Source organism: Diorhabda sublineata, chromosome Y (assembly GCF_026230105.1).
Source record: "Diorhabda sublineata isolate icDioSubl1.1 chromosome Y, icDioSubl1.1, whole genome shotgun sequence".
In the NCBI taxonomy this organism is placed as follows: domain Eukaryota; kingdom Metazoa; phylum Arthropoda; class Insecta; order Coleoptera; family Chrysomelidae; genus Diorhabda; species Diorhabda sublineata.
This window is the reverse complement of record NC_079486.1, coordinates 2,141,264-2,213,352: the sequence shown is the minus strand read 5'-3', so window position 1 is coordinate 2,213,352 and position 72,089 is coordinate 2,141,264. Positions and strand designations below refer to the sequence as shown.

The 72,089-nt window shown below is 31.2% G+C and overlaps 3 protein-coding genes across 3 annotated transcripts in view; 2 read left to right on the top strand and 1 right to left on the bottom strand.

The window, feature by feature from the left end:
• The window catches only part of LOC130451999 (uncharacterized), a 17,735-nt gene extending 14,374 nt beyond the window's left edge, over positions 1 to 3,361 (bottom strand). The window contains exons 1-6 of the mRNA XM_056791358.1: positions 3,182 to 3,361; positions 2,569 to 2,742; positions 2,091 to 2,183; positions 1,879 to 2,013; positions 1,602 to 1,809; positions 1 to 1,490 (exon numbers count right to left, since the gene is read on the bottom strand). The exon at positions 1 to 1,490 is cut by the window's left edge and continues 2,052 nt beyond it. Of these exons, the coding sequence (XP_056647336.1) occupies positions 1 to 1,490; positions 1,602 to 1,809; positions 1,879 to 2,013; positions 2,091 to 2,183; positions 2,569 to 2,742; positions 3,182 to 3,361 (2,280 nt within the window). The remainder of the gene's footprint in view (positions 1,491 to 1,601; positions 1,810 to 1,878; positions 2,014 to 2,090; positions 2,184 to 2,568; positions 2,743 to 3,181) is intronic.
• Positions 3,362 to 20,885: 17,524 nt separating this feature from the next.
• On the top strand, positions 20,886 to 38,620 carry LOC130451998 (uncharacterized). The gene is made up of 15 exons (XM_056791357.1): positions 20,886 to 21,065; positions 21,505 to 21,678; positions 22,064 to 22,156; positions 22,234 to 22,368; positions 22,438 to 22,645; positions 22,757 to 26,298; positions 26,356 to 27,082; positions 27,263 to 27,922; positions 27,992 to 30,858; positions 30,931 to 32,569; positions 32,909 to 33,486; positions 33,781 to 34,015; positions 34,469 to 34,743; positions 35,840 to 36,958; positions 38,210 to 38,620. Exons 1-15 carry the CDS (start codon positions 20,886 to 20,888, stop codon positions 38,618 to 38,620), a joined length of 12,843 nt encoding a protein of 4,280 aa, XP_056647335.1.
• A 7,364-nt stretch (positions 38,621 to 45,984) lies between these two features.
• LOC130451997 (THAP domain-containing protein 3-like) lies at positions 45,985 to 47,164 on the top strand. The gene is made up of 2 exons (XM_056791356.1): positions 45,985 to 46,841; positions 46,977 to 47,164. The coding sequence occupies exons 1-2, from the start codon at positions 46,544 to 46,546 to the stop codon at positions 47,162 to 47,164; spliced, it is 486 nt and encodes a 161-aa protein (XP_056647334.1). The 5' UTR covers positions 45,985 to 46,543.
• The last annotated feature ends 24,925 nt before the right edge of the window (positions 47,165 to 72,089 follow it).

Here is a 72,089-nt window from a genome sequence, read left to right as displayed (position 1 = left end):
GTCCTCTTTGTCTCTTTGATCTTTATTCACACCTTTATCAACTAAATGTTTGTCTCTTTGAAGTTGTTCGGCTTTAAATTTTTCCTTTGGAGGCTTCTCTGCTTTCTCTTCTTGTCGAGGAATTCTTTGGTTCCCAAACATTTCCATTTTTGATTCAACTTCGTCCCTTTGATCTACAGCAACATCTCTGTCTGCTTGAACTTGTTCTGTTTTACGTTTTTTCCCCAGTATATTCTTTTCCACAGAAGTTATTCTTTGATTTTCTAATATTTTCTTTCTTCTTTCTGCTGTTACCTCCGGGCCGTCTGATTTATCTTTAGCATCATCTCTGATTTTATTTTTTCTTGCTTGTTCCATGTGATAATTTACATCTACTCCTTTTACTTTTGGCGCTTCTGTATTATTACCAGTTAAAGTTTGTTTTTCTGCCCCATCCTTTACTCCGGTGATTATTCCAATTTCATGAACCCGTTTCTGTTTCTCTTCCAATACCTTTTCTTTTGTAGATTTTATTCCTCTATCATCAACTACTTTTTTCTTTATTGCCTTTTTGTTGGTATCATTGCTTCTGAATTCATCATCTTTTTCTCCGTGAAATCTTTTATCTTGAATCATTTTCAAGTCCCCTTTGTCTCTATGATCTTTAGTCCCACCTATATCAACTAAATATTTGTCTCTTTGAACTTGTTCTGCTTTGACTTTTTCTTTTAGTGACTTCTCTTCGTTTTCTTGCCCTTGAGGCATTCTTTTATAGCCAAACATGTCTTTTTTTGATAGAGATTTGTCTCTTTGATCTATATCTACATCTTTGTCTGATGAAACTTGTTCTGTTCTAAGTTTTTCTTCCAAGAGTTCCTTTTTATCAGAAGCTATTCTTTTATTTTCTAATATTTTTTTTCTTGTTTCTGCTGTTTCCTGCAGGTCTTCTGATTTACCTCTGACATCATCTCTCATTTTCGCTTTCCTTTGTTGTTCTTCTCCTTTTTTTATCAGCTCTTCTGTACTGAGAGGTATTTTTTCTGTCTTTATCTTATCTTCAATATCTTTCTTCAAATTTTTTTTGTCCAACCCTACTCTACTTCTTTTTTTTCCTGTTTGATATTCTGGACCATAGTCTTCTTTCATTTTTATTGTATCCCTGTCAGCTTCACCTATTCTCCCAGAAGTTTCTATTTCCTTTTTTACAGCCTTTTTTTTTTCAATTCCATTTGAAGTTTGTTCTTCCTCTACACCATATTTATATATTTCATTGTCTAATAATCCATCTTTTGTTTTACTTGTATAAAATATTTTTCCTTCGGTGCGTTTATCTTGGCTTCTAAGATCTCTTTCTCTCAAAAGTTTTTTATTCTGATCCTGATCTTCTATGTCACTACTTTTATCTCTTTTCTTTGATTTAGGAGGTTCCTTATGGAGGTTATCTATAGAAACTCCCATATCTTCATCTTCCCTTTTCCCTTTTTTTACTACATCTTTGCTTTTTGAAATAACTTTATTTTCATGGGGTATATATTTCATTAATTTTGAATCTTCATCAATAGTGTCAACTGTAGTTTTTTCAACTCGTTTTCTTTCTTTTAGAGAGATATCTTCATTGCTACTGTCTTCTTCTGTTTCAAATAAAGTCTTTTCTTCTGTTGATATGATCTCTCTTTCAAATTTTTTACGTTTTTTATTTGAACTAGTTTTTAGACCTACATTTCTTCTGTCGAGCTCACTTTCTTTGCTACCCACACTTTTTGGTAGTATTTTATGATCTGTTTTAAGTAAATTTTCATCAGACATGGTCACCTCAGAACTTTTATGATGCTAAAATAATTGTTTAAGAATTATCTACTGAAACTGTTGAATATTATATATCAAGTTTTGCTATATTACCTTTGGCTCAGAATGTTCATCGCATGCTTCACAAACACAAGTTATTAATGTTTCAGGTCCACCAGAATTCGAATCCTTATCTTCCTTGAATGTTCTTTTTGCCCAATGGGAATAAGCGGTTTCTAATTCTTTTCTCTAGATATGAACATTTTTATTTACTCTCACAAAAGAAATTATATTATTTGACATAAAGCTAATTAAATGATACATACCTTACTCTCTGGGAAGTTATGGCATGCAGTACATTCACATACATCCTCATGAAGAGCTGTTAATTCAGCATATGCTGAATTCAGTTCCTTTTTCTAAAGACAAATAAAATAATGATCATTCTAGTTTCAAGTATTAAGTGAATTTGATATTAACAATGTAGATTATTTCTTGCACTTATTCTCAATTTTTTATTACCATTACAAATTTCAAACATATATTTATTAAAATCTTTATTCATATAGAAAACACTAATGAAATTAAAATGTTTGTGTCCTTGCTTTATAAAATTATGATGAATGTTGAGGTAGGTTAACAATTAAAATTCAAAACTTAAAAGTTCAAGTAGGATGAGGTAGCACCTTACTAATGAAACTCTGATTATTTTTAATTGTTAATTCTAATTGTTATATTTTTGTTGTTTTAGATGTAAACCATTCAGAATATGAGACATGATAATTTATAAAGTTTAAATTTTACCAAATCATCAAGTTTTTTCTTCTGTTGAGGCGCCAAATCCAGCTGAGAGTATAAATAGAGCATCTTTTCTAAATAATTGATCCTTTGTTCCAGCTGTTTTATTCTCTCGTTTTTGAAAGCTGCTATTGATTCAACCAAATATTCCACTGGTATTATTTTTCCTGAATGCAAACCCTACAATTTGAGAATGATGGATGTCTTAAATTATTTATAAATAAACTTCTCTTCTGATATAACACACAGTAATGTTGGTATGTGTGTGTGATTGTGAAAATTATAAGAACATTATGGTTTGTAGGCACGGATAAGGTTAGAAAGTGATCTTAAATATTTAAATAGTTATCTTCTCCAATATTTTATTACTCAGAAATTTCAAAAACCTATTTGCAGAAGAATACAGTACAAATTTCTACATGACTTAGAGAAAATTTTCAAATAATTTTTACAATGCCAGATGTTTTTATTAGGGGAATTACTCATTATATAAGTTATTACAGACGAAATTTGAACAGGAGCTTTGTTATGTTACTAAGAAATACCAGAAATATAGGTATTGGAATCGAACCAATGTAAAGTAAATACATTAAATACTGCGTAAACTTTAAGTACTCACCAGCCTGGGTTTGGATTGATAATCTAAAATATACTGCCTTCTTTCCTCTGTGATATCACTCCAAGCTCTTAAGTCCTGTGCTGATTGATATGTTTTCATGCGCCCTTCCGATCTTACTCGTGTTATTTGTAATTCATTTGGATTCTGAAAAGCCCTTGTCCTTTTGTTAACATAAGTCATTTTGGTGATTTGAAAAAACTCTTTGTTTCAGCTATGAACGTTCAAAATAATGTGAATATAATAATTGTATACATCTCTCTTCAAATTTCTGAAACTGTCAGTTAAAATGTCAATACTTAGATTCTTTATTTATCAAGTTGGCAAATACCAATTGCTACAATCAATATTCCATTGTAAAATAAAATTAGGTTAGGAGCTGATGTCAAATGGGGTGCATTCCACGAGTTACTCACGACAATCACGTTCACGACTACGATCTTTCTGGTTCCACTAATTCCATAGCGTTATAATCGTAAACACAAGTGGAATGGCTTTCAAGTCATTTTAAGCGTTGAGATAAATATGAACGAATGGCTAATAGAAAAAAATTGAGCGAAAGCTTTAAGAGGCCAAGTTATAATTTGTAAGTAGGAATTTTTTAGTGGAATGCTTCAACCCACCTCTTGACAAGTATGAATATGTTCTGTGAGGGTCGTTGTGAACGTGAACTATGACATCATGAGTGATGTTCTTGTCGAGACTCCAACGATCGTAGTCGTTACGTGGAACGCCCAAAAGAGTATTTCATGCGCCGTGAACGATTAATCACATTCACCAATAGTAGCTTATTTCTTTCAGAATGTCGGAAGTGTCGAGATAATTATTAAGGAATGGAAAAACAGAAAAAATAAAGTGGAAACTTTAAGAGGCCATGTTTCTAAATGTTCTTTAGGTCTCTTCTGTTTTAAAATTAGTTTTTATAATAATTTTTAAATTAATCAAACAAATTTATATATCGTCAACTTTTTACCAAACTCACGAAAATGTACATAAGGAATTTTGAGTTATTGCTAGATAAATGCCATTGGATTTCGACCATAAATAGCAGATAATCTCTTTACTTCTTAAGTTTTATTTGGTCCGATTGTAAACGGCATATTTTCCTAAATAAAATATTTGCCTTGCTGGTTCTATTGGGGTGTTAAGACTGCTTGGAGGTCGAAGCTTAAGATTCTCCTTATCATCATTCCTGCTCTCCCTCGTTAAGTTCTTCTAGTCAGGTGTGTATAAATTTTATTTACTGTATATAAATTATCTCATGTTTTATCAGCAATTACTTGTAAAAATTAAAATTGTAGCAACGTCGCCTATAACGATGAGACGTTGAGAGAAGAAAGTTGGAGTTTTTACTTAGAACGAAAGACAAGTCTAGAAATACAGTCCGCTAAACCTATTTCAAAATCTATTTTCTTCCACCTATTAATTATTTGAGTCAGCAATACAAAAATAAATCTTGATCTCACGAGCGTAGATAAATCAAATAAAGAAGAAATTACACGGTAAATTGTTAAATGAACCAACAAATATTCAGACAGCACGTGTTCGATGGCGCCAAAGTAGTCGACCAGCTATACAACGACGGTGTGATCTACCTATTCAATTAACTCCGACGACCAGTAAGGATTTGGGATATTATACAAAAAAGTTTGCAATCCTTTATTATAAAAACCAACAGATATTTATATTCAACTTTCCTATTTATCCATTGGCATAACGACCTATTAAGGTCTGTTTTGACATTATTTGCTCAAATATTATTTAGTTTTAAACTAATTACATTTATTAGTTTTTAGTATTTGTAATAAACAGCCTATTCTGTTTATTTTAATCCAGTCAAGTCGGATTTACTTGGTATTATTCAAGCACATATCAACTTATTTGCTAGTTAAATAATATTCCTATTTGAACAATCATTCCTTCGTCTAGTTTCGAGTTTAAATTGCTATTATTGATAATTTGATATTACGAATTCTATTAGAGCGGAAAGATCATAGAGATATCTGTAATATCTCTATGGTTAAGATACAGTTCTATTCTGTAAGTTTTATAATTTATCCAATTGTTAACCTAAATTATTACTATGCCTGAAACCGCCGGTAGTCTTGATAATCCAGCAATAAGCTTAAGAGATGAATTTAAAAAATTGATAAGAAATAGAGAGAGCATTAAACAAAAATTAACTATTCTAGAAAAATATATCGATCAATAATTAATATAGAGGGTTCGGTTAAAAAACCAAGTTTAAATGGTATTGAGTTAAGATCAAATAGAGGGTTTAAACTAATAGAAGAATTAGATAAGGTACAATAAGAAATTGAATCTTTATGCGAAGAAGAAGATTTAGAAGCCCATTATAAGGATCGGTAAGATTTTCAAAATATTGCCATTATTGAACAGCAAAGTTCACAATCTTTGGATGTTAATCGTTCTCAATCACATGCTGCAACTTCATTCACAATCACTGATTCTCTACAAAATGTTTTGCTACCTAAAATAAAATTACCTACATTTTCTGGAGATTATGAGCAGTGGCTCAACTTTAAACTAAATTTCACTTCCATCATTATGTGTAATGTAAGTAATGTGATTTTTAAAAGATTCATTAGAAGGTTATCCATCAAAGTATATTGAGGGTTTAGAATCCTCAGGGACACCATTTGAAAGAGCATGGGCAATTTTGTGCGATAAATTTGATAAAAAAACAGTTTCTGTTAGCTACGCATTTTCAAAAAATACTTAAAATTCAACAAATTAATAAAGAAAATTTCTATCAGTTTAGAAACATGTTAGATCAGTTAATCAAACATATCACAGCCATTAAAAGTTATAAATTTAGATGATAAAACTTTGTTAAATAGTCTCATTATTCATTTAATGTCAAATAAATTGGATAAAACTAGTCTAAGAGATTGGAAGGAGATTGAACATAATTCAGAAAATTCAGAACTACCCACCTTAGAGAGTTTATAGATTTTATTAAAAACAAAGTTGATCTTCTTCAATCTTTAGAACATTCACTCAAATTAACCCAAACATATGTGCCACCTATTCACACTTCCATCTGAGTTTAGATAATTCAAATCATAATTTTAGACATAATCCAGATAACCACGTTAAATGTAATTTTTGCAAGAAGAACCATCTAATTTATAGATGTCCAGATTTTCTGGCCTTGCAGTTACTGATAGGATTGAAAGTGTTAAAAAATTGAAATTATGTCAAAACTGCCTAGGTACTGGGCATAATCATAATGAGTGTAGTCTGAAATCTTGTACTATTTGCAAAACACAAAATAAGGTCCTTAAACCCAACACTCTGATTCACATTATTAAAGTTACAAACACCTCAAACGATTCTCCAAATAGTGTTGAAAACATACCTCAACAGAGTTTTAATTTGATGGTAAAGCACCAGGTAAATATACCAAATGAATTACTTCTATCAACCATTCTATGTAAAGTCAAGGATACGCACGGTAATTATCACAAATGTAGATTATTATTAGATTGTCGAGCACAATCAAATGTAGTTAGCCAAGAATTTTTTGACAGGTTGAAAATTCCTTGCACATCTACCAAGTTGTCAATCATTGACATTAACCAGGTTGTTTCTCAGCTTAATCAGAAATGTACTCTTTCTTTGTTTTCAAATTCAGCGTATTTCAATTGTACAGTTTCCTGTTTCGTTGCTCCTACTATCAGCAATAAAATATCAACCAATCAGTTTGACACAATAAACTGGAATATTTCTGAATACATTTCATTAGCAGATCCAAGTTTTTCTGTTCCTTGTTCGTGGAAACATTTTGGGACTTTGTTCTTGAAGGCAAAATCAGCCTGAGTAGTAATCTCCCTTCTCTGCAAAATACCCACTTTGGCTATATATAATAGGGAGTATACCAGTCGACTCCAAACTTTCTATTTGTAACTTTTCCAAGGTCCATATTTCCGAGGATTTTGGGAACTGGAAGAGGTCAAAGTCTCTGCTGCAATGTCAAAAGAGGACAAAGAATGTGAAGACATGTTTAACAAAACGACATATAGAAACGAACGAGGTCAATCGTGGTCCAATTTCCACTTAAACATTCTCCTTGTCTTTTAGGTGACAGCAAAACAACTGCTATAAAAAGGTTCCATTCTCTTGAAAAACGATTTAGTAATGAACATTTTAAGCAACTTTTGATTTTATCAAAGAATACGAGTCTTTGGGTCATATGACCAAAGTAGATGATGGTAAGAGCTCAAATTCCATTTCCTATTTTTTGCCACATCATGGCGTGTTAAAAGAATCGAGCTTAACTACTAAACTGAGGACAGTATTCGATGCAAACTGTGTTAGCCCCACTGGTTGGTCCTTGAATGATTTATAGTATGTTGGACCTAAAATCCAAAATGATATCATAAACATTCTACTTCGTTTTAGAACTTATACATATGTTGTCTCGGCTGATGTTTCTAGAATGTTCAGATGTATCCTATTCATAGACCACTTCAAAAAATTCTATGGCGTGAAATTAAATACTGTATCGTATGTAACCACGTCCGCCCCCTATTGCCTGTATAAGAAAACTCGTTGCTGAGTATATTCACGAGTATCTTAAGTCGTTGAAATTATTTTAAAGGATTTTTACGCAGATGATCTTTTAACGGGATCTATTGATCAACATGAACTACCAGTTTATGTAAACAAATATATTTAATTCTAGAATCAGCCCATTTTATCTTGAGAAAATGGATTTCCAATGACGCGCAGATATTTTCCAATTTACAATATTCAAATATTTCCAATGCAGTATTGAATATAGGTAAAAATGAAGGTTGTAAAACCTTGGAAATTCAATGGATGACTACAAAAGGTACATATTATCTACTATTGCTCAAATTTACGAACCCTCACGCCTTTTAAGTCCAATTATAATCACCTCAAAGATCATTATTCAACGTTTGTGTAATCTGAAACTATCCTGGGATAGTAATGTTCCTAGTTATCTTGAAAAATTATTTTTGAAATTCTATACCAACTTCAAAACTCTAATATTCCTAGAAATTGCATACTGAAGTACTTCAATCTTATTGAATTGCACTGTTTTCGCATATATTTAAGAAGCATTAATTGAAACAATGAATTCCAGTCACATATATTATGTGCTAAGAGTAAAGTATCTCCTCTTAAGACTATTACAATTCCCAAGTTAGAATTATGTGCTTCTCTGCTTGGGGCTCAATTGGTTGATTTTGTAAAAAAAGCATTTTCACTACAAGTTCCGATATTTATGTGTTCCGATTCTCAAGTGGCTCTTAGTTGGATTAGAATAGAGCCTAGTTTGTTACAAGTTTTTGTATCGAATAGATTATCCAAAATTCAATCGTTAACTAATTTAGAAGATTGGAGATATGTTAACACCAAAAAAAATTCAGCAGATCTAGCCTCTCGTGGTATTCTTGTAGAGAAATTTTACTCCATTCCACTTTGTGATGGATAGGACCTGAATTTCTTAAAAATTCTGGTTCTAATTTTCCAAACACAGACCAAGTAATATCCATTGAATAATTACCAGAGGTTAGAAAGAAAGCTACTATATTACAAGTTTTGAATAAAGACTATTTTCCTCTATTCACTAAATATTCGTGTCTATCAAAATTGAAACGAATCACCGCTTTATGTATTCGATTTATGTGTAATCTTAAAAGAAAAATGGATAATGAACCTCTAGTCAATGGTCCCATTACCGCACATGAACTGGATAACGCCAACATTTCACTTCTACGTCTCACTCAATTTAAAAGTTTCAGTTCAGAGATTACAGTGTTCTCCAGAAGTTCCCTATTAGACAAAAAACAAAAGCTTTCGTCCTTAATTCCCTTCATTGATGATACAGGACTTATGCGAGTAGGAGGTCGCCTGAAAAATACTTATCTGAGCTATGATGTTAAGCACCCATCCAGGTCCTCTATTGTTATTAGCCTCAATTAAACAATTCTATTGACCTATCAAAGGTCGTAATCTTGCAAAGAAAACTGTTAAGAATTGTTTAACATGTTTTCGATTTAATCCTACTCTAGATAATCGACTAAAATTCAAATTTCCCTTTGAGATAACCGGTATTGACTACGCAGGTCCCTTTTTTATCTTAAGCAAACAAGGAAAAGGGACCAGGTTAACGAAATGATATCTATGTATTTTTGTATATTTTTCTACTAAGGCAGTACATTCAGAAATCATATCTAATTCAAGTACAGAGAACTTCCTAGCAAGTCTAACACGTTTTACCTCTAGAAGAGGTCTTCCTGCAACTATTTGGTCCGATAATGGCAGTACCTTTGTAGGAGCCAGAAATGAGTTGAGAGAATAAGGTAAATTCTTAATCGTGAACAAAAATTCTAATACCAACGAAAAGGGTATAAACTGGATGTTTATACCACCCTATACTCCAAATTGTGGCGGCTTATAGGAGATCGCTGTAAAAAGCGCAAAACATCATTTAAAATCAGTACTTATTAGTAGGTATGTTACTGTTGACGAATTTAATACTTTGGTGATCCAAGTTGAAAGCATTCTGAATTCTAGACCGCTATTTGTTATGTCACACGATCCTAATGATTTAATATCAATTACTCCTTCCCATTTCCTTCTTGATCGCTCTCCTAATTTCACTCCAGATCCTAATTTGCAACACAACTGTACATTTAAATTATCAAGTATTCAACAAGACCAGAAATTGACCCATCAGCTGTGGACACACTTTTCCAAACAGTACTATGTCGCAACTACATACGCAGTATAAATGAAAAGAGCCCCTTACAAGTGGGCTATTGGCAAAATTCCCAGACTTGTACACAGTAAGGATGACGTCGCCCGTTCTGCAGAAATTAAAACGACGAGAGCAAGTGTGTTGAAATCAGTGCGTCACCTGTGTAAACTACTCTTGCAAGATGAGACAAATAATTAAACCAGAGTACTAGCTTATTGGTTATAATAGTGTATAACAACAATATTTACTTTTCCCTTCAGAGGGGGGAGTATATGTATAAATTTTATTTACTATATATAAATTATATCATGTTTTATCAGCAAATACTTGTAAAAATTAAAATTGTTAAAATTGTGGCAACGTCGCCTGTAACAGTGAGACGTTGGGAGAAGAGAGTTCGAGTTTGTACTTAGAACGAGTAACAAGTCTAGAAATATAGTCCGCTAAACCTATTTCAAAATCTATTTTCTTCCACCTATTAACAACAGTTTCCTTTTGAAGCATTTGGCATTAAAATCTTTTTACCTCTGCTGTACATTATGAAAAATAGTACCAGCACTTGCGTGGCTCACGAAAACCATATAATTCTCTTTTACCATTAAGTATAAGGGTACTTTATTCCACTCCTTCTGGCCTGTGAATGTAAATATCACTTTCCAATGTTCCTCCAATGAAAATACAGATGTCTGGATTGCTATCTGTCTGAAATCATTTGGTTACAAGTCTTGCCTTCTTGATCTCATCGCTCTTCTTTGTGAAGACTTATATAGTTTCAATTGGTTTAATTTCATTAGATACATCTTTGGTTTCTTTCATTGTTCCAAATTTTGAGTTAACGTTTTTTTCTTAAAGCGTCTTCCGATCTCCTCTTTACAGCCTCTTCATAGTTTTTCGGGTCATTCTCTGTGAGGATATGTGGAAATCATTAGTTCAGTACCTTTCGTTTTCTTTTAGGTCTACGTTCAAGGATCGGCTCCTCCTCATCTTCTTCAAATCCGTATTCTTCACTATCCAATAAGGACATTTGTCCGGTTATATTTAATTCTTCTCTTTTTCTAAGATTGATTTTTTCTCTGTAAGTTCCGGTGTTCCTACATTCTTCTTCTCTACCACACAGAATATAGAAGGATGTTTAGGGATATGAGCTCAGTTCTTTTGAGCAGTGTGAACACATTATCAATTTGACGTGAATACTTTTGACATATTTTGCAAATTTAAATTAATTTTATGTCTGATTGACAAGAATAATCATTAATAAAACACTCTATAGCCACATCTGACCAACATTTTATTATATAATATAATTTAAACATATTAGTGGCCCTAAAACACTCTGCTCATTTTTTTGAAAAAAGTAGTTAAAGAGTCTTATGCATTTTTTTAGGAATCAGCTATACAATTGTGTATTTTTTTAGATTTATTAGTCAATGTGATTCTGGCTCAGGGCGCAGAAAAACTGAATATCCTGAAATGGAAACTCGTTTGTATGCATGGTTCTATAAGCAAGACAGTTTTATTCCGAAACATATGGAAATGATAATTTTAGAGCTAGCAGGGGATGGATTTGTAACTTTCGAAAAAGGCATAGTCTGCGTGCTTTAAAAGTGTGATGCGAAAGAGAAAGTAAAACAATTAAATCTTGTGGCTACTCAAATATATAACGCAGACGAATCGGCACTCTACCGGGAAATGTTGCCAGAAAAAACGCTGGTTCGTTCTCAAGAGAAGACCGCACCAGGTCGAAAAATAAGCAAAGAACGGGTAACATTTTTAGCTTGTTGTAATGTGGATGGGTCACATGAACTAAAGATGCTAGGAAAGGCAAAAAATCCACGAGAATTTAAAAACGCAGAAATTCCTGTTAAATACAAATCTTCAGCCAAGGCAATGATTTTTATAAATCGGTTTCATCAAACATTTATACCTCAGGCCAGGAGGCATTTAAGAAGTCATAAGTTGCCTGAAAAAGCCATTTTAAATGAATCAGTTAAGTTAATTAGAAGAGCTAACTTGTGAAGATGAAAGATTTACAACATTATTCCTCCCACCAAATTGTACAACACTCTTGCAGCCTATGGATTAAAATTCTATCAGAGTAATAAAATTAGTTAACCGAAACAGCCTTTTAGCCCACATTTTATGAAGTAACGAACACAGCGTTGTTACATTGTTAAAAACTCTTAACCTAAAAGATGCAGTATGTCTGCTACGCAATGCTTAGGAAAAGATCTCTTCTGAAGTCTTGCAGAAGTACTGGGACAAAATTATGTCCGATAACGAAGAAGACATTGAATAGGATGCTGAATTTCTAATTCATCTAAGTGAATTACGCCTTAATCTGCTTTCTTTAGATGGAGACATCGAAGGTAAATAAAAATAGTTGTTGTTTGTTATTTTTTTATTTAACTATATTTTTTAGATGTTGCTCGTATTACCAAATTACCAAATCTCGTAACAAAAGTACACAATTAGGTTGAAAATAATGAACATCATTAATCTGAAGTTAGCGAGCATGAGGGCTCGAAAATAGATCAAAACAAAACTGTTAAGAATGCCGAAGTAGCGTAGTGAAGTTTTAACCTATGTTTAAAATGGGTCGAAGAAAATGATATTCCATTGAATGATACACTTGTACTTCAAAGATTAAAAGAAATGGCCTTTATGAATAATCAAAGATGTGTAAAGAAAGCGAAAATTACAAATTACTCTAGAAATTAATACATACCATATTATTACTTTTTATTACATATATTTTTTAGTGTCACTTATTCGTAATTACTGTTTTTATTGTGTTTCGTAATGAAGATTTTGATAAAAAACAACTGCTTTGGTAATCGGAATCGCCTTGGTTTTTATTAATTCAGATTATCGAATCTACACAGTAATGAAAGACTTGAGAACGACACAACACAAAGAGAAGATACCGAAAATAAAAAAAAATTGAAGGAACAAGCAAAGGAGTCGAGCGAATTACAGAATAGAAAGAACAATAAAAGAAGAGTCTGTTAGTATCACCAATACTAAGCAGTGATGTTAGATTTGGGACAAGGAAGTAAAGAAATCGAAAACAAAAAAGAAAGATCAATAAAAGTACCGAAAAGGTATAAAGATTATATATTTCTTACCTATGAAGAGGCCTTAAACAGTGATGAAAAAGACCAGTGCAAACAAACCATGAAAGAAAAAAATGAATATTACAGAAAAATAATATGGGAATATGAAAAATGTGAATGTGAAAAATTTCACAAAATAAAAAGATCTTAACCAACAGATGGGTGTTTGGAAAAGAGAAAAACATGAAGGAACTTATAAAGAACGATGCGGGGATGCCGTCAACAAAATGATATAGATTTTCAAGAAATATTTAGTGCATAAATATAAGCTTATTGAGAACATTACTTGCATTATCAGTTCAATGGAATTATGTAATAAGATATTTGATATAAAAACGGCCTTTTTATAGGGATATTTAAATGAAGAAGTATTCATGGATATTCCTCATTATATGGACTTGAGCAAAAGAGATATAATACACTCCTCATCTGAAAGCTTCTTCCTTTCATCCTTTGAGCTGTTTCAACAAGTTGATTCACATAAGAGACCATGGAGTCACAGTTTTCCAAGCGCAATGATAAGAGACTTAGTAACAAACTTATGCGCGTGGTGAATCTAGAATCATAGAACAACTTTTTGAGTTTGTTCCACAGGTCTTTGGCTGTTTTGGTAATCCGATTATTTACATTCACAGGCCAGAAGGAGTGGAATAAAGTACCCTTATACTTAATGGTAAAAGAGAATTATATGGTTTTCGTGAGCCACGCAAGTGCTGGTACTATTTTTCATAATGTACAGCAGAGGTAAAAAGATTTTAATGCCAAATGCTTCAAAAGGAAACTGTTGTTAATAGGTGGAAGAAAATAGATTTTGAAATAGGTTTAGCGGACTATATTTCTAGACTTGTTACTCGTTCTAAGTACAAACTCGAACTCTCTTCTCCCAACGTCTCACTGTTACAGGCGACGTTGCCACAATTTTAACAATTTTAATTTTTACAAGTATTTGCTGATAAAACATGATATAATTTATATATAGTAAATAAAATTTATACATATACTCCCCCCTCTGAAGGGAAAAGTAAATATTGTTGTTATACACTATTATAACCAATAAGCTAGTACTCTGGTTTAATTATTTGTCTCATCTTGCAAGAGTAGTTTACACAGGTGACGCACTGATTTCAACACACTTGCTCTCGTCGTTTTAATTTCTGCAGAACGGGCGACGTCATCCTTACTGTGTACTAGTCTGGGAATTTTGCCAATAGCCCACTTGTAAGGGGCTCTTTTCATTTATACTGCGTATGTAGTTGCGACATAGTACTGTTTGGAAAAGTGTGTCCACAGCTGATGGGTCAATTTCTGGTCTTGTTGAATACTTGATAATTTAAATGTACAGTTGTGTTGCAAATTAGGATCTGGAGTGAAATTAGGAGAGCGATCAAGAAGGAAATGGGAAGGAGTAATTGATATTAAATCATTAGGATCGTGTGACATAACAAATAGCGGTCTAGAATTCAGAATGCTTTCAACTTGGATCACCAAAGTATTAAATTCGTCAACAGTAACATACCTACTAATAAGTACTGATTTTAAATGATGTTTTGCGCTTTTTACAGCGATCTCCTATAAGCCGCCACAATTTGGAGTATAGGGTGGTATAAACATCCAGTTTATACCCTTTTCGTTGGTATTAGAATTTTTGTTCACGATTAAGAATTTACCTTATTCTCTCAACTCATTTCTGGCTCCTACAAAGGTACTGCCATTATCGGACCAAATAGTTGCAGGAAGACCTCTTCTAGAGGTAAAACGTGTTAGACTTGCTAGGAAGTTCTCTGTACTTGAATTAGATATGATTTCTGAATGTACTGCCTTAGTAGAAAAATATACAAAAATACATAGATATCATTTCGTTAACCTGGTCCCTTTTCCTTGTTTGCTTAAGATAAAAAAGGGACCTGCGTAGTCAATACCGGTTATCTCAAAGGGAAATTTGAATTTTAGTCGATTATCTAGAGTAGGATTAAATCGAAAACATGTTAAACAATTCTTAACAGTTTTCTTTGCAAGATTACGACCTTTGATAGGTCAATAGAATTGTTTAATTGAGGCTAATAACAATAGAGGACCTGGATGGGTGCTTAACATCATAGCTCAGATAAGTATTTTTCAGGCGACCTCCTACTCGCATAAGTCCTGTATCATCAATGAAGGGAATTAAGGACGAAAGCTTTTGTTTTTTGTCTAATAGGGAACTTCTGGAGAACACTGTAATCTCTGAACTGAAACTTTTAAATTGAGCGAGACGTAGAAGTGAAATGTTGGCGTTATCCAGTTCATGTGCGGTAATGGGACCATTGACTAGAGGTTCATTATCCATTTTTCTTTTAAGATTACACATAAATCGAATACATAAAGCGGTGATTCGTTTCAATTTTGATAGACACGAATATTTAGTGAATAGAGGAAAATAGTCTTTATTCAAAACTTGTAATATAGTAGCTTTCTTTCTAACCTCTGGTAATTATTCAATGGATATTACTTGGTCTGTGTTTGGAAAATTAGAACCAGAATTTTTAAGAAATTCAGGTCCTATCCATCACAAAGTGGAATGGAGTAAAATTTCTCTACAAGAATACCACGAGAGGCTAGATCTGCTGAATTTTTTTTGGTGTTAACATATCTCCAATCTTCTAAATTAGTTAACGATTGAATTTTGGATAATCTATTCGATACAAAAACTTGTAACAAACTAGGCTCTATTCTAATCCAACTAAGAGCCACTTGAGAATCGGAACACATAAATATCGGAACTTGTAGTGAAAATGCTTTTTTTACAAAATCAACCAATTGAGCCCCAAGCAGAGAAGCACATAATTCTAACTTGGGAATTGTAATAGTCTTAAGAGGAGATACTTTACTCTTAGCACATAATATATGTGACTGGAATTCATTGTTTCAATTAATGCTTCTTAAATATATGCGAAAACAGTGCAATTCAATAAGATTGAAGTACTTCAGTATGCAATTTCTAGGAATATTAGAGTTTTGAAGTTGGTATAGAATTTCAAAAATAATTTTTCAAGATAACTAGGAACATTACTATCCCAGGATAGTTTCAGATTACACAAACGTTGAATAATGATCTTTGAGGTGATTATAATTGGACTTAAAAGGCGTGAGGGTTCGTAAATTTGAGCAATAGTAGATAATATGTACCTTTTGTAGTCATCCATTGAATTTCCAAGGTTTTACAACCTTCATTTTTACCTATATTCAATACTGCATTGGAAATATTTGAATATTGTAAATTGGAAAATATCTGCGCGTCATTGGAAATCCATTTTCTCAAGATAAAATGGGCTGATTCTAGAATTAAATATATTTGTTTACATAAACTGGTAGTTCATGTTGATCAATAGATCCCGTTAAAAGATCATCTGCGTAAAAATCCTTTAAAATAATTTCAACGACTTAAGATACTCGTGAATATACTCAGCAACGAGTTTTCTTATACAGGCAATAGGGGGCGGACGTGGTTACATACGATACAGTATTTAATTTCACGCCATAGAATTTTTTGAAGTGGTCTATGAATAGGATACATCTGAACATTCTAGAAACATCAGCCGAGACAACATATGTATAAGTTCTAAAACGAAGTAGAATGTTTATGATATCATTTTGGATTTTAGGTCCAACATACTATAAATCATTCAAGGACCAACCAGTGGGGCTAACACAGTTTGCATCGAATACTGTCCTCAGTTTAGTAGTTAAGCTCGATTCTTTTAACACGCCATGATGTGGCAAAAAATAGGAAATGGAATTTGAGCTCTTACCATCATCTACTTTGGTCATATGACCCAAAGACTCGTATTCTTTGATAAAATCAAAAGTTGCTTAAAATGTTCATTACTAAATCGTTTTTCAAGAGAATGGAACCTTTTTATAGCAGTTGTTTTGCTGTCACCTAAAAGACAAGGAGAATGTTTAAGTGGAAATTGGACCACGATTGACCTCGTTCGTTTCTATATGTCGTTTTGTTAAACATGTCTTCACATTCTTTGTCCTCTTTTGACATTGCAGCAGAGACTTTGACCTCTTCCAGTTCCCAAAATCCTCGGAAATATGGACCTTGGAAAAGTTACAAATAGAAAGTTTGGAGTCGACTGGTATACTCCCTATTATATATAGCCAAAGTGGGTATTTTGCAGAGAAGGGAGATTACTACTCAGGCTGATTTTGCCTTCAAGAACAAAGTCCCAAAATGTTTCCACGAACAAGGAACAGAAAAACTTGGATCTGCTAATGAAATGTATTCAGAAATATTCCAGTTTATTGTGTCAAACTGATTGGTTGATATTTTATTGCTGATAGTAGGAGCAACGAAACAGGAAACTGTACAATTGAAATACGCTGAATTTGAAAACAAAGAAAGAGTACATTTCTGATTAAGCTGAGAAACAACCTGGTTAATGTCAATGATTGACAACTTGGTAGATGTGCAAGGAATTTTCAACCTGTCAAAAAATTCTTGGCTAACTACATTTGATTGTGCTCGACAATCTAATAATAATCTACATTTGTGATAATTACCGTGCGTATCCTTGACTTTACATAGAATGGTTGATAGAAGTAATTCATTTGGTATATTTACCTGGTGCTTTACCATCAAATTAAAACTCTGTTGAGGTATGTTTTCAACACTATTTGGAGAATCGTTTGAGGTGTTTGTAACTTTAATAATGTGAATCAGAGTGTTGGGTTTAAGGACCTTATTTTGTGTTTTGCAAATAGTACAAGATTTCAGACTACACTCATTATGATTATGCCCAGTACCTAGGCAGTTTTGACATAATTTCAATTTTTTAACACTTTCAATCCTATCAGTAACTGCAAGGCCAGAAAATCTGGACATCTATAAATTAGATGGTTCTTCTTGCAAAAATTACATTTAACGTGGTTATCTGGATTATGTCTAAAATTATGATTTGAATTATCTAAACTCAGATGGAAGTGTGAATAGGTGGCACATATGTTTGGGTTAATTTGAGTGAATGTTCTAAAGATTGAAGAAGATCAACTTTGTTTTTAATAAAATCTATAAACTCTCTAAGGTGGGTAGTTCTGAATTTTCTGAATTATGTTCAATCTCCTTCCAATCTCTTAGACTAGTTTTATCCAATTTATTTGACATTAAATGAATAATGAGACTATTTAACAAAGTTTTATCATCTAAATTTATAACTTTTAATGGCTGTGATATGTTTGATTAACTGATCTAACATGTTTCTAAACTGATAGAAATTTTCTTTATTAATTTGTTGAATTTTAAGTATTTTTTGAAAATGCGTAGCTAACAGAAACTGTTTTTTTATCAAATTTATCGCACAAAATTGCCCATGCTCTTTCAAATGGTGTCCCTGAGGATTCTAAACCCTCAATATACTTTGATGGATAACCTTCTAATGAATCTTTTAAAAATCACATTACTTACATTACACATAATGATGGAAGTGAAATTTAGTTTAAAGTTGAGCCACTGCTCATAATCTCCAGAAAATGTAGGTAATTTTATTTTAGGTAGCAAAACATTTTGTAGAGAATCAGTGATTGTGAATGAAGTTGCAGCATGTGATTGAGAACGATTAACATCCAAAGATTGTGAACTTTGCTGTTCAATAATGGCAATATTTTGAAAATCTTACCGATCCTTATAATGGGCTTCTAAATCTTCTTCTTCGCATAAAGATTCAATTTCTTATTGTACCTTATCTAATTCTTCTATTAGTTTAAACCCTCTATTTGATCTTAACTCAATACCATTTAAACTTGGTTTTTTAACCGAACCCTCTATATTAATTATTGATCGATATATTTTTCTAGAATAGTTAATTTTTGTTTAATGCTCTCTCTATTTCTTATCAATTTTTTAAATTCATCTCTTAAGCTTATTGCTGGATTATCAAGACTACCGGCGGTTTCAGGCATAGTAATAATTTAGGTTAACAATTGGATAAATTATAAAACTTACAGAATAGAACTGTATCTTAACCATAGAGATATTACAGATATCTCTATGATCTTTCCGCTCTAATAGAATTCGTAATATCAAATTATCAATAATAGCAATTTAAACTCGAAACTAGACGAAGGAATGATTGTTCAAATAGGAATATTATTTAACTAGCAAATAAGTTGATATGTGCTTGAATAATACCAAGTAAATCCGACTTGACTGGATTAAAATAAACAGAATAGGCTGTTTATTACAAATACTAAAAACTAATAAATGTAATTAGTTTAAAACTAAATAATATTTGAGCAAATAATGTCAAAACAGACCTTAATAGGTCGTTATGCCAATGGATAAATAGGAAAGTTGAATATAAATATCTGTTGGTTTTTATAATAAAGGATTGCAAACTTTTTTGTATAATATCCCAAATCCTTACTGGTCGTCGGAGTTAATTGAATAGGTAGATCACACCGTCGTTGTATAGCTGGTCGACTACTTTGGCGCCATCGAACACGTGCTGTCTGAATATTTGTTGGTTCATTTAACAATTTACCGTGTAATTTCTTCTTTATTTGATTTATCTACGCTCGTGAGATCAAGATTTATTTTTGTATTGCTGACTCAAATAATTAATAGGTGGAAGAAAATAGATTTTGAAATAGGTTTAGCGGACTGTATTTCTAGACTTGTCTTTCGTTCTAAGTAAAAACTCCAACTTTCTTCTCTCAACGTCTCATCGTTATAGGCGACGTTGCTACAATTTTAATTTTTACAAGTAATTGCTGATAAAACATGAGATAATTTATATACAGTAAATAAAATTTATACACACCTGACTAGAAGAACTTAACGAGGGAGAGCAGGAATGATGATAAGGAGAATCTTAAGCTTCGACCTCCAAGCAGTCTTAACACCCCAATAGAACCAGCAAGGCAAATATTTTATTTAGGAAAATATGCCGTTTACAATCGGACCAAATAAAACTTAAGAAGTAAAGAGATTATCTGCTATTTATGGTCGAAATCCAATGGCATTTATCTAGCAATAACTCAAAATTCCTTATGTACATTTTCGTGAGTTTGGTAAAAAGTTGACGATATATAAATTTGTTTGATTAATTTAAAAATTATTATAAAAACTAATTTTAAAACAGAAGAGACCTAAAGAACATTTAGAAACATGGCCTCTTAAAGTTTCCACTTTATTTTTTCTGTTTTTCCATTCCTTAATAATTATCTCGACACTTCCGACATTCTGAAAGAAATAAGCTACTATTGGTGAATGTGATTAATCGTTCACGGCGCATGAAATACTCTTTTGGGCGTTCCACGTAACGACTACGATCGTTGGAGTCTCGACAAGAACATCACTCATGATGTCATAGTTCACGTTCACAACGACCCTCACAGAACATATTCATACTTGTCAAGAGGTGGGTTGAAGCATTCCACTAAAAAATTCCTACTTACAAATTATAACTTGGCCTCTTAAAGCTTTCGCTCAATTTTTTTCTATTAGCCATTCGTTCATATTTATCTCAACGCTTAAAATGACTTGAAAGCCATTCCACTTGTGTTTACGATTATAACGCTATGGAATTAGTGGAACCAGAAAGATCGTAGTCGTGAACGTGATTGTCGTGAGTAACTCGTGGAATGCACCCCATTTGACATCAGCTCCTAACCTAATTTTATTTTACAATGGAATATTGATTGTAGCAATTGGTATTTGCCAACTTGATAAATAAAGAATCTAAGTATTGACATTTTAACTGACAGTTTCAGAAATTTGAAGAGAGATGTATACAATTATTATATTCACATTATTTTGAACGTTCATAGCTGAAACAAAGAGTTTTTTCAAATCACCAAAATGACTTATGTTAACAAAAGGACAAGGGCTTTTCAGAATCCAAATGAATTACAAATAACACGAGTAAGATCGGAAGGGCGCATGAAAACATATCAATCAGCACAGGACTTAAGAGCTTGGAGTGATATCACAGAGGAAAGAAGGCAGTATATTTTAGATTATCAATCCAAACCCAGGCTGGTGAGTACTTAAAGTTTACGCAGTATTTAATGTATTTACTTTACATTGGTTCGATTCCAATACCTATATTTCTGGTATTTCTTAGTAACATAACAAAGCTCCTGTTCAAATTTCGTCTGTAATAACTTATATAATGAGTAATTCCCCTAATAAAAACATCTGGCATTGTAAAAATTATTTGAAAATTTTCTCTAAGTCATGTAGAAATTTGTACTGTATTCTTCTGCAAATAGGTTTTTGAAATTTCTGAGTAATAAAATATTGGAGAAGATAACTATTTAAATATTTAAGATCACTTTCTAACCTTATCCGTGCCTACAAACCATAATGTTCTTATAATTTTCACAATCACACACACATACCAACATTACTGTGTGTTATATCAGAAGAGAAGTTTATTTATAAATAATTTAAGACATCCATCATTCTCAAATTGTAGGGTTTGCATTCAGGAAAAATAATACCAGTGGAATATTTGGTTGAATCAATAGCAGCTTTCAAAAACGAGAGAATAAAACAGCTGGAACAAAGGATCAATTATTTAGAAAAGATGCTCTATTTATACTCTCAGCTGGATTTGGCGCCTCAACAGAAGAAAAAACTTGATGATTTGGTAAAATTTAAACTTTATAAATTATCATGTCTCATATTCTGAATGGTTTACATCTAAAACAACAAAAATATAACAATTAGAATTAACAATTAAAAATAATCAGAGTTTCATTAGTAAGGTGCTACCTCATCCTACTTGAACTTTTAAGTTTTGAATTTTAATTGTTAACCTACCTCAACATTCATCATAATTTTATAAAGCAAGGACACAAACATTTTAATTTCATTAGTGTTTTCTATATGAATAAAGATTTTAATAAATATATGTTTGAAATTTGTAATGGTAATAAAAAATTGAGAATAAGTGCAAGAAATAATCTACATTGTTAATATCAAATTCACTTAATACTTGAAACTAGAATGATCATTATTTTATTTGTCTTTAGAAAAAGGAACTGAATTCAGCATATGCTGAATTAACAGCTCTTCATGAGGATGTATGTGAATGTACTGCATGCCATAACTTCCCAGAGAGTAAGGTATGTATCATTTAATTAGCTTTATGTCAAATAATATAATTTCTTTTGTGAGAGTAAATAAAAATGTTCATATCTAGAGAAAAGAATTAGAAACCGCTTATTCCCATTGGGCAAAAAGAACATTCAAGGAAGATAAGGATTCGAATTCTGGTGGACCTGAAACATTAATAACTTGTGTTTGTGAAGCATGCGATGAACATTCTGAGCCAAAGGTAATATAGCAAAACTTGATATATAATATTCAACAGTTTCAGTAGATAATTCTTAAACAATTATTTTAGCATCATAAAAGTTCTGAGGTGACCATGTCTGATGAAAATTTACTTAAAACAGATCATAAAATACTACCAAAAAGTGTGGGTAGCAAAGAAAGTGAGCTCGACAGAAGAAATGTAGGTCTAAAAACTAGTTCAAATAAAAAACGTAAAAAATTTGAAAGAGAGATCATATCAACAGAAGAAAAGACTTTATTTGAAACAGAAGAAGACAGTAGCAATGAAGATATCTCTCTAAAAGAAAGAAAACGAGTTGAAAAAACTACAGTTGACACTATTGATGAAGATTCAAAATTAATGAAATATATACCCCATGAAAATAAAGTTATTTCAAAAAGCAAAGATGTAGTAAAAAAAGGGAAAAGGGAAGATGAAGATATGGGAGTTTCTATAGATAACCTCCATAAGGAACCTCCTAAATCAAAGAAAAGAGATAAAAGTAGTGACATAGAAGATCAGGATCAGAATAAAAAACTTTTGAGAGAAAGAGATCTTAGAAGCCAAGATAAACGCACCGAAGGAAAAATATTTTATACAAGTAAAACAAAAGATGGATTATTAGACAATGAAATATATAAATATGGTGTAGAGGAAGAACAAACTTCAAATGGAATTGAAAAAAAAAAGGCTGTAAAAAAGGAAATAGAAACTTCTAGGAGAATAGGTGAAGCTGACAGGGATACAATAAAAATGAAAGAAGACTATGGTCCAGAATATCAAACAGGAAAAAAAAGAAGTAGAGTAGGGTTGGACAAAAAAAATTTGAAGAAAGATATTGAAGATAAGATAAAGACAGAAAAAATACCTCTCAGTACAGAAGAGCTGATAAAAAAAGGAGAAGAACAACAAAGGAAAGCGAAAATGAGAGATGATGTCAGAGGTAAATCAGAAGACCTGCAGGAAACAGCAGAAACAAGAAAAAAAATATTAGAAAATAAAAGAATAGCTTCTGATAAAAAGGAACTCTTGGAAGAAAAACTTAGAACAGAACAAGTTTCATCAGACAAAGATGTAGATATAGATCAAAGAGACAAATCTCTATCAAAAAAAGACATGTTTGGCTATAAAAGAATGCCTCAAGGGCAAGAAAACGAAGAGAAGTCACTAAAAGAAAAAGTCAAAGCAGAACAAGTTCAAAGAGACAAATATTTAGTTGATATAGGTGGGACTAAAGATCATAGAGACAAAGGGGACTTGAAAATGATTCAAGATAAAAGATTTCACGGAGAAAAAGATGATGAATTCAGAATCAATGATACCAACAAAAAGGCAATAAAGAAAAAAGTAGTTGATGATAGAGGAATAAAATCTACAAAAGAAAAGGTATTGGAAGAGAAACAGAAACGGGTTCATGAAATTGGAATAATCACCGGAGTAAAGGATGGGGCAGAAAAACAAACTTTAACTGGTAATAATACAGAAGCGCCAAAAGTAAAAGGAGTAGATGTAAATTATCACATGGAACAAGCAAGAAAAAATAAAATCAGAGATGATGCTAAAGATAAATCAGACGGCCCGGAGGTAACAGCAGAAAGAAGAAAGAAAATATTAGAAAATCAAAGAATAACTTCTGTGGAAAAGAATATACTGGGGAAAAAACGTAAAACAGAACAAGTTCAAGCAGACAGAGATGTTGCTGTAGATCAAAGGGACGAAGTTGAATCAAAAATGGAAATGTTTGGGAACCAAAGAATTCCTCGACAAGAAGAGAAAGCAGAGAAGCCTCCAAAGGAAAAATTTAAAGCCGAACAACTTCAAAGAGACAAACATTTAGTTGATAAAGGTGTGAATAAAGATCAAAGAGACAAAGAGGACTTGAAAATGATTTTAGATAAAAGACCTCTTCAAGAAAAAGAGAAGCGTTTGGATGACGAATTCAAAACCAATGATACAAACAAAGAGGCAATGAAGAAAACAGTACTTGAAGATAGGGGAATAAAATCTATGGGGAAAAAGTTGTTGGAAGAGAAACCTGAACAGGTCCATAAAATTAAAATAATCACTGGAGAAAAGAATGTTGCTGAAGAACAAACTTTAACTGGTTATAAAGAAAAAAAGGATATAAAAGAAAAAGAAGATATAAAAGATATTCCAAAGAGGGCAGATAAAGCTGATAGAGATATAATCAAAAGAAAAAACATTACTGATTATGGTTCTGAGGATGAAACAGGAAGAAGGAAAAGTAGAATAGGGATAGAAGAAAAAAATTTGAAAAAAGATAGGATAACAATAGGAGATAAGGGAAAGGCAGAGAAAACACCTCTCAGTATAGAAGTGCCGATGAAAAAAGGAGTAGATGTAAAGTATCACATGGAACTAGCCAAAAAAGAGAAAATAAAAGATAGTGCTGGAGAGAAGTCAGGAGGACCTCAAGAAACGGAAATAGCAAAAAAGAAAATAATAGACACTAATGGAACAACTCCAGAAGAAAAGAAGCTGATTAACAAAAAATATGAAACAGTTCAAGATAAAGATGTAACTATAGATTCAGGAGACAAATCTAAATCAAAAATGGAAATATTCAGCTATAAGAGAATACCTCTAGAAGAAGCTAAAGAAGAGGGGTCACTAAAGGAAAAACTCCAAGCAAAACAAGTTCAAAGAGACAAAGATTTAGTTGATAAAAGTAAGACTAAAGACGAAAGAGGCAGAGAGGGTACGGAAACAACAAAAAAGAAAATATTAGACACTAGTGGAACAACTTCAGCAGAAAAGAAGCTGATGAATAAAAAATATGAAACAGATAAAGATGTAACTGTAGATCCAGGAGATAAAGCTAAATCAAAAATAAAAACGTTTAGCCATAAGAGAATACCTCAGGAGAAAGAGAAAGAAGAGGAGCCACTAATTGGGGATGAAAGATTCCAACAAGAAAATGATAAGAGTATTGATGAAGAATCCAGAACCAATGATGCCAACAAAGAAGTAATAAAGAAGAAGGAAGTCGATGATAGGAGAATCAAATCTGCAGAAGAAAAGGTGCTGGATTATAAACATGCCACTAAAAAAGATATAATTACTGGAGAAAAAAAGGTGTCTGAACAATATAAAGTAAGTAGAAAAATGGTTGGTGATCCAGCTTCAATGCTAAAAGTGGGAAAAGGTCTTGGAAAAGAGCATTTGGCTGAACAGGCTAAAAAGGAACAACTTCTATTTGACCAACAGACAAAATATAATGGACAAATAGATCGAGAAAAGAAAGCATTGCAACAAAATATACTTGAAGATAAAGACTTAAGTCTATTAGAGAAGAATATCTTCAAAGGAAAGCTTAGAGAAAGCCAAGACCAAAGAGCTGGGTTGCAACCAGATGTCAGTGATAAAGTTCTAGAAAGTAAACTTGAAGGCGAGAAAGAGGGATTAATACAAATAAGGACTGATGGCAAAAAATTAATATCTAAAGATCAAGAAGTGTTGAATGATAAATTGAGAAAAGATAAGAATAAAAAAGAACGGTTGGAGAAAATAGTTTTGGGAGAAGAAGCAATAACATCAACAGAAAAGAAAGTAATAGACAATGCTCGAGAAGACGTAATGCTAGATGTCAGAGAACAAAGAGATAAAGATGGGTTGAAGAGAAAATTGATTGGTGATAGAATTCAATCACCTAGGGAAGAAAAGATGTTGGTGAAAGCTGAAAATGAAAAATTCAGGAAACAGTTGGTTGAAGCTGAAGAGCCACTTATGTCGGCACAAAAAGTTGCCTTGAAACAACGAACACTTGGGGATGAAGAACTTACCAATACTAAAAGAGAAAGTGATGAATTGAAACAGAAAATTCTTGGAGGGAAAGAAAAGATTTCGAAGAAAGTGAAAAATTCAGAAGAAATGTATCAAGCCAAGTGGCCACAAAAAACTAAATTAGTTGTAGATGAAATTTTGGAAAATGATAAAGATGTGAAACAGAAAATTTTTGATGACAAGAAATTAATACTCGAAGAAGGGAAAACGATAGAAGATAAATCAAAAGCAAAAAAAGTTTTACCTTATATGAAATTGCCAACTTCAGAACAGATATTACATGGATCTGATAAACTTTCAAAAGATAAACAGAAAATAACAATATTGAACGATAGAAAATTAACAGCAAAAGAAGAGCAGATGTTGGATGAACAACTGGAAAAGGAAAATGCTGTAAAACAGAGAAGTTTGGGAGAGAAAAAGAGTTTAAGAAAAGATGAGGAAAAAAGGGAGGACATAAAAAAGTCTTTAATTGACTATAAACAATTAATACCAAATGAAGAAATGGAAAAAACATTGATATTTGGTGAAAAAAAAATGCTCCCATCTGAGGAAAAAATGTTGAAAGGTCAGTTAACAGAAAAAATAGCCGAGAGAGAAGAGCTGAAAGAGAAAATGTTTGGCGGTAAAAAATTAACACCTGAACAGGCTACTATATTGGATCTGAAACTAAGAGAAGAACAGGCTCAAAAAGAAAATGCAAAACTTGATAAATCAATAGTAGCTTCGATTGGGAAAGAATGGCGAAAGGTGGAAGTAAATGTTTCTTCTGATGAGAAAAAAAAACATTTGGAGGATAAATTGAAAGTTCCTGCAGACAAGAAAGAATTAAGCCATGAAGAAAAGAAACGATCGGATGATGTATTGAAAGTCCAGCAAGTCGAAAAGCATGTATCTGGAAAAGAACATGGTGAGGAGTCTGAACTATTGAAAGAATTGCAGGAGGAAAAACATAAAGAAAAAGCTCTCAGCGAAATGATAAGAAGAAAAAAGTTTGGAGATAAAGAGCACACCCCAGAGGGACAAGAAATATTAGAAGCTATGAAAATAAAACAAGAAGAAAACTTGAAATTTTCTTTTCTTGAAAAAGAATCAAAACCACAAGGAGAAAAAGCATTAGAAATTAAACTAAAAGAGGAAAAAGCATTAGAAATTAAACTAAAAGAGGAAAAAGCAAAAAGGGACATTTTAAAAAATACATTATTTGGTAATAGAATACTTAGTCCCGAGGAAGAAAAAATATTAAATGCAAAGATGAGAGAAGTTCAATATAGTGAAGATATATTAAGAAAGGAACTCACTCCTCTGGAAATACGCTTATCAGATCAAAAGATGGAAGGGATGTCAAAAATGCCTTCTATATCTCCTGTGCAAAACAATTCGGTAAACCTTGAAAAAATAGAACGAGGTGCTGTAAAAAAGAATATTCTGGGAGATAGTGAATCATATCCAAGTGAATTAAAACTCCATGAACAAAAATGGAAGGAGAGCTTTAAAAAAAGTTTGTTTGAAGAAAGTAGTCCAAATGAAGGAAAAATCATTGGAGGAAAATTAAAGAGAGAAGAGCAAAAGGATTCTGAATTAAGTGGAAAGTGGTTAACTGAAGGAAAAGAGAAGGTATTGGAGAATCAAATGAAAGAGTTAACAGAAAATGAATCTTTGAAAATGAAGACTTTTGATGACAATATAGCAGTTCCAGAAGAGTTGCAGATCGAAGAAAGAGATTTTAACGATAAACAAGCATTACTTGGTGATAAAAAAATGGAAACGTTTGAGGATAAGGAAATAATTACAGAAAAAGAAAATAAGTTGAAAGCAGAATTTGAAAAAGAAAACTTGAAGAAACGTCTTTTTGGGGAAAAAGAACTGTCATCAAAAGAGAACCAAGAACTATTAGATACTTCACTGAATGAAGAAATTTTGTTCGGCAATAAAGAATTTGATGTCAATAAGGAGAAATTAGAGCTTAAAATGAAACAGTTGACAGGTAAAGAAAAGGAAGAAGCAGCAATGATTTCTTTGGAGGAGAAGAAATTGTTGGAAGCAGAAGGCAAACAAGATCATCTTAAAAGAGATATTTCAAAAAAGCAAATGTTTGGAGACATAAAACTATTTACCAAAGAAGAACAATTTTTAGAGAAATATGAAGAAATAAAAAAAAGAGATAGTTTAAATAAACGTTTGTTTGATGAGAAAATGTCAGACTGGAATAAAATCATAGAAGGCAAAGTTACAGCAGAAACACTAGAAGGGGATGAAATAGAAAAGATGGATCAAGCTGGAGACGAATTACTGGGGAAAAATTTTTTTCCTGAAAAAGGGCAGACTTTTGAAAAGAAATTCGAAGAAACTCCATTGCAAAAAGAAATTTATGAACAAAAATTCTTTGGTGGTATAAATTTAACAGAAGATGAAAAATTTGATGAGAACATAAATAGAGACAAAGATAATTTGAAAAAAATGATGCTTGGGCACAAACGATTAACTCCTGAAGAAGAAATGTCAGAAAATGCGTATAAGAAGCAAAGACAAATTGAATTGAAAACTCACCTATTTGGAAACAGAGAACTAACTCCAGCAGAAATGAAATTTCTGGAAGAAGTGTTTGAAAGGGAGCAAGCTGGAAAAATCTCGGAAAAGAAAAAAATAGAAGAACTAGCTCGTACAGGAAGTCTTGGACAGAGTTTATATGAAGGAAATAAATTATTTCCAGAACAATTGAAAGAACCAATTTTACAGAAGGATGCGTTAAGCAAAGAACTTTTTGGTGAGGGAGAAGAAGAAGGTGTAGAAGAAGTTTTAATAAAAAAAGCTCTTGACAACGACACCATGAAAACCAGAATATTCAGTAAGAAACAACTAATTCCTGGAGAAGAACTATTAGAAAAAAAATCTGAAGCTGATAATTTACTAAAAGAAGAATTGAAGCAAAACTTTGTTGGAGACAGGAAAATTACTCTGGAAAAAGATCAATTGCAGCAAGAAAAGTTGAATGAACAAGCTCGAAGGGATAGTTTAAAGAAAAAATTGTTTGGCGATAAAGAACTCACCTCAGAAGAAGCGGAGTTATTGGAAGCTAAACTAAAAGAAGAAAGGCTACGAATGAAACCTATTTGTAAAGGTATTTGTGTAGGATCTTTAAAATCATGTAACCAAGGAGAAATATGCGTAACTGGGAAAAAAATTTCACACTACAAACGCCCTGAATTTAAAAAAACTCCTTTAGAAAAATCTATCTCTCTAAGTAAAACTTATGCGGGTTGTGACACAATTAATAAATACGATCAAGATATTAGTATGAAAGCAGAAAAACGAAAAAGCTCCAAACTGACAAAAGTTCTACACGAAAGGATTTTATCTCCAAACAAATGCAATGCGCCATGTAGTACCGATCTACAAGTCAAGAAAGTACCAAAAAGTTGTGGAAAAATAGGGACAGAACCAATCATTATCACACCTGATAAAATAAGATCAAAAGAAACTGATAACTTTAAAGCATCACTAAAAAAATGTGTTGCGCCGTGTAATAATGATCGACAATTTAAGAAAGCACCAAAAATGAATGGAAAATTTGTTAAAGAACCAATTACCGGATTTGAACAACTGAAATCAAAAGATAAAAGTGATCCACTCAAAGCACGAACAAAAAAATGCAATGTTTCATATAATACCGATCAACATGTCGAAAAATTACCAGAAAGGTATGAAAAAATTGACACAGACCCAATTATTATTAGATCTGATAAAATGAGGCAAAGAGGGGAAAGAGACCTCAAGAAAACACCGAAAATAAAATGCAATGCTCCATGTAACGAAGACCAACAATTAAAGAAATCAGTAAGATATGGAAAAATGGATACAGAACCGATTATCAACAGATTTTCTAAGATTAGAGCACACGAAACCTGTAAACATAATAAAACACAAGCAAAGGTTTTAAGGTATCAATCAATAGATAAATGTCACACAGCATGTAATACAGACGAAAAACTAGAGGAACAAATTTTTATTATTGATAGCTCAAAAAGCGGACACCAAAAATGCCTATTTTCTAAAAGTGAATCTACCTTTGAGAATACCCAAATAGATATTGACATTCAAATCGGTAAAAAGGGAAAACATATAAAAATGTCCAATAAAATGCCCCCTGGATGTAATTCGAATGCATTTTATTCCCAAAAGACCTCCCCCCAACTGTGTAAATCAATACGCTTGGAAGAGCAGAAGAAAACAATAACGACTATAAATATTAATATCCCATTATTTGATGATTTTACATCTAGAGTTGTTAAGATGTCAGACAATGATCTAGAGGTTGAAATTGAAGCGAAAGCATCAAAAAATGTTGATAAACTAAAAAATACACAAAGTACTTGTGAATGTTCTGGGAAAAATCAAGTACATAACAAAGCTTCTATACCTGAAAATATAATAAAACCCCATGTTACTGATATGATCGACGAAGAACACTCTGAAAAGGATTTAGAAATTATGAAAACTTTCTATTCTTGTGAAAATATATGTCCCAATCTTTGCTCATCAACGTTATCTAAACAATTCCAAGAATCATTGGAATATAAGATTAAAGACAGTGCTTCACCTTTATTTAAAGAATCATGTGGAGCGATTTGTATAGGAAATAAACTTTCTTCTAAACAACAAACTAATTTTAAAGGTTTAGAGAAAGTAAAAAAATTTGATGCCATCCAATTAGAAGAAGAAATATATTTTGATGCCCTTGATAAAGAACATATTCAGGAGAAGAAAGAACTTACAGGAACCGAAAAATCGTTTTTGTTATTGAAGCAACTGCCTCAATCAAAATTATCTCAAGAAAAGATTTCAATATCCCAGTTACCAATGGTAGAGGATGTTGATATCATATTACCAAACTTTGATGAAATAACAATTTCACAAGATACTTTGCGTTCTGTAATTATTCCCAAGGAAGAAGCTAAATCTAAAATACCTAGAGAGAAGTATCGACATATAGATGTTAAAAGAAAGGAATCAAACGGGGAAAAAAATATAGTAATAATATCAGAGGAATCGAGAGGTATTAGAGAAGCAAAATCAACAAATAAAAGCCAATCAAAATATTCTCAAACAGAAGATTTGACTATTCCTGTAATATCGCACGAATCAGATGTTAAAAGAGAATACTTGGAAACTATAAAAAAAAATACGGGATCGGGAAGACAATTAACATCCAAAGATAAAATTATGTTTATATTATCGGAAAAAGGAAAGGAAAATTCAAATCACAAAGAGTCTGAGATATTAGAGAAACAGAGTAGTATCAAGAAAAGTGGTGTTTTAAATGAGAAAGATTCTATAAAACAGATATCCAATAAACAAGCAGGAAAAATAAAAACTGAAGAATTTGTTAGAGATGACTCACCAATTGTAAAAGAAGAAATTGCTCCTGAGAATGAAAAAAGTGTGACAAAAGATTCGATTGAAAAGATTCAGCTTAATGAAGACATCATGAAAGCAGTAGAAAAGAAGAAAGAAGTTGATTGCACTGAGATCTCAAATGTCAAGGTTGTTGATACAAAGGAAATGAAAGGAGCTGTAGTTGATGGAATTGAAGAAACTGATATAAAAGATAAAACTGGAAAAATCTTAGAAGCTGAAAATACGAAAATGTTCGAAGGAGACATAGGTGTATTGGAATTGACGTTTATTAAAAATAATAAATGTGTTGCACCATGTGCTATGCCTACTAGCGATATAATCAAAATGAAACGAATACCATACAACGAAGATATTCCTCCAATAATAAGCACTTGTATTAAAATTGAAGCTGAAGTAAGAGAAGTACCTGAACAACCTTCATTTATTGAAAATATATGTACGGCAACTTGTGCCTGGCAGTCAAAACAAGTACAAGCACATAGATGCAATGAATTTTCCCAATGTGGTTGTAGAATTTCATCATGTATATGCCTTCAATCAAATAAAAAATGTCCACTAATAAGTCAAGCAAACATAAATACACAAACTACTTCGAGAGGAAGTGATGAATTCTCTAATATTCACGATGTGAAACCAGCTAAGAAACTTCCAATATGCACTTGTAAAGAACTAATGCATTATACTACTAAAATAACGTACTTCTCACTCAACAAATATCATTTACCCTTTGAACAATGGTCTATTGATGTACAAAAATTCAAAGATAAAGCATCCGTAGTAGCAAGATCTGGTTTTTTTGTAATTCTACCTGATAAAATTCTTAATCTGAATTCATTGATACCCAGAGGTTACTCACCTCAATACCTAGAGCCAAGCATAGAAGAAACACAAGAAGATGAGAATTCTTTGACATCAATATTTCAAACAGACTATCATGGACCCTATGTGTTAAGTGAAGGACTCGAAGCACATTTTACAGGTAATTCTTTTTACAAAATTTATGCTATATTGATTAAGAATATATTCCAAATATATGCAACGTCTGTTAGATCTATTCCTTATCAGGTGCTTCCTGAGACTGCAATGCTCTGTAAATAAGCTAGTAAGGAGGTGTGGTTTACTATAGCTGATATACAAACCTTTTTTGGACCTAGTCTAGAAAGGCATTGCAACTGGAGCACTTTCATCTATCACAGAAAAACTCCAAATGCTTTTTTTTTTTCGCAATTGTAGTTGCTACCTAAATTTGTTTGATTTCTGTTCTTGTCTAGTTCTATCAAGTTTTTTCTGTTTTTGTCATATAATTCAAATATTTCAGATAATAGTTCGACTCGTTCAAGAATCGTATCCCAACTGTCATCAATCAGTATAACAAACATTTCCATTGAATCAACACCTCCACATTTATCAAACACCAATTCGAGGATCAACAGTGAAGAAGAAAATTTCAGAAATGATATAATTCTTTACTACAAATTCTCTACACCATCTTTATCTATTAGTATTGACGATATATCTAAAACTGATGAAGAAACCGAGTTAAAAGCTAAAATAGAAGAGATAGAAACTGACGACGACTTTAGAGAACACACATCAAAATGTCAAAGGAAAGTGAAAGACGAGAACAAAGATAGCACAGACGAGGTGGAAGAAACGGTTAATGAGCAAACTTTTATATCAAAATTTTCAACAAAAGATAAAGAAAATGTTAGTTCTGAAGTTAAAGCAATTACATCTACAGGAGATAACTGTCAATTAGTTATTGTTCAAGAAGTAGCAATTTTATTGAATGATGGAGAAAGTGTACAGACTGATTTAGATACAGATATGTATATAAACAATATTCATTCTCATACTCAGAATATTGACAAAATAAAACTTACTCAGCTAAAAAATGTAAGTACATATTTGTCTTAACTTTTCAAATTCTATTTTATTTACTTCTGGAATATCCCTTCTTTATTATCCACTTTTCTTTTTCAAAATATAACGAGGTATTCAAATAACACTATAAAAGATTTACTATTGCTCTATTCGAATTTCTCATTTTTCCGTTACCAAAATAGCCTATAAATTTTATAATCTCTTTTATATGATTATATTGTGTATTTTTCAAATGTTTGTATAAGTTTTTAAAAAGGGATGGAGATGTTTTTGAAAACTACGTAACTTTGGCATTCAATATTCTAGGATAACGTATTAAAAATTACTAGAGACCAACCAAATGCTACAGATGTATCAACTAATATTCTTAAGATCAAAAGAAGTGAAATGCAAGTTGGTAACAAAAAGGCCAGAGACGATAAAGAAAGCATAAAATCCAAAGGAATTGTGGAAGGCATGGAAACATACAATTGCAAAAATATATACAATCAAATTCAGGGGGATGAAAAAGTACAACAAAAATCTTCTGAAACAGATAAAGGTGAATATTTCCTTTTCCTTTCAGATGGAAAACGACGGGATAAATGAGAATCAATACCATACTATTAACCATATTATCAAATAAGATATAAGTAACATTTGAATTACTTTTATTGTCATTTATTTCAACACGTTGCTTGAAAGACTCTTATTTTTATAGATGAGCTATTTGAAGATGCAGTGGATCAAACTCCAAAAACATCTCAAGTTTTAAAAATGCTCCCAGGACAAAGTACACATATACATACAAAAATGAGTAAAATAACTGAAACCATAATTTCAGGACTGGAAATTCCTGAATCGAGTTTATCTCATAAAAAAAAGTTTAAGTTAAGGTTAATGCAGAAGATTAAATCTGTTTTAAGTCAATTTCCAATAAACAAAAGTCGATCAGAAAAATCTGGTTCTTTCAAAATAAAACATTCTAAATTTTCTACTTATTATTTTTTGATAGCACAACATTCAAAACAGTATCAATTGATGAAAAAAAAGGAAGAAAGGTGTAGCTTTGGTAAAATCGGCAGAAAAAGCTGTGGACGAAGAGGAAGCTTGAACAATGGCAATAAAAAACAAAATATTGAGAAAAGAAGAATTAATATAAAAAGTCAGTCAAAACAAGAAATGGATAGACGTATTTTACATTGCAGGACAATAGGTTCTAAAGAAAATTTATATGCTTTAGTTATTCCTAAAGATACTGAAACAATTGCATTGAGGAATAATCTAGTGGTAAGTTTTAATCATACCTCTATAATTATTAGGAAACAGTGTGTGTTCTAAAGAGAGGTAGTCACAAGGTTTTGTTTAAACAAATTAGAATGTAATTCTCATAAATAAATGATAATGATAAAATTCCGTTCCAAAGGAATCACAGAAATATCGCTGTCCTGTATAGCCTTGAGAATGTGAATGGATAAACTTTTTTACGAATTGAAGGTTAATTTTCAAAATATCGTTCATACTTAACGTATTCAACAGCTGCTACCATCTGACAAATATGTCTTAAATCATTAATTTTTCTTACATTTGACAACTTATTTTTAAATCTATCCAATTGACCATTCCTAACGGATGTAAGGAACCAAAACTGATCTAAATAATTTCAAAAGAGAGTGTGCAGACATAAATTGCCTATCAAAAATCATAATACATTTAATTTAGCAGGATATACTTAGTACTTATTACTTATTAAATTAAGAGAGGAATCTTTTGGAATATGCGAGATTATTTGGAAAACGTATTGATGAATCATTATCTTCGCCCCCATTTGGCACCTCAACTTTTAATATATTTTAGGAAAGAATCGGAAAGTTGAGAAATACTAAGATCATCAAATACTAATTTGGAATTTATAAAATATCATTTATGGGATTCTCTAAATTACTTACATGTTTTAGTTTTCATGTTAAAAAACCACGTAACAATTTAAAATGAGACTTGAATCAATTTAAATTGGAGTAAAATACACAATATTTTCCAATGCTCAATGGAACTCACATGCTTGGTATTAAAACTAACTATTTATGATTGATGTTATATCAAAGTATCTAGATCACCTATATTTAGGTTGTTAACGACAAATATAAAATTGTGAAGTTTTGCAATCACATTTATTTTTAACATACTAACCTATCTCCACTTACACTTCAGATTGATTATACTTTTATAGTACTATAAGGACCTGGTGCAGAAAAATTAGCGTTATAATTTATAGCCTCTTTTGCAACATTTAGCTCATTTGATTCCCTATGATTACCTTCTGTTCACAAATCCTTGTATTTGCTTTATTCAACACAGATATTTTACTATCGGCTTTTGTTTTTAGGAAAGTTATGAAGAACAAAAACTTTGCTATGTAGAGGCTCCTTCCAAAGACGATGCCGAAAAAGCAGGTCCTTCTAATTTACCCCAAAACCTAGAAATCTTACTAATGGACAATGAAATCAAACAATTGGACCAGAATATCAAACAGATGCGGAATCAAGACATTACACCTGAATTGAGGGTTAGAATAATAAGAAAGGAAGTAGAGGTAATGAAAAAATATTGCTCAAAACTGTCAATCATACAAAAAGAAAATGACAAACTGAAGGAGCAAATATTTTTTTATGAAGACTCATTCTCCAAATTAGGATGCTTTCCAGTCACTAAAAAGTTAATAGAAGAACTGAAACTCAAAATTGAAGCCAGCATTGAAGAGGAACAGCTAAGAGAAAAAGTTCGCAATTTAGAAAAAGAACTTTGTTTGTACACCTACTCACTCAACGATGTTGAAGTGCTCAGACAAAGATCTCTACTTCTAGAGGAAGTCTTGATAGATCGAGAAAGATTAAGTCAAAAAGTAGAACAACTGGGTATTCTAGATCAAGAAATTCATAAATTAAAAAAGAAAGCAGCTATAGTGGATGAACTGGAGAATTGTGTTTTAAAAATGAGAAGAGAGAAAAATTTTTTGGAAATAGAATTAAATCAATTAAAACGGAAATTGTCTATTGTCGAAGGAGACGAATTCAACAGAAAAGCGGAAAGAGACATTCTACGATCCAAAATTGTTTGCATGGAACAGAAAATAACAAATCTCAAATCCTTATGTGAAGACAAAGAAAGATTGAGGGTAGAACGGGATCATCTGAAGTACAGTCTTGAGGAAACGATAAGGAAGTTAAAAGATGTTGAGAAAATGAAGAAACAAATTCAATGTTTGGAAGCATTGAAAGCTGAGCGTGATATATTCAAATCAAAATATGAAATTCTGATTGGATTGGAACATGAATGTGATTTATTGAGAGATCAACTAGATAGAACAAAATATGTAGAAATAGAGCGAAATTCCTTAGAAATTCGATTAGAGGATTTGGAAGCTTGTTTAGAAGATCAAGAAAATGAAAAAAAAAGATTGGTTCATTATATAGATACATTATCTAAAGCAAGGGATGAGGAACAAGTAAGATTAACATTTTAATACTATCATTATCAATACAAACTTAGAATATTAATATAAAATCCACAAAGGCAATATTCAAGGAATGTATTTGTGTAAATTTGAAGTACTAGTGCTAGCTTTAATATTTGACAAATTACACAGCCACAGCAACATATAGTTCTCAACGAATTTTGAACGTTTTACATTGGTATGAAACAGATTTGATGTCAGTTTAAGTATCACTTTTGTATTTATTATGCTGCCTAAATAGTAAAAATGTTCCATTTCTATTTGTTGTTAATAGACATATGTCATCCGTGAATTCACAGTTTTTCAATTTTTTCTGTTTGCTTCATTATCTAATCTATTAGAATGTTAAACAAAGTTGGCGGCAAATAACTTCATTTTGTACCATTATTATTTTCCCTGGCATAATATGATCAATGCAAGAGTTACCATTTTTGAATACAGCTTCATTATTGGGCAGTTTGTCTTTTAGTGATTATCCAAAATAATTATAGCCATGAGGTTACTCCACCTCGTACCGAATGACAGTTTTTACAATTATTTGTTGATAGTTTGATAATTATTCTAGTCTTTTAGACTACTCTCATCATTCCAGATTTTTATCAGGAGTATTGCTGTTGAAAGATATGTATGTTACTTTATTAGCTCTGCTGGAATACCGCTATTGATTTCTGCTAATTCTTCCGTCATTTTTATTGTTACTCTATACTTTTTACTAATTTTCTATTAAAGTTAAATCATCAGCATATGCTATTATTTGTTTTGATTCATTAACGATTCTTCCTTCAATATCATATTCCTTCATTATGCCTTTCATTGCAATGTTAAACAATACCGCTGAGAGGCCATCACTTTGTCTTACCTCAGCATTTATTTCAAATTCCTCAGGTGGTCATTACTTCCATCGGTTTTTCTTCTTTTCTACTATTGTACCATTATCGCTTATATCATCTTTGTATTCATTTTCTCTTTCCAGAAAAGTATTTGCAGACGTTTTTAAAATAGTTCCTGAGAGTTAAAAATAGTCATTTATTCGTTACATTGAATTGAAACCAAAATATTTTTAAAACAGGAAGCAAATTGGCAATAAACACAAGATTACCTAAATTTTCGTTAAATTGCTTGGATAAAATTTTATCCTTGCTTTGGACCAACTTTTTTAAATTTGTTAATTCAATTTATTTGACTTACATACTACATATTTTCCAATGTTGTGTTAAATGAATTGTTTGTATTATTTATTAGGAGAAGTTCAAGAAATATGCAAACCAAATGAGAGTAGAAATTGAGAAGAAAGATAGTTTGATAACTTCTACCCAAGAAAAATTAAGTTTTTTAGTAACTAGACTTGAAGATTCTGTCAATGACCTTAATTCTCAAGCACTAGAACACAAAAGTAAAACCAGTAACTTAGAATCAGACATTAATACTTTAACTCTTAAATTAAATAATTTGAAAGCAAAAAACGAGAAGCTGGAGGACTGTCTTAGAAATATCGAAGATGAAAATCAAAGATTGATACAACATATCATGAACTTAAAGAAAGAAAATGATAATCTTATAAAAAATCTCAAGAATCTAAAAGAGAATAATATTTTTCTGATGAAAACATTGGAAAAAAAAGAAGATTCGTTGAACTCGACAAGTGAAGCTTAGAAATCTAATACAGAATATGTCGTGTTACAGTGAATGACAATTTTATACAGTATTAATAAATTATATGATTTTTCACACAGTTTAATGTATTATTTGATAAGAGGGACGATTAAGTAAATGTAGATGTAGAATCCTTCCATCTATATAGGTTTTGGAAATATTGAAAAAGTCCAAATTTTAACTATAATGAATGTAGTATAGATAATTGTTGCATCAAAGAACGACTTTTTGGCCAAGAATATTTTGGTTAAAAGAAATATAAATTTTGATGCTTCGAATTTTCTTTGAGTCTTTATCAAAATATGATATTGTCATCCTATGTCACAAAAAAGATCAGTGATAATAAGTTTAGCTGATAGATTTAGAATTTGGTTGCTTAGCTACTCAAAAAGCAAAAACTGCATTGAAAGAAAATAATTAACCGTAAAAAATGATGAATAGCATATTCAAGAAAATGATAAACAGATACGACAATCAATTTAAAAACAAAACTGAAACGAAACATAAAACATTTTTCCTTACGATATGTAGAAGGACTACAAATAATTGATTATTGCTATATATTTGAGATATAGAGACCAATGAAAAATTAAATTTCTTATTAGAACAAAGTTCTAAGTTGATTTCATCCTTATTTTGATATTCATGATGAAGCTGATCTATAAATCAATATAATCAATCAAATTATCAGTGTCAATTTTCAAAAAAAAAGATAATTTTAAAACAGAACCTAAAATCAAGAACATTTATATATATATATATATATATATATATATATATATATATATATATATATATATATATATATATATATATAAATATAATTTTCTTTTGCGTGTTATTTTGCCGTACGTCACATAAAGTCCGTTTGTGACAGATGATCTGTGACTGTCATCGATGGGAAGCAGGGCATAACCTCGAATGTCGTGTTGTGTGATTGTGTGCTGGAAAACAATTTCATTTTTAAGTTTATTTTAATTTGTGATTTTGGAACAGACATTGTTAATAATAACATTAAATGTCGATTCTTTTCATACAGGTATGAAATATTTGTTTAGTACTAAATAGGTGCATACTTTTGTTTCATGTAATTTTTAGTTTACATGTTAATAACAATAAATCCCTTTTCTTACAGAGAAACACAATTGTGTTTTGATTGACTGTGTCACCAAAACCACAGATATATTGGAAATTGTCTTATAAAACGACATTTATTGTCAACAAAATGGAAAAGTTGAAGTTTACTTTTCAAGTGAAACCAACAACAGACGGAAAGTCAAACTATATCGCCATAACCGCAATTGTGACTGAAGATGAAAAATATTTCCTTATTCCTGAAGAATTCCAAGCTATTTCATAGCACACATATATTCAAACTTCGAAAACTTTTGTCACAGTGAAAAATACATTAAAAAAAAGACATCAAACTAGAAGTGTTTGGATAAAAACAACAGAGGATATATTAAAAACATATGTTGATGAAGATGGCAATATGGTTTTTCAGAACCAATTTCTAGAGGAAACTACCAAAGAACAATTGACTGTCGATAGCAAAACGTGTTCAGAAGATCCTATAGCCAAAATTTTAGAGAAATTAATAGAAAACCAGGAGAAAAAAGAAAAACAAAGCATAAAGAAGCTAGCTGAGAAGTTTGTAATTGAAAAATTTGATGGAAAGAGTTCAAATGCAAATCAGTGGATGGAAGTATTTGAAAAAGAATGTGAAAGGTTCAATGTATTAAAAGACGAAGAAAGAATTGAAATCTTTAGATTATTTCTTGAAAAATCGTGCACTGATTGGTATTCTTCCATGATAATCAAACTTACCTTACATTCCGAGTGGTTACAATGGAAATCGAGCTTTATACAGACTTATGCAAAGAAAGGTTGGACTACTAGCAAGTATGCTTTATCGTTCAAATATCAATATGGATCTTTATTAGAATATGCAGTTAAAAAAGAAAAACTTTTACTAGAAGTAAGAAAAACAATAGATGAAGGGACACTTATTGATATAATTGCCGCCGGCTTACCAGATTTTATAACTGATCGAATCAACAAGGAAGAAATTTTACATACTAAAGACTTGTTTAGTGAACTTGGAAAATTAGAACATTTGGTTGCAAAAAAAATATTAAAAAAAAAGACGATACCAAGCAAGTAAAAGAAAAATGTAGTATTTGTGAAAAATTAAAAAAGGGTGTACACTATCATTCAGAAGATTCCTGTTGGTTTAGAACAAAACCCGATACAGAAAAGGATAAAAAGCAAATAAAGCTCGTTAACAATTCAGAATTAGAATGTGAATTGCAGTGTGAAGATCAAAAAAACTAATAGTGCCGCCATTGATCAAAGTCAAATTAGTACTCAATAAGAATGTTGAAGTTTTTGGGATCTATGACTCAGGCTCTAATGTCTCATTGATAAATTCAAGATTGTTAAAAATAAATAATAAGGAAACCAGTCACTACAACAATACTAATTTGAAAACGATTAATGGCGTTAAAAAGGCAAATGGCATAATTACAATAGATATAGCCATTTTTGATGTGGAAAAGAAAATGAATGTTTTTGTAATAGACAAGGAAAATTTCGATTATGACTTCTTAGTGGGACTAGAATGTATAAAAGAGTTTTACCTAGTTCAAAATGCCAACTTAGAAATTAGTCAGAAAATACCCATGCAAAGAAGTGGAACAGTTTCTAAGGAAACAGATTCAGATATAATTTCTATAAAAACAATTTCATTTTTAAGTTTATTTTAATTTGTGATTTTGGAACAGACATTGTTAATAATAACATCAAATGTCGTTTCTTTTCTTACAGGTATGAAATATTTGTTTAGTACTAAATAGGTGCATACTTTTGTTTCATGTAATTTTTAGTTTACATGTTAATAACAATAAATCCCTTTACTTACAGAGAAACACAATTGTGTTTTGATTGACTGTGTCACCAAAACCACAGATATATTGGAAATTGTCTTATATATATATATATATATATATATATATATATATATATATATATATATATATATATATATATATATATATATATATATATATATATATGTACGGTTTGGGATCGTGTCAAGGAAACACCAAATTGGACTATGTTTTCCGAGATTTCGAATACTTAAGTATTCATCATCCGGGACTGAAATCATGGTCAAATACAATATAAGAAATATATATAAATGTATAAAATTAATAAAATTTTATTTTATTTTTGGAAGGAAAAGAAGATTCGTTGAACTCGACAAGTGAAACTTAGAAATCTAAAAATCTAATACAGATTGTGTCGTGTTACAGTGAATGACAATTTTATACAGTATTAATAAATTATATGATTTTTCACACAGTTTAATGTATATTTGATAAGAGAGATGATTAAGTAAATGTAGATGTAGAATCCTTCCCTCTATTTAGGTTTTGGAAATATTGAAAAAGTCCAAATTTTAACTATAATGAATGTAGTATAGATAATTGTTGCATCAAAGAACGACTTTTTGGCCAAGAATATTTTGGTTAAAAGAAATATAAATTTTGATGCTTCGAATTTTCTTTGAGTCTTTATCAAAATATGATATTGTCATCCTATGTCACAAAAAAGATCAGTGATAATAAGTTTAGCTGATAGATTTAGAATTTGGTTGCTTAGCTACTCAAAAAGCAAAAACTGCATTGAAAGAAAATAATTAACCGTAAAAAATGATGAATAGCATATTCAAGAAAATGATAAACAGATACGACAATCAATTTAAAAACAAAACTGAAACGAAACATAAAACATTTTTCCTTACGATATGTAGAAGGACTACAAATAATTGATTATTGCTATATATTTGAGATATAGAGACCAATGAAAAATTAAATTTCTTATTAGAACAAAGTTCTAAGTTGATTTCATCCTTATTTTGATATTCATGATGAAGCTGATCTATAAATCAATATAATCAATCAAATTATCAGTGTCAATTTTCAAAAAAAAAGATAATTTTAAAACAGAACCTAAAATCAAGAACATTTATATATATATATATATATATATATATATATATATATATATATATAAATATAATTTTCTTTTGCGTGTTATTTTGCCGTACGTCACATAAAGTCCGTTTGTGACAGATGATCTGTGACTGTCATCGATGGGAAGCAGGGCATAACCTCGAATGTCGTGTTGTGTGATTGTGTGCTGGAAAACAATTTCATTTTTAAGTTTATTTTAATTTGTGATTTTGGAACAGACATTGTTAATAATAACATTAAATGTCGATTCTTTTCATACAGGTATGAAATATTTGTTTAGTACTAAATAGGTGCATACTTTTGTTTCATGTAATTTTTAGTTTACATGTTAATAACAATAAATCCCTTTTCTTACAGAGAAACACAATTGTGTTTTGATTGACTGTGTCACCAAAACCACAGATATATTGGAAATTGTCTTATAAAACGACATTTATTGTCAACAAAATGGAAAAGTTGAAGTTTACTTTTCAAGTGAAACCAACAACAGACGGAAAGTCAAACTATATCGCCATAACCGCAATTGTGACTGAAGATGAAAAATATTTCCTTATTCCTGAAGAATTCCAAGCTATTTCATAGCACACATATATTCAAACTTCGAAAACTTTTGTCACAGTGAAAAATACATTAAAAAAAAGACATCAAACTAGAAGTGTTTGGATAAAAACAACAGAGGATATATTAAAAACATATGTTGATGAAGATGGCAATATGGTTTTTCAGAACCAATTTCTAGAGGAAACTACCAAAGAACAATTGACTGTCGATAGCAAAACGTGTTCAGAAGATCCTATAGCCAAAATTTTAGAGAAATTAATAGAAAACCAGGAGAAAAAAGAAAAACAAAGCATAAAGAAGCTAGCTGAGAAGTTTGTAATTGAAAAATTTGATGGAAAGAGTTCAAATGCAAATCAGTGGATGGAAGTATTTGAAAAAGAATGTGAAAGGTTCAATGTATTAAAAGACGAAGAAAGAATTGAAATCTTTAGATTATTTCTTGAAAAATCGTGCACTGATTGGTATTCTTCCATGATAATCAAACTTACCTTACATTCCGAGTGGTTACAATGGAAATCGAGCTTTATACAGACTTATGCAAAGAAAGGTTGGACTACTAGCAAGTATGCTTTATCGTTCAAATATCAATATGGATCTTTATTAGAATATGCAGTTAAAAAAGAAAAACTTTTACTAGAAGTAAGAAAAACAATAGATGAAGGGACACTTATTGATATAATTGCCGCCGGCTTACCAGATTTTATAACTGATCGAATCAACAAGGAAGAAATTTTACATACTAAAGACTTGTTTAGTGAACTTGGAAAATTAGAACATTTGGTTGCAAAAAAAATATTAAAAAAAAAGACGATACCAAGCAAGTAAAAGAAAAATGTAGTATTTGTGAAAAATTAAAAAAGGGTGTACACTATCATTCAGAAGATTCCTGTTGGTTTAGAACAAAACCCGATACAGAAAAGGATAAAAAGCAAATAAAGCTCGTTAACAATTCAGAATTAGAATGTGAATTGCAGTGTGAAGATCAAAAAAACTAATAGTGCCGCCATTGATCAAAGTCAAATTAGTACTCAATAAGAATGTTGAAGTTTTTGGGATCTATGACTCAGGCTCTAATGTCTCATTGATAAATTCAAGATTGTTAAAAATAAATAATAAGGAAACCAGTCACTACAACAATACTAATTTGAAAACGATTAATGGCGTTAAAAAGGCAAATGGCATAATTACAATAGATATAGCCATTTTTGATGTGGAAAAGAAAATGAATGTTTTTGTAATAGACAAGGAAAATTTCGATTATGACTTCTTAGTGGGACTAGAATGTATAAAAGAGTTTTACCTAGTTCAAAATGCCAACTTAGAAATTAGTCAGAAAATACCCATGCAAAGAAGTGGAACAGTTTCTAAGGAAACAGATTCAGATATAATTTCTATAAAAACAATTTCATTTTTAAGTTTATTTTAATTTGTGATTTTGGAACAGACATTGTTAATAATAACATCAAATGTCGTTTCTTTTCTTACAGGTATGAAATATTTGTTTAGTACTAAATAGGTGCATACTTTTGTTTCATGTAATTTTTAGTTTACATGTTAATAACAATAAATCCCTTTACTTACAGAGAAACACAATTGTGTTTTGATTGACTGTGTCACCAAAACCACAGATATATTGGAAATTGTCTTATATATATATATATATATATATATATATATATATATATATATATATATGTACGGTTTGGGATCGTGTCAAGGAAACACCAAATTGGACTATGTTTTCCGAGATTTCGAATACTTAAGTATTCATCATCCGGGACTGAAATCATGGTCAAATACAATATAAGAAATATATATAAATGTATAAAATTAATAAAATTTTATTTTATTTTTGGAAGGAAAAGAAGATTCGTTGAACTCGACAAGTGAAACTTAGAAATCTAAAAATCTAATACAGATTGTGTCGTGTTACAGTGAATGACAATTTTATACAGTATTAATAAATTATATGATTTTTCACACAGTTTAATGTATATTTGATAAGAGAGATGATTAAGTAAATGTAGATGTAGAATCCTTCCCTCTATTTAGGTTTTGGAAATATTGAAAAAGTCCAAATTTTAACTATAATGAATGTAGTATAGATAATTGTTGCATCAAAGAACGACTTTTTGGCCAAGAATATTTTGGTTCTCATATTGTTCTCAAACATACGGATATAATAGAAATGCTTGGACATTCTGCACACAATTTTTTTTCTGATTATTGGTCTACTATTTGATAAATGCTAAAATCCAGCTGCAGTTTCAAAAGAATGTTGGGTATTCATAGTATTATAAAAAAATCATAAACTATCAATATTTAATCATGAAAATGATATCTCTCGTAATTTCTGGTTTCTTAGACCTTTTGATATATTTATGCATCTAAATGTTCTTGATTTTGGGTCTCATCAGTTTCAAAATTAGTTTTTTTTGATAGTTTTTAAAAGAAATATAAATTTTGATGCTTCGAATTTTCTTTGAGTCTTTATCAAAATATGATATTGTCATCCTATGTCACAAAAAAAATCAGTGAAAATGAGATATCAGATCTCTCGTAATTTGTCTATTATTGCCTATAAAACTACATAGTTTTCAAATGCTCAGAAATAATTTTTTAAAATTATCATAAAAAATAATTTTAAAACATAAGAGACCTGTTTTATTATTATATATTATTATACAAGTATATATATATATATATATATATATATATATATATATATATATACACATTAGCGGCGTGAAGTGGAATCCCCCCAAGAATAGTTCACCAATAGGATTGATCAATCCCATAAGACGTACATACGCCAATTCTTGAGCCAAGGTCAAGTGATGCTTACGTCACCTGCAGACCTCGACGGCTTGTTTACCATTTACGCTGTGCGGTATTGCTTGTGTTTTTGTTAATTCGAAAAGGTCGTACAAGTGATTGAAGAGTTGGAAATTCGTTTTTCACTTAGTTCTACGTTTTAAAAACTATTATTTGTGTGTATTATATATGTGGAGAATAGTGAACAAAGACAATATTATTGTTTAAGGCAAAATAATCTTGTGAGACTTTCAAGGGTAGGTAAAAATGTTTTGTTATATTAAAGCTGGATTTAAATAGCAAAATAAAAATTAAAATCCAAGTCAGTTACTGGCTGAAAGAAAACCAGCTGAGCAGAAATGACAATTTAATTGGCTTATTTAAATTTCTATTCTTTATACACTACAATAAAAAATTAAAAAAATGGGCGAATCATAACAGCGTTTTTGGTCGGTTGGTTTGCATTTGTCCAGCAACTAATCTAGATTTTTATTTTACTTTTTTTTGCTAAATGAAACTTTGTTTGTTTGATTTTAGTGCATGTAGTATATGTCCAAAAATCAAAATGCCTGGTACACGTTGTGCTGTGTATGGTTGTGGTAATACCTATAAAACAAGGCAGCAAGAACATGAATATTTTATATTTCATCGGTTTCCCAAAGCTAAAGATCTTGTTTCCCAAACTATGAGAAAAGAATGGATATTACGATGCAAACGGGAAGATAAATTTAACCCTGATACTAGCTACATCTGCTCAGTTCATTTCACAGAAAAGGATTATGAAAGAGACTTACAGAATGAATTATTAGGTTGGTGAATTATTTAATTGTTTAGTGTAATAGTTTATAGCTTTCAAAGTCTATACTGTCCCAAAATGATTTTGGTAATGAAATTTAGTAACTCAATTTGTTCATAAATATATATAATATGTATATGTATTTTAGGTTTACCACTACGAAAAATATTGAAAAAAACCGCTGTTCCTACTTTGGGATTGTATTCAAAAAAATCAACAAGTGAAGCTAGTAGTTCAAGCATCAGTTCCAGAGAAGAAAGACTGGCCAAACGAAATGCAAAGGAGGAAGTGAACAAACTTTTAAAAGTAGCCACGTGGGATTATGGAAACAGTTAAATATCGATATTAATCAGACATCTTTTAAGCATCCTGTTAGTGGTAAGAATGTGTATATGTTTGCCGATGCACCTCACCTGCTAAAACTATTACGCAACTGGCTACTTGACAAAGGTTTTATGCTTGAAGATAATTTATTCGTGAATAAAAGTCCACTTGAAGCTCTGGTAACGCTTACTGATAATGAAGTAAATCCCTGCTGGAAAATTAACAAAAAACATCTTGATGTGGAAAAAACTCTCAGACAAAATGTAAAACTAGCTGCTGAATTGCTCTCCAATAGTGTTTCCACTGGATTTTTGCGATACAAGCCTGGACAAGACAAAAATATGTCAGAAAATCTAGGGCATTTTATTGCTGACATAAATGCATGGTTTGATATTTTCCATAGCTATGTTCCGAGGGCAAATATACCTACAAAACATGCTTATGGCATAGATTTAGAAAACCAAAAACAACACCTCAACAAAATTTATCAAATTGTAAAATCAATGAGAGTAATTGGAAAAAATTGTTTGATGACATTCCAAAAAGGTATGTTAATATCAATATCTTCATTACAGCTACTTTATGAGGACATGAAAGAAAGTATGGATGTAAAGTACATATGCACCCATAAATTAAATCAGGACAGTTTAGAAAACTTCTTTTTCCAAATGAGAAGTAGAGGAGGGCCAGATGAGCATCCGTCACCTTTATCTGCGATTTACAGGATTCGCATGATTTTATTAGGAAAAAATCCTGGTATCTTAGGGTCAGGTGTCAACACTGATGAAAAAGTACTGGAAGAGTACATCGCCCCAAATGTTTTGAAAACTGCGAATGTTGCCAGTGAAGCTGAGCAGTCCTTTGATATTAACGAAACGCAAGGCAGTTCTTCTTTTTCATCAGTTTCATCTGATTTATCCTCATGCTCAGATTATCATCAAAATTCACAGGAAACGACTAATGATGCTCTAGAATATATTGCTGGTTATCTTGCTAAAAAATACAAAAATATTTTTCCAAGTCTGGGTGATTTTACATACGAAACGACACAAGAACACTCGTATGTACTTAGTATTCCTTCTTGGATTCAACAACTGTCGTACGGTGGTCTCACTAAGCCATCAGAAGAATTTTTAAAAAAAGTTAAAACTTGGAACACTTATTTTGAAAGCCATCATGGAGAATCGTTCAGAAAAGGGCCAGGTGTTGTTTTTAATTTAGCAAAGAAAATCTTTAAAAAAGATTCGAACTATCCATTTAAAATAATTAAGGCTTTTTGTAAATTAAGGACTATAATCAGAATAAATTTTAGAAATCTAAAAGCTAAATTTGAAAGCACGAATTTGAAGAGAAAGTCTGTAAAAGGGGATGAAGATGACGGCAGAAAAACTGGAAAAAAATGTTCAAAATTACTCATTGACAGATTTCTACCTATCTCTTTATTTTATATATATCTGATATTTTATTATTTTTCTTAAATTTAATAATTTAGATTATTATTAGAAATATTTTTCATAAATCAGTTTAAATCATTTCATTTGTTTTTACTTTTTAATTTTTAGTTTAAAGTTTGTTAATGGCTTCTGTTTTACTAATTATAAAATACAGATCATTTTAAAAAATAATTCATTTTCTTTAATTTCTTTTCTTCATTGTATACCTATTATAAATGGAACTTAAAATTAACTGAATAATTGGAAATTGGATTTTAAATTAATATTAATTCATAATAATGAATAAAACTTAAAAAAATAACTGTATTTTTGTTAAAATTGGCCTTTAAACTCATCAAATAGTCTAGCTCAACAAAGAGTTAAGACCGGTCGAGGTCTGCAGGTGACGTCACGTATGGCGATTTTTTGCACGCACATGGCAGACACATTCAGTTTATTGAGCAATCCTATTGGTGAACTATTCTTGGAATCCCCCCCTTATTAAAATTGCGGTTAAGGTGGCATCAGCGATAAAGTGGAATCCAATATACAGATGCCAATTTGCAAATCGAAAAAAGATAGTGCATTCGACTTGGAATTTCATCAGCTATCACATAAGGTAAAAATGGACCGGAGTGCAATTTACGGAGATTTTAAATTAAAGTTCATAGAGTTTCTGTTGTATGGCTCTGGTATCGCTTATTTGTATATGTAGGATTAAATGAACGGTCAGATTGGCATCCGTGCATATATTGACCATTTAGCGGACACTCTGGCTTCTGTATATCTATATTATTTTCACTCAGGCATCCGCACAACGTTGCCAATTCAACGGTTCATCTTAAAATGAAATATTATCGATGTAATCATATAAGTTACTAGTATAAATCAAATTTTCCGTCGCACCAATGTTGCTCTTGATAATATTCTGTTTTTTCATCAACTGAGGCAACGTATCAAAACGTTATAAGTAATATGTCGATAATTTTCGTCTGTAAAAAAATTTAAAAATCATCTAATTCCAATAAAAATCTCTCAAGTGTTTATAGAAGATATGAGAATATCAGAAAATAATGGTTTTGGATGTTCATGTAAACGCTTATTGACGAATAATTGTTAATATCTTTTTTCTTCAAGTAATAAAATGAACAAAAATGTTGATTATCCATTTTTGAACAAGTCAATGTGAAAAATTGAGAAAATTCTATTTTGCAAACCGAAGCTAACGTAACCTGACCAGGTGGCCGTGAGCGTGTATAATTATCGTCAGTGTTACATTATCTATGACATAAAATGTAATAATTAGATACTCAATGAATCAACAAAACAATGATTAGGTTCAGTTAGGTAAAAGTAAATTCTCAATATCATAACATCAAACTCTCCATGATTCAATATGAATCGCTTTGAATAATGAGTGAATCATTAATACAATAAAGACCAGTATATGGCAATCCTATATCTATCAAAACAGTTTGAAGGATGTCTGATAACTTCATTTCTTGATTAAAATTATTGCTTTTAAGTAATACTTTTTGTTTTATATTAATTATGAATTCTGCTCTCATTTCTTATTACAACAATAATATGAATTTGTGATGTTTTTTGAAAAGATAACCTCGACATCAGGTAATTTAAGTATGCTAAGGAATGTCAACAAACACTGAGATATATCTCTTTCGATTATTAGGTTTCTGACATGGTGTCATAGTAACTTGAAACTATGTAATGAAAATTTGGAGTTATCTCGAAATACATCGAGACGTTACTACTGAGAAAACCATAACATAGGGGAAATGTGCCTATATTGGACCCCTTAAGGAAATATTACAACTTTTTTAGTTTTGGACTTATTAATTTTTTTTACATGAAAATATATACTTAGCTCGAAGTTTATTATAGTATAGGAAGATTTTTCTGCCAAATAATTTCCTGTTTAATAGCATAGCTATTTTTAAAAAAGTAGTCGAGGGGTCCATCATTGGCACACATCTGCCCATGTCGGACCCCTTTAAAATAAATGGAAAAAAATGTCTTTAAAGTTTTATTAGAAAAAATATAGAACAAACTAACATCACGTTAGGTACAGAGCTCACAAATAAAAGACTTGCAATGGAAGGAAACATCAGCGCACTCATTATGGCACCACGAGTTACATTTTTGACAACGAATCCACTTTTCTTTTGCACGTGAGTGCGAGAATAACTCATTGCAGTAAAGGCAGCTAGCATCATCATCTGAGTCATCTTGTCCCTTTTCCAAAAAGTTCTCTAAGGCGGGTTCATCTTCATCAGAACTGTCATTTTCAATGACAAGTTTCCGTTTTACTATCCTGGCTTGTTGTTTTCTTATCTTTGTTTCCTTTTCTATAACCTTCTCTTTGAGTTCATGAATTTCTGGTGTTGAATTCAAATGACCAGTTTTTCCCCTTCTTCTGCATTTTTTTTATCAGTAACAATTGCTACAGTTTGAGGGGGAGGACAAATTTCCTTCACAGAAATGTCGAGAACTGACGATGAAGACATGTTAAGACCAGATGTGGATAGGGTTTGAATTTCTAATTCCATTTTGTTCTCGATGATATCTCCTTGAGCCTCGGAAATCTGCTTATCCGTTGCTAAAGCTGCAAACTGCCAGTCCTCGAAGACATGAGGATTGAAAGGATGAATGCCAGTCTTTTTGAACGAATTTATTGCATTTGATGGTACAGCACTCTTCAAATAAGCTTGATTGAGAAGACCTGCTATTTTGAATTGAGTCACTGCTTTCCCCGGGTTTTGACGAAGCCATAATTGAATTTCTTGATCAAAATACGTATGAAGAGGACGGAAGAATCCTACGTCCAATGGTTGAACGTGATGTGAACAATGTGCCGGGAAACAGAACACAATTACCCCATTTTGCCATCTCTATAAATGGAAAAGAAAAACTACTAAAACAATATATTTATTTTGTTTATTTATTTATTTATTTATCCGTTAAGTAGTCCATCATAGGCCATATTGCATAAATCAGATAAAAATCTCAATTTTTTTTGTTCTCCGCCAAAACCTCAATTTTTACTCGCCAATCAACATGCAACAGTTCTATCAAGCTGTAGTAACAAAATCAGATTCTAGCTAAGAGTAAAACAAAAGTTATCTAACATCATGCCATGCTACTTTGTTATATCAATACATACCAATTTCAATTTATTTATTTATTTTCACAAAAACGGTTTAGATTCGCAAGAGCGCTTGTAAACAACTGACTATAAGCATCAATCAACCCATCCAATATGGTGGTAGTGTAATATGCGCGGTAAATTTGAAAATATAGCTAGTGGTCCATCATTGGCGGGGGTCCATCATAGGCACATTTCCCCTATATAGGGTGGATCACGACTAACGGGACGGAGGTTTATAGTGAAACGGCCAAACCATACGAAATTTTGATATGAGACGGGGTGGAGTAAACACTTAAGATCGTACAGACTGAAACAACCAGAAAAATCTCATTCTGCTAAACATCTACTCGACACAAATCATCCACTAAACCTTATACAGAACTAGAAGTACTACATACATACATAAGAAACAGGAATTAGATTAGAAGACACTTTAGATATGGAACCCACAATACGAAGTCATCAACGAATATATCAATCTGTAAAATTTCTTTCTCAAGTCGTAATTGTAAAGATCAGCAGATGATAGTTTTTCTGCTTTCCTATATCATTGCATTGTGATTTAATTCAAGAAGAAAATACGTAATTTGAAATTGACAGAGTTTGACATGTAGATATAACAAATTATATTTTGAATGATATTTATTCGTCGTCTACATCGTAATTATACTAGTTGTCACACAAAAGAGGAGATAACTTGGCTAGATGTATTTCAAGGTGTGTTACTTATTTCATTCAAATAACTAATATCTATTACGGAACCATCAGGGAGGTTTTCTAAATGTTGTTCTACATAACTGCCCAAAATTGCATTCAAAGATTGTTCAGACATTAAGTTAGTACTTTCCGCAAGACAATCACCAGCGATTTCATCAATTGAAACATCAATTTTCATATTATTTGAAATATTCATCTCAAGAGTTCCTAATATATTGTTTGCATCTTGTGGTTCATACTTTGTTTCAACTGGTGCTGCTTGTAGCAGCGAGGACTCAAACGTTGACATATCTGATACGGTGGACGAAGGAACATATTCGGATTCTGAAGTAAGAGATGGATCCGATATTGAAACTAAAACCAAATGTTATTTCAACAAGATTGGTAATGATAGAAATAATAATAATATTGTTGATGTACTGAGCCAATTTCTCAAAATTTTTTAGAAATACAGTCAATTCTCTAGTCCGAAACTGTTGATTGAATATTGATGCTAATTTTCAGACTGCTCCACGACCACCAGTAATTCTATCTTACTCAGAATGATTTGAATTTGTTTTATTAAAGTACTCATCAAGTGTGTGTAAGCAACTATTTTTTATTATTTCCAACAGCAAGGTATGTTTTTGAAAAGTGAAATTCTACATGCATCATTCGTGCTAAGTTAGTGTCGAAGTATATTTTTTACAAATGCTAAAAATTCAGCGAAAATATGTTTTCAGTCACAAGAGACGGAAACGTCAACTATCGTCTCCAGTATTTATCCCTCTTATAATATATAGTATTGACGACTTCAAATTATCAATGGAAAAGAAAGAATCGTTTTTATAGTGAAAATGCATTTCTGAACTTTTATTTATTAAAAAGGAGATTACAAGTGTGGAAATACCGTGAGATTTAAAAACAATGTATTGTTAGTTTGACATTACTCGTTAATCATTTAGATTTGTCTGTAAGTCATTTTGCACTTTCGTGGCTAATACCACGCCGAACATTGAATTACATCCACAACGAAGAGCGTGATGCCAATCGACAGACAATGTTTCGCAATTGCAAGGAGAGAGGTATAGCCACCGACAAGTTTCCACTTCGAGGAACGGCCAGAGCGTTATTCCGAAAATATTTTTTCGGAATACATTGAGGTGTCACCACCAAAAACTCCCTGACACCTACATGACACCTCTGAGGAAATTTTGAAATGTTTTTCATAATTATTGTTCTTATTAAATATATATTAAATAGAATCTAATAGACATATCAAACATATACACAAAATAAAATCCCAAATTCATATCCATAATTAACTAGATAGAAAAATGTCCGAAGAAATCTATCTATTATTGTAAAAGTCATAGTTATTTGATATCTTTATCACGATAAATAATCTACATAATATTAGGAAATTTTTGAGTACACATACCGTCTTTCTCCTGAGCTAATGCTAGGCTCATAATTAGTTCGTTTCGTTTACGTCTTGACATTTTGACTGCTTGCAACACTATTAAAAACTACGAAAAGATTTTCTGCTTGTCTCCGTGAATGATGTTACGACGCCATGCCAACCCTTTACGAAGCTTATCGAAAAAAGGGCGCCAATTATTATTAACGTAGAGATACTCTAGAGAAGTCGTCCATCCCGTTAAATGTATAAGTATGTAAATATAAATACAGTGAGTATTGGATACACGGGGCGCGAAAAGTTATTAGAAGTTTTATTAAGGTTTTTAGATCTGAGTAATTTTTCATAAATGACTAATTGATAATAAAGAACTGTCACCATATTTATTATACAGAATGGTTGGGTCAGACGTTAAAAGCAAAAAACCTGAGTTGAAGACCAGCATTATAAAACAACAAGCATAAATTACTAACCCTTGACAGAGCAACAAAAATGATCAGAATAATTTGTAAGAGTATCAATAAAAGTAGAAGAAACAAATGTCAATGAGATATTGTTTACTGGTTTTTCGATCCTAGGTTCAGTTTATGCCAAATTTATCATCAGTTCGTAATCAGTCAATATTAAATTCTGCTTTATTTTCCAATTCTAACCATATGAACTTGATAATGGTTTACACCGGTTATTTCAAAACATATGACCAGTTTTCCGTAAAAATTTCAACGCCATTTATTTTTTGGAATGCATAGTTCAAAATTAATTAATTCTATTAAGTGGATATTTTGAAGTAGGTGGCAGTCATCGATTTCTAAGGATTTTTAATATCTTTATCCAGCCCTCGAACACTTTTAGTAAACTATTCCAATTTGCGTCTATACTCTTCTAACGACATTATGATGCAAACACACACACACACACACATGTTCTCACATTTATTATTAACAAAACTGTAAGCACAATTGCGCACTTTCAAAAGTACCTCTTAAAATATAAAAAATAACACTTCCGTTCAACCAGAGCGGTGCGCCACACCCTTTAAATAGATTCATCTCGAATTTATTCCCGTTGAGTCGTAATGGTGTAGCCGAGTGTGAGCACATAGATCGATGGTTCGAATCCCGCATAGGCCAACATTTTTATTATATAAAAAATATCTTCTACATTATTACGTCCCGATACGATACGCCATTGTTCTGTGACGTCACTACTTCTTGTGATTGTCTCCAGAAGCTTCACCACTTCTTCACCGGATGAGACCATAAACTGGATGGCTACTGTCTATTTGTTCTACTCTCATTGATCTAATTACTAAGGCACTAAGACAACAAATCATTCAAGACATTTTTAGTGAATCGTCAGAAAATATTGAAATGGATTCTGCTCCCTTAAATGTAACATCCGACAAAAAGGTCAATGTTGAAACACAAACTAAAATTAACCATCGTACTGTTGCTATATAAGTGAATAGTGGTCCTAAGTATCGCAGCGTATCAGTTCAAAAATAGATAAATCCTGCTCACCAATTAAAACTGGTAGCATAAGTACTGCAACATCTCCAATAAAACCATTATGTCAAAAATCAATTCCTAATTTACTTGTTGATGCTCAGATAAGTTTATCATCTACTAATTTTACACATTCAAATAGATCACAAGTTATTTATGAGCCTTCACAAAATACCGGCTCTAGTTCTATGAATTCTAGCAGCTGTGGAAAAAGCTGAAATTTTGAAAGTCACAAATTAATTGATCAATGATAATTTGGAAGCGTATACTGGAGTTCCTCCAGGATGGAATGTGATGTTAAATGTTAAAACGTATTAGTGTTATATCTAATATTAATATTACCAACATAAAATTATCATTGATGAAAATACGACGATAAGATACTTTTGAAAGATTAACTGACAGGTTGGAATGAGTGTCAGCAATGCTGGTATTATTTTCAATAAAACGGTTCCTGTATTGGCACATTTATTAAAACAGCTTATTTATATGCCGAAGCTTGATGACATAAAAAATACTACCGATACCATTTAGTTAGGGATGGGGAAACTACGGCCCGTGGGCCATCTCCGGCCCGCTACCAGCTACAAAAAATAAGTACAATTTTTTTTTTATCAGAAATTACATTCTCATGAATTGGCAGTAAAGGCAGTACACGTCGGGCATAAAACTCGTAAGTCCGACTGTCGTCGAACGCACTACCTATTTGAGACACAAAGACCAGCGCTCCTCAACCTTCTACTTCGCAGCTAATTAAAGTTCAATTAATTATATGTTATTTTTTAATATTGCACAATAAATTAGTATTTCAGAAAAATTATGGCCTTATTTTTATTTTAGTAAATAATGTAATGCCTCAACTTGACCCGCCATAAATTTCGTTAGCAAAAATTGGCACGTGAAGAAAAAAGTTTCCCCATGCCTAATTTAGAACTTCATATAATCACGTGATTGCTATTATAGATGTATTTGAAGTACAAATTGAAAAACCAAGTGATCCAGAATACCTATCTTTAACTTGGTCAGAGTATAAAAAGTGTAATACTTTAAAATATTTGATATCTTATACACCAGATGGTTTCATAAATTTCATGTTAAGAGGATTTGGAGGTCAGATTTCGGATGAGCTATTATTTCAAGAAAGCGGATTACTAGAAGAGTTACCCGAAGTTTGTGCTGTCATGGCCGGTAGAAAGTACAAACACATTGTTTCACTTCTTGATAATAAAAATGTTGAATTTATTCGACCACCGTCAGTTAATTCTGGATTGAAATCTGATGTCTTACAAGGCAAACGAATCGCTGCTCTACTTATTCAAATAGAACGCGTCATCGGAAGAATGAGGGAGTTAGATTTTCTGAAACCTCTTGCGGTTGTTAATCACAATATATTACCTACATTGTTGTCTTTACTGCAACACTAGTGAATTTACAAGCGCCTATAATTTCAACTTAAACATAAGAGTATTTGCATTATAAAATAAATTACTAGATGTATGTTTTATTGAAACTACTATTTTTATTATTTATTGTACTCGTAAACCAATAACATCACTGTCTGCTTTAAGTTTGTACAGACTTTAATAGTTTTGGAAATATATTATTAGACCAAAATATTAAACTTTCTTTAATGAGTGCTTTTTTTAGTGTAGTGTAGTGTACACTTCAAGTTAATTTTACCTTTTGTTAAAAACGTATTCAATGATTTTCAACTGGAGGGACATTTTACTTCAATAATGGCATTGCCAGTCATTCCATCAGGAGATGCTGCAAAAAACGGATAAATTGGTACAAGATACATCCCTAGATGTGTATTTTTATTTCTAGCTCAAGACTTATTTACGTTTTTTTCATATTCTTTGCATTGTGTCATAGCACTTGTCTCATGAACTTTACTCGCACCAATGATTTGTTGAACTAGCGAACCATTGTCAGTTTTACAATGAGCAGATTCCTAAAACTTTGATGCAGGAATACGTCCATAATGAAGTTCATGCTAAATTAGACTGCTTAGTTAACTGTTCAGCTTCTTTACATAAAGTTTCTTCTTATAAACTTTTTCAATTCTAATTCAAAGTTCAATTGCCCAATTTCCGAATTTATTTGTTGATTATTGACAAATTGAATCACCTCTTTCGAAAAATATACTATTATCCTGAAAGTTTTCGGCAGCAGTAGCAGAGGTTTTTTTGATAATTTTTTCAGCAAACTACTTCAGTTTGTATCGGATCTTCACTTCTGTGATAAATACACATAAGTAATGCTAATGCATATGCAACCACATAATTGTTTTCTAGCAGTAAATATTATTGTTAAGTCATGTCTTATAGCCGTAAACACTGTTCTGTTATGAAATAGCTTTAACATTATGATGTCACACTATAGTGACCAATTGTGGCGCGTTCATAGTCACGTGATTTATTTTTAAATTCAATCAATTGTGTATTGTTTATAATTAATTGAAAAAAATTGTTTTTAAATTTTTAGTATGAAATATCAATATTATTAGTAAAGTTTTAAAATATATAAAAAAATGAATAATTTTTTTTCAAAATCGCACAGGAGATACACACCAAATATGACGAATATCATATTAAAGGAGACGAATATTAACAAATTTTAGATACCTAGAAATGTACAAGCAGAGAATGTTAATCATTTTATCGAGTAGTATTAAAAGTGGGTTGTTTGGCTGGGGTTCTTATAATACCCTACAAAAAATGAGAAATAGATAAAAAGAGGTATTATCAGAATAAATAGTTGGAATAATTACTACATAATTAAATAAAATATTTTTTTAGAATCATCGAGGTATAAACCTGTCAAAAAACACACAACAAGAATCAATTAAATTTTTAAGCACGTCAGTTGAGAATATTTATTCTTTTTTGTCAGTCCTAAGATTGGAAATGTGTGAAGGAAAATTAAATACTTTAAAATAATATGAGAATTTTTGTAACATATATGTAAATTTTTAATGCGAATTATAATTTTGATTAGTTTTCAGACTTACATTGATTCATAGTGTATAGAGAATATATTAATTTCTATCTTTATTCATTTACATTAAAAATGCTCCAGCAGTTGAAGTTTTTTTAAATATATATCACAGTACACATCTAGCAAGAAGTAGCAACCACACAAAAGATTTTTGGGATAAAAAATAGTAAAATAGGTGACCAATTTGCTTACTGTATGATGATATATTGAAAAATTCTTAGCCTTCTATAGAACCAAACAAAATTTCAAAGTCAAAATATTTTATTACTCAACATACTACAGCGAACCTGCAACGTCTCTAGACCTTTAAAAAAATGTTTCTTCTTACTCTGTAAACCAGACCTCGTTGGAAGAAAATTTACGACCTTTTAACTTTTTTTCACTTGAGGAAAGAGATGACAGTCGGACAGAGCCAAATCTGGTGAATAAGGGGGGTGTTCTAGTAATTCAAATCCTAAATCATGAATTTTTTGCATGGCAACATGAGATTTGTGTGCAGGGGCGTCGTCCTACAAAAACAAAACAAAACAACTATGGGTAGCTTTTTCGTGTGTTTTCTCTTTAATTTTTCCCCATATTGTGGTCAGTAACGTCGAATAGTAATCTCCAGTTATTGTTCTACCCTTATCCGAAAAATCAATCATGATTACTCCATGGCAATCCCAAAAAACTGAAGCAAGAACTTTTCCAGCAGATTATTGGACCCGAAACTTCTTAGGTCTTGGAGAACCAGAGTGTCGCCATTCCTTCGATTGTTGCTTTGTTTCTGGATCGTAGAAATGTACCGAAGTCTCATCCATGGTAACAATATATATATATATATATATATATATATATATAATATAATATATATATATATATATAATATATATATATATATATAGTTATGGTATTAATAGTGTGATGATGTTTATTTTTATAAATTTTATTTTAAATAAAATCAGATTTTAATTTGGGCGGCATTAATAATTATTTGAATTTCTTTATTTTATTATGTTATTATTATTTTTTTTATTCTCGGGGTATTATATTGTGAGGTCAAATTAAAAAATTTTATTGCGATAAATTGTTATGGTTATAAGGTCAGATTATAATAGTTTTAAGACCGGGTCTGTTCTTTATAATGAATAAAATATTCAAAATATACAATTTCTTAACTAGCTATTACAATTATTTTATTTTACAAACATTCATTCATTTATTCATACTCATAATTACATTCATAAAACTAAATTATATGGAAATGTGAACTCAAATATTATATACTAAAAGAAATACTTAAACTTAATAGAACAGTACCTTAAGTGTTTGTTATGTTGTATTTTTTAATTTTTTTTTTTTAATTGGAAATTGTTACGGCCTTGCAGAATAAACAGATACTCCGCTGTAGTTCCACTCCTGTTCTTTTCCTTTTCACAACTTCTTTATCTTGGAAATTGTCCCTTTGTGAGTATTCTCACTTATTTCACTTTATTTAATTGTTTTCACTAATTTCTTATTACTACACTTATACAATTATTAATTATCAATCCTTTGAATATTTTATGCCTTTTTTATCAAGATTTTAATTTTTTTTAATTTTAATTAAAATTATTTTACTCTTTTATCTTCTGCCAAAAAAAATTTTTTTTTCTCCTTGTTGATTTTTCTCTTCATTCTTTTTTTTTAAACAAACTTTTTTTTTCTTTTAACCAATGATATTTATTTTAAAAGTTAGTTACTAAATTGTCATTTCTAAATTTTTGTGACTTTATTCAAATAATATTATTCTATAATTTCTTTGTTGTATTTATTTCATTCCTATGTTATTAATTTTATCATTGCAGTTGTCAAAATTTTTATATTTTATCATTTATAACCTTAAAATTTATGTTGGTATGTCACACAAATTTTTCAAGTTGGTGCTCCTGTTTTTATCTGTCAATTTATGGATTAAATTCTTTGATTATACAGGATTTGTCAAAATTAAATAATAATTTAGAATATAGTGTTGGCCAAAACTTAATATAAAGAATGTTATTTATTTTATTGTGATAAACTGCTCTAAGTAACCGAATAACAGAACTGAACTTATTGCTTTATTTATATCTTATTATTATTTAATAATTTATTTTGAATATATTCATACCATAACAATATATATATATATATATATATATATATATATATATATATATATATATAATATATATATTTAATAATATTTAATATATATATTTGAAAAAAGATAATGTAAATAAAACGACTGCTCAATACTTGATTGTTTTATTTCTAACTTTGATTCACCACTGACGGTTATATCCAATATTACTATGTTTCGTGTTGTTGTATTCTTTTGTGATTTGAGGTAAAATATCGATCCATTTGTATCCCAATTAAGCTGAAATGTTTATAGAGTTTCGTTTTGAGCGTTCTAATAACTCTTTCTGCAATTGCAGCTTTCTTTGTACTAAACGTACTATAATGATTGATATTATGTTTTTTTCATTAGAGTTTTAGATTTATTATTGTAAACTTCCGTTCCTTGATCTGATTGTGGGTTTTTTGGCCACTGATAATACTCGAAAATGCACGAGTCCACACGAATTTCGAAAAACAATCGATAACTACCAAAATCATTTTAAATCCTCTATTATGTCTTGCATAAGGTTTCATTTCAGCTAGATCCATCTGCCATAAGTCATCAAGACTTTTAATTATTGTTCGTCGACGGGGATAATTGCGTCGAATCGGTTTATGAAATTCCTTAACAAGTTGAATCCTGTCTGCAGACATGATATGTAGTGAACAACTTGGCAACATATTTGTTATATCTATTTCGAATAACAAAATAAATATTTTCTTGGGGACTTATTTGTTTTTGAGGTTAGTTGATTATTCCTCTAAATTACACCGCTTATCTATTCGCGTCTACACCGCTTGCGGTTGATTATTTATCTAAATTACATTGAACGAGAAGATCCATGCAAAAATAATCTCTACTTCCTTAGAAGTATTCACAATTTCTTTGGTAGTATTTACGATATTTTCGAGTGGACTAGGTATGGGTTTGAAAATTCTATTTAGTGTCTCATCATGCTCGGTTTTGTTCAATCTGAAAGATAAATACTTTTTCCTAATAATTCGTTTCAGATCTGCAATTTTTCGTTTTCGCACAGCATCCTCATCTGGGGCATCATAATGTAAAATGAATGATTGATTGATTAGGATATTTTTATATACATATCGAATCCTTTGCGATATCTACCATCTTGTAAATTAAAATCTTTGACAATAACCAAAGCACCATATTTATCATTCCAACATTCGGAACACATTTTCATGAATTCCTCAAATGACATGTCGGGGGAAACGTGTTTGTTGAAGGCATGTTTGAGGTTGATTTCGTCCTGTTTAAACACGACAATCATATTGCAGTTATCTCGTATCTGCTGCTTTGGTATTTTCGAATAATTCTGACATATATAGAAGGCATCGATACCTTTATGTCTACACATGGAAAAATATTCTTCAATGGTTTGTTGTTTGTCACATGATACATCGTCAAAAATGAAAATCGAATTCGGTTTGGATTCTGCAGCACTTACAATTTCATCGTTTTTTTTAAACCGATAATATCCCACACCTTTTACGCCGGTCAAAACTTCTTCGAGCAGTGGGTATTTTGGTTTATATAGAGATTTAGAATAAACGTAGACATTCTTAAATTTCACACCGTTCACATCGAACAACAACGATAGCACAATATTCGTTTTCCCGCATCCGCTGGGGCCGCAAATGATAGCTCGAAACGAATCAGGTAATAAAGGTCCATGTTTTCGTCTCCGCTCCAAACAATCCAAGACGTTATTCAAATTTTCGATCGCAAATCGATCTCTTGCTTATCAATCTCCATTTTATGATACGTTTTGAATCAATGTAGCTTTAATTATAGGTAGCAGATAGTTTCATGTTGATTCACGAAGGTGAAGGTGTTTCAAATTCGTTCATAAACAATTTGCCTTTTGAGGTCCATCTTCCCGGCTATCAATACTGCGGACGGAATTTCATATTTTTCCGACAATATTTATTTTTACTTTACACACAGCTGGAACGCATCTTAAAAAACGACTACTAAGAGGAGATAAACGTGTCAGTTTCGGATTAAATCGGATTAAAGTTGAAGAATGGCACAAAAGAAAAAGTACGTGCTTTCTGATACAACACCATCATCACCACCAATTACAAAAATATCTTCGATATTTCACCCTTCTCGATCCCCAATATGAAGAGTCTATAAGAGAAGAAGAATTTCATACCTATGCGACAGCGATTCGGTGGAATTTAACGTCCAACAAAGTGATACATTTTTTCTCATGTATGAAACTCAACTTGAAATCAAATGGAAATTAGAAGTAACTGGCGAAGGACATGTGTATCTATCACCGAATTGTGGTGCATTCCTCTTCGATTCTTGTTCCTACATTCAAAGTGGTAAGGAAATAGAAATTGTGCAAGAGCCCTGGTATAGTAAGTACCTTAAGAAGTTTGATGTGTTATAATCCACAATCGAAAGATATGGCTCTAGCCGGCTGGAAATATCCCAACATACCACTACTAAATGATGTTGATAAATCGTTTAATTTGTTGATTCCTTTAAAACACATTTTCAACGTATTCAATGATTACACTAAAATTATATATGGAAAATAAACTTATATATATATATATATATATATATATATATATATATATAAACTTTTCAATTCATTGTATATATATATATATATATATATATATATATATATATATATATATATATAAATATATATATATATATAAAATAAAATATATAAAATATAAAAGTGGAAATTGAAGTAAGTGTAGGATTTCCAAAGAAATATATAAAGAAATATGAAGAATATGGAATTTCCACAGTAATTGTTGATGTCTACAAATTCGATGGAACATCCTCTGCCATGGAAAGTTTCAAAAAAGGTTCGGCTTGCCATGCTGATGGAATTTTCAACTGTACCCAAATTAAAGTAGAACGACTACGAAACTGGTTTTTAAGTATGATACCATTGTAACTTTTTTTACTTAGATAAATTATATTTAAAAAATTTGTTTTATTGAAACACTTTGTATACTCATTTATGTCCATATTACAAGAAGACTTAAATTTTTTTTTAACAATATTCAATACAATTTTTTATAATAAAATAAATACTGATGTTAAAATTACACATGTCATAGCAAACACATTGTTTTTGTCATCCTTCGTCTCTTCCTCCATTGTTGTTGTTGTTGTATTCATTTTGTAGTTAGTTTTATTCTGTTAAGTGGATATTGTGCTTGTTGTAGTTCTCTATTTTTAAAGACACTCTTCTACTCAAACAAACGCATTCGATCCAATCCTCTTATCACCTCAATCTTATTTCCATAGAATGTAATATCTTTCCTAAATTCTCGAATACGCCTACCAAATTCGTCCAATTTGCATCTATATTCTTCTGATGACATTGTAATACATACACTTTTTTCTCTCTTCACAATTATTTATTACCTCGAAATCCTGATAACCATTACACCCGCCGCGCGGCGGCACCGTTCGTTGCACACGCCACCCACCCAAATTGAGACTAAACGGTTGACCATCAAGAATTAGAGCTCCACCCAATTTTTTTAAGTCCCTTTTTAACGCCGCGCGCATGCCTTTTTGACAACGACGTGCCACATGTCTTTTTGACACTGTGCATTTTTGAACCGTACAATGGCATTTTTGAGAGTCGCTTTTGGCACTGTGGATTTTTAAACCCGTTCAATGGCATCTTTGAGAGTCGCTTTTGGCACTGTCCATTTTTGAATCCGTACAATATCATCTTTCAGAGTCACTTGAATACCTAGTTCTAGACAAAATGCTTGTCGAAGCGAAATAGCTTAGTTTGTTAAGGCGCTGAATTCGACCATCAAGATCGGAGGTTATTCGACTTCAATCGACGTTAATAGACATCGAAAATTTGCAGTCAACACAATTTGACAGTCGACCTCTATTGGTTTCAATTGATGTAAATCGAATCTATTCCACAGAAATAAACTCTAATACAGCCAAGTATATAAGAAATTATGTGATTGGACTTTAATCGACGTTAATAAGCTTCGAAAATTTGCAATCAACACAAAGTGACAATCGACCTCAATTTGCTTCAATTGATGTAAGTCGAACATATCTGACACAAATAATCTCTGATACACTCAAATATATGAGGATTAATGTGTTTGGACTTTAATCGACATCAATTAGCTTCGAAAATTTGCAATCAACACAAAGTGACAATCGACCTCTATTGGCTTCAATGAATGTAAATAGAATATATCTGATACAAATAATTTCTAATACACCCAAATGTATGGCGCGCGGAATCGAGCTGGAGCCTCGGAGGATAGAAAAATCGTTACCATTCTGTCTTCCTTAGTCTTCCACTTATAGAAACTCTCCATATAGAAGTATTACATATATATAGTAACATGTCATCAGGTTGAGGCATTACATTATTTACTAAAATAAAAATAAGGCTATAATTTTTCTGAAATAATAGATTATTGTGCAATATTAGAAAATAACATTTTTATTAACATTTAATTAATTTAACTTTAATTAGCTGCGAAATAGGAGGTTGAGGGGTGCTGGTCTTTGTGGTAACATGTGACATGTGGAACTGTTTTTGTTTATGCATGACTTCATCATAATCCGGCTCCATTTGTGAAGCTGAAATTTTTAACAATGAAAAAAGGAGGTCTATTAGCCTATTACGAAGACAATTTTTTCATTATTGTTTGTCGCACAACTAGCTTGTACCAAACATAACCATCATTTTCTGGACGTGGAAAACTATATTTGGGTATTGTGTCCTAGATAAGGACTTATAAAATTCCAATTTGCTGGTGTTCAAAAATAGTTGCCTCAAATAGGTAGTGCGTTCGAAGACAGTCGGACTTACGAGTTTTATGCCCGACGTGTACTGCCTTTACTGCCAATTCATGAGATTGTAATTTCTGATAAAAAGAAAATTGTACTTAATTTTTGTTTGCCGGTCACGGGCCGGATATCAACGCTTTACGGACCGGAGATGGGCCACGGGCCGTAGTTTCCCCATCCCTGTTCTAAAGTATCTTGGCGTCGTATTTTTATCAATGATAATTTTATGTTGGTAATATTAAACATATACTTTTCTAGTTCCTCTTACCAACGGAATGACTAGTAAATAAAATTAGTGATTCTAGAACTACTGAGAATATTGACAATACTCCATCTATTAGTATAACAACCAATAATATGTATAGTTCAATTGATACTCCGTCAAATTGACATTGAACGCTGCTTTTTCACAATTGAAACCAGATTTTGTGAAATTAGGATAAAACAATGGGATGATCTATGGAAACTAGAGTTGGAAATAGACTTTGATTAGATAATGTTCGCCAAAAGCTCCGGGATTAGAATGTTCTATGACTTTGTTCAATAACCATGGATCATATCCGGGTATACAAATTTCCATAGATAGTGAATATTCATATCATTATATTTGTAATTTGGATTGCAAATAAAGTGAATTTGACTTATATTTTGGATTGATTGATGTCTTATACCTTGTTATTTTCAAACTAAAACTATTTAGATGATGTTTCTGATTGCCAATGAACACGAGAATTGTTCAGAAAATGGGAAAGTTTAGAAACTAGAAAAGAGAAGAAAAAAACAGATCATTTTAGCTCCATAAAAAGTTATTAGTTTTTCAACTAAAAATAATCAGGTAATATAAAACAAAATTTGCGCCATTGGCATGAATATATATATATATATATATATATATATATATATATATATATATATATATATATATATGTATATATATATATATATATATATATATATATATATATATATATTATATATATGTGTTCATTCTCTGACAATTGTTGACTTTTGAAATTCAAACACTTTCAAATATTTATCTCATTAATCAAATCGAAAATCATCTATTGATGATATCTCTACGTATCGGAAATAAAAATAAGAAAAAAAACGATTTTTAACGTTGTACATTACGAAATAAAACCGCTATAGTTACGATGATTTAACTATCTAAAATAAAATGAAAATATGTAGACAACATATATGTAATACCAACTGTCCATACAGGAGTCTTACGGGTCTTATGAGTAATATTAGTATTACCATTGTATAAAGAATATTCTTTATACAATGGTATTACAGTATATGTTAGACAACGTAATATAAACAAAATAATATTTTACAACGTTGCCTAGAATATTTTTTGTGTTGAAAGGGAAAACGGCAACATACTATACCTTGTTTTTAAACTACAGAATTGCCAACTTAAATTGAATTTAATTTTAATTCTGATGACTTCTGATTGGCTAGATGGCAGCCAGTTTCATACGATACTTTTTACACATCTGTGACAAAATACTTGTCAATAGCTAACCTAAAAATATTTTGTACTTGTTTTCCGTAAACTTGTTTATTCCTCATTTCGGGTTATTGTGCATTGCTTTATTTCAACTTAAAATAAACAGTTCTTATCAGAACTCATTGTATAACTTTTTGTTTAAATAACCCCTAATCCCCCGGTTTTTATTTCACTGCCCTTTTTAGCTACACGAATATCTACATTTTTCTCTACAAAATTTTTAAATAGGCTTTTATCATTAAACATGTGGGAGGGAGAACCTGAATCTATCACAAAAATATTGTTACTGTATGTAATTGGTGAGGTTTCTTACTCTATTTCATAGGATGAAAATTACATTATTTTATTTTTATTATGTGAAAGATTTTCACCATGCATATTCCTAAAATAACAATCATTTTCAGTGCAGTATATTCTCCTATTTACCTTGTTTGTCTTTTGTTTCATAGTTCTTAGCATAATGACCTCCCTTTCCGCAGTTATAACATTTATTTCACTTTTCATATCTTTATCCCCATTTCTACGCAAATGAGTAATATCCCTTTTTTTAAGCACCTGTGACATACCATTGCATTTACATTAAAAGCAACCAAGTGATCTTTCTCTTTATTTATACATGTTTCATTCTCGGATATTAACAAAGCTGTAAGATTCTTGAGGGTTTTCTTATTTTTTGAGGTGGATTTCCATGCAGTTCTAAAAAAATTGAACCTATCTGGCCAAGAACTTAAAGTTTTTGACATTAACATATCTGTTTTATCCTTCGGCAATAATCCAAATTTTCTAACCTAGTCATAATTATGCATGGATATATCACACCCTTTTTCGTAAGAATAATTTTAAAAAATCCTGCAAAATTCTACAATTTTGTTGTTCAATATCTTTTCTAAATATTAAACATCATTTTTCTTACATTTCACATGAGGTTTTACAGTTAATAAGTACCTTCATATTTATTGTGCCAATAATGATCCTTTGTGCACGAACATCAATCTTGATCCATAGCTTTTTTTTCTTATCATCTATAATATCTCTAAATTTTTCTTCGCCCTGCACGATTCCAATAAAACCATTTGCCTTAAGGATGACTGTTATCTGGAAATTACATACATCACTAACTTTTCCACATTTGCAATTTCTTGAGTGCTTACGCTGCAATCACCTTCCATGGCTCCACTTCCTGGTTCCTGGCTATATTTTATTGTTTTATTTCAAGTTTTTAGGTTTTCTTCTTGCTCCTCAGATTTTCTAGGGCTCAAATGTTTCAAAAATATTTCTGCTTCTCTTTTCTTCTCCTTTATCATGAATATCAAAATAAGGTGATCTATATATCAATATAAATGGTCGAGAACATTTAGATGCATTATATATATATATATATATATATATATATATAAAATAGTATTAGTCTAAATCTAAAAATAACAAACTTATTAATCTCTCTAAATGATGATAGTTATCCAACTGCAAATCTTCGTTATGCTTAAAAAATCCTAGGAAGAAGAATTTTCATTGGTTTATTGATCTTAAAGATGAAAGAAGAATCCTTGATGCTAATACAAAGATGGGTAGTTCTTTAATAATGATATGCGAGACCACATCCAGATTGAGTGATTTCAAAAGAGATGGGAATGCCATAGAGCATGCTTGGGATAAAATGCATAAAATACCATTGGCGAGCATGATCCTCGACCTGAATATTAGCTGTTGTTGAAACATTCCTTTTCATTAAATCCCTTGAAGAATTCCTTTGTTTTATTCTTTTATTTCAGCACTTTATCTAATTTTCATTATTCAAAGAGATGAGAAACGATTTTATGATTTTTGGTATTCAACAGTTAACAAATATGTTCTCTTGTACCATAAAATTTTGTTTCAGCTTTTAAAATCTGATTAAATAAATATTCTTAACTCTATCAATATCTTCAACTTTTGAACAGCTGTTCATTTTCAATTTTTTTGAATGTATTAGAATACAAATTCAGCATGTTTTGAAATTGATTACAATGGTTCAATAACGTCTTATTAGAACAAAGTTGAATTTTTCACATGAGACATTTTGTATCTTAGATTTCAATTTGTTGCAATTTGCCATCGTAACAAGAAATATTTTTTCATATTCCATATACGGTATTCCACTAGTTTCTTGTGAAAGTCGTATGCAGGTCACCACCTTCTGTACTTTGAAACGCACAACCCAAATATTCTGTCGTAGATAAAGGTTTTTAGGCCCACTCCAACTTAAAGATTTGATAAAACTCGAACCTCGTTTTGAAAAGTATATACATGTACAGAAGAACAACAAACTCTCTACAACAGTTTCACATTTTTGAGTCATCCTGTATTTCATTCTGCCAAATTTGAACAATGTGGCTCTTCTTTTAGATTGAATTGGCCCATAACTTAAACTTAAACTTAAATGTTGTTCCACCTATGAACCATTTGATTAGGGCCCTTAATGATACTTGCTGTGTCTAGCTGATTTTCATAATATGCTGATATAAAGGCATCAAGCTATTCGACGCCATTTAAAGAAGAAAAATGGAGTTTCACTTTCGAAAAAGGATAACTCCTTCTTTGAAATTGATAAGCCTTAAGAAGTAGCGGTAAACGACTTGAAACTCTATCCATTTGCCGATATTTCAATAAAATAGGGTCCTATTACGAATCCACTTGGAATGCTCCCATCTACGTTTACAGACCACCTAGTCTGACTGCGAAATGAAAATTTGTTGTAGAACAAATAATGTAAATTTGTGACTGTTCGCATATCTACTTTCATGAATTGTCCACTCGTTACCGAGTAACACAGCTGCTATTTTTTGCAAGAAGTTCTCTCCTCAGAATAATTTTATCGTGTCTTTGTAATTGCAATAAGCTGTAACTGATTCTTTGGGACTCTCATATTGGTATCTTCACTATTTGCTAGTACAACATGAAATGTAACTTTCTCTGTATAGTATTGAGTTCCTATTTTAACAAACATTAGTCTCATATACCTACCTCTTATAATGTTACTGATGCATTGAAACTTTTCTCTTTTTTCACATACTTTTATCCTAGCATTATTGCGGAAAGATAATTTTGAACTATGTATTCCAAAAAATAAATGGCGTTGAAATTTTTACGGAAAACTGGTCATATGTTTTGAAATACCCGGTGTAAACCATTATCAAGTTCATATGGTTAGAATTGGAAAATAAAGCAGAATTTAATATTGACTGATTACGAACTGATGATAAATTTGGCATAAACTGAACCTAGGATCGAAAAACCAGTAAACAATATCTCATTGACATTTGTTTCTTCTACTTTTATTGATACTCTTACAAATTATTCTGATCATTTTTGTTGCTCTGTCAAGGGTTAGTAATTTATGCTTGTTGTTTTATAATGCTGGTCTTCAACTCAGGTTTTTTGCTTTTAACGTCTGACCCAACCATTCTGTATAATAAATATGGTGACAGTTCTTTATTATCAATTAGTCATTTATGAAAAATTACTCAGATCTAAAAACCTTAATAAAACTTCTAATAACTTTTCGCGCCCCGTGTATCCAATACTCACTGTATTTATATTTACATACTTATACATTTAACGGGATGGACGACTTCTCTAGAGTATCTCTACGTTAATAATAATTGGCGCCCTTTTTTCGATAAGCTTCGTAAAGGGTTGGCATGGCGTCGTAACATCATTCACGGAGACAAGCAGAAAATCTTTTCGTAGTTTTTAATAGTGTTGCAAGCAGTCAAAATGTCAAGACGTAAACGAAACGAACTAATTATGAGCCTAGCATTAGCTCAGGAGAAAGACGGTATGTGTACTCAAAAATTTCCTATTATGTAGATTATTTATCATGATAAAGATATCAAATAACTATGACTTTTACAATAATAGATAGATTTCTTCGGACATTTTTCTATCTAGTTAATTATGGATATGAATTTGGGATTTTATTTTGTGTATATGTTTGATATGTCTATTAGATTCTATTTAATATATATTTAATAAGAACACAGAGAATGCGTGTAAAATATATTGTTTTGTGCAAATTTTCGTGCTGAAAATGTTAAAGTTACAAGCTGTTAAATTAAGCGTAAGGGCATGAAAACAGTTTCCAGCTAATTGGTGGTGACATCTTGTGAATACAATACATACGTCATTATATTGTACAAAATAAAAAAAATATTATTTTATTATGAAAAACATTTCAAAATTTCCTCAGAGGTGTCATGTAGGTGTCAGGGAGTTTTTGGTGGTGACACCTCAATGTATTCCGAAAAAATATTTTCGGAATAACGCTCTGGCCGTTCCTCGAAGTGGAAAACAACTACACTACTTTCCTGGCTAATACCACACGAACATTGAATCACATCCACAAAGAAAAGCGACCGACCGTCGAGACAAACATCTCAATGTTTCGCAATTGCAAGGAGAGAGGTTTATAAACCGTCACATTCGTGCGGAATTTTATCCAAGCAAAGGGTAACGTCGTAATTTTGAGTCTGTTTAGGGGTACCAGACGAGAGAGTATTATGCCATCCTGATGAGATCATAACAAGGTCGAAACTAGTCGGTGGCTATACCTCTCTCCTTGCAATTGCGAAACATTGAGATGTCTGTCTCGATTGTCGGTCAATCGGCATCACGCTCTTCGTTGTGGATGTAATTCAATGTTCGGCGTGGTATTAGCCAGGAAAGTGCAAAATGACTTACAGACAAATCTAAATGATTAACGAGTAATGTCAAACTAATAATACATTGTTTTTAAATCTCACGGTATTTCCACACTTGTAATCTCCTTTTTAATAAATAAAAGTTCAGAAATGCATTTTCACTATAAAAACGATTCTTTCTTTTCCATTGATAATTTGAAGTCGTCAATACTATATATTATAAGAGGGATAAATACTGGAGACGATAGTTGACGTTTCCGTCTCTTGTGACTGAAAACATATTTTCGCTGAATTTTTAGCATTTGTAAAAAATATACTTCGACACTAACTTAGCACGAATGATGCATGTAGAATTTCACTTTTCAAAAACATACCTTGCTGTTGGAAATAATAAAAAATAGTTGCTTACACACACTTGATGAGTACTTTAATAAAACAAATTCAAATCATTCTGAGTAAGATAGAATTACTGGTGGTCGTGGAGCAGTCTGAAAATTAGCATCAATATTCAATCAACAGTTTCGGACTAGAGAATTGACTGTATTTCTAAAAAATTTTGAGAAA

Excerpts from the sequence above, each read along its gene's own strand:
- LOC130451997 (XM_056791356.1), top strand. The coding sequence starts at position 46,544 with ATGAAACTTTGTTTGTTTGATTTTAGTGCATGTAGTATATGTCCAAAA. Across the intron at positions 46,842-46,976 it reads CTTACAGAATGAATTATTAG|GTTTACCACTACGAAAAATA; the intron begins GTTGGTGAATTA and ends TATGTATTTTAG.
- LOC130451998 (XM_056791357.1), top strand. The coding sequence starts at position 20,886 with ATGACTTATGTTAACAAAAGGACAAGGGCTTTTCAGAATCCAAATGAA. Across the intron at positions 21,066-21,504 it reads ATCAATCCAAACCCAGGCTG|GGTTTGCATTCAGGAAAAAT; the intron begins GTGAGTACTTAA and ends CTCAAATTGTAG. Across the intron at positions 27,923-27,991 it reads CGATAAACAAGCATTACTTG|AATTTGAAAAAGAAAACTTG; the intron begins GTGATAAAAAAA and ends AGTTGAAAGCAG.